The sequence below is a fragment of the Eublepharis macularius genome, chromosome 2 (genome assembly GCF_028583425.1).
Source record: "Eublepharis macularius isolate TG4126 chromosome 2, MPM_Emac_v1.0, whole genome shotgun sequence".
Classification (NCBI taxonomy): domain Eukaryota; kingdom Metazoa; phylum Chordata; class Lepidosauria; order Squamata; family Eublepharidae; genus Eublepharis; species Eublepharis macularius.
This window is the reverse complement of record NC_072791.1, coordinates 33,794,942-33,867,030: the sequence shown is the minus strand read 5'-3', so window position 1 is coordinate 33,867,030 and position 72,089 is coordinate 33,794,942. Positions and strand designations below refer to the sequence as shown.

At 42.2% G+C, this 72,089-nt stretch overlaps 2 protein-coding genes across 3 annotated transcripts; one reads left to right on the top strand and one right to left on the bottom strand.

The window, feature by feature from the left end:
- The first annotated feature begins 2,783 nt into the window (after window positions 1–2,783).
- PSMC1 (proteasome 26S subunit, ATPase 1) lies at window positions 2,784–19,136 on the top strand. The gene is made up of 11 exons (XM_054971605.1): window positions 2,784–2,881; window positions 4,541–4,594; window positions 5,536–5,632; window positions 10,235–10,359; window positions 11,647–11,832; window positions 12,273–12,401; window positions 13,218–13,314; window positions 16,186–16,375; window positions 17,034–17,185; window positions 18,266–18,420; window positions 18,571–19,136. Exons 1-11 carry the CDS (start codon window positions 2,879–2,881, stop codon window positions 18,703–18,705), a joined length of 1,323 nt encoding a protein of 440 aa, XP_054827580.1. The 5' UTR covers window positions 2,784–2,878; the 3' UTR covers window positions 18,706–19,136.
- Window positions 19,137–24,226: 5,090 nt separating this feature from the next.
- Window positions 24,227–64,950, bottom strand: NRDE2 (NRDE-2, necessary for RNA interference, domain containing). Of its 2 annotated transcripts, none has more exons than XM_054972332.1 (14): window positions 64,826–64,950; window positions 60,291–60,399; window positions 56,485–56,664; window positions 55,413–55,559; window positions 53,505–53,964; window positions 51,307–51,712; window positions 48,651–48,784; window positions 45,086–45,209; window positions 43,983–44,155; window positions 42,570–42,956; window positions 35,171–36,072; window positions 33,445–33,583; window positions 26,880–26,951; window positions 24,227–24,855 (listed from the first exon to the last, which is right to left on the bottom strand). In XM_054972332.1, exons 1-14 carry the CDS (start codon window positions 64,902–64,904, stop codon window positions 24,730–24,732), a joined length of 3,438 nt encoding a protein of 1,145 aa, XP_054828307.1. In that variant the 5' UTR covers window positions 64,905–64,950; the 3' UTR covers window positions 24,227–24,729. The 2 variants fall into 2 exon arrangements, with proteins under 2 accessions (XP_054828307.1, XP_054828308.1); XM_054972333.1 differs by having other exon boundaries at window positions 56,485–56,661.
- Window positions 64,951–72,089: the final 7,139 nt, after the last annotated feature.

The window sequence follows — 72,089 nt, the reverse complement described above, 5'->3', positions numbered from 1 at the left end:
CTATAGGTTCCCCATCTCCTATTAACTTTATTATGCATCCCCCTTCATCAGAGCATTGGGCTCTTGATTCCCGTCTAGACCAAATGCAAGCGTATGAATAATTTAAATTGTGTGCTTCAAGAATGATGTTTATGAACAGCTAACAAACAGAATCTGGGAGAGCCCAGTTTGAACCCCCACGATGCCCTGAAAGCTTGCTAAGTGACCTTGGGTCAGTCACACTCTCTCAGCCTAACCTACTTCACTGGGTTGTGTGGAAGATAAAGTGGAGAAGAAAGATGTAAGCTGCTTTGAGTCCCTATTGGGGAGAAAAGCAGAGTACAAATGAAGGAAATAAACATATAAATATCATAAATCAGACTTCACTTCATCAGAATCATGAAGTACATCTACTGGGGCAATGCATTTATATTAACAGAAAGGCTGGGGTGGCAGGAGATTTATAAAGTGAGGCAAGTTTAAAACAATCAAAAGTTTAAAAGAATGGCACCGATCAGGTGCTACTGGCCTCCTATTTTAGTTTGCTACTACAGGCTCACATGGCTACCCATTTGGAAGTACAAAAAAGAGTTTTTTGAACTTGTACTGCATTAAACAATTCCTCTGTCTCTACTGTATTTGTGCAAGAATGCTAAACTCAGTGGTTTATTACTTTGTGTTAAAAATCATGTTACTTTCCTGTTTCTATGCAATGATCTTTCTGATGTGATGTTAATGTTTGCAATCACATCAATATCTGGTTTGTATGTGTGTGTGTGGGAGCTTATGCCTACCCACACTTACTCTCTTATAAAAAAAGATGCTAGTACTTAAATCTGGAAACAGTACTAACTGATTTGGAAACCCTTCTGCCTGTCCCGACCCTTTCACTTACCAGAAAAATTCCCAGTGGTGGAAAACCATTCGTGGCCAGGTGCAAGCAGACCATTTGGCTTGGATCTGGGTTGCAGAGATGATGACAACCTTGGCTGTGGCCAAGTGTATAAATTGCTCTCACGAACAGCTTTTAGACCCTTGTTGCAATTCATACGTGACTTGTTTCCTTTAATGTCATGAATATGTACCAGCTAAGCTTCCAGCATCCAATATGACTCTCGAATTCTGTTCAGAATCATGCAGGGCTAGCCGAATCACATTTTGGAATACCCCAAAACAGAAAAGCAGCACAGCAAGCAAAGATGGGGGATAAAATCACTCTGCCTGGCCTGCTGTGCTAAAATTCTGCTTGCACAGAGTTTTTTGTTTCATTCAAATGAACATTCAAACCTGGAATTTGGTGGGGAGATAAGCAGGATATAAAGACACAAGTGTGGTTATAGTGAACAACCAAATGAAGTAAGTAAATAAATATGAATCCCTGTATAATGATTTCAAGTAAATGTGTGCATGTATCTTTAAATGAATGGTGTGAGATAGGTGAAGAGTGGGGGGTGAAAGAGAGGGATGAGTGAGTGATATGACTGGTTGATGACTGAGAGTGTGGGCGGAGAGAATGCTGTTTGAGACTGAGAGTAGAGAAAGAACATTCAGTCCGAAGAAAGCAGGCAAGCCGTGTGCTGCCTGAGCAGTTTAAGCATTTCTGTGAAAAATATTTAGTGAGGAAAAGAGGGCTAGCTGGGTGCTGCCTGAGTAACTTTAAGCACATCTGTGAGAAATACTGAGTCAGAGAAAGAGGCTGTGTGTGAAGCCTTAGAAGAGATCTGTGTGACTGAGTTTAAATGAAGTAACTTTAAGAACAAAGAACTACTTTTATGAAACCGATACGCTTCTTGAAAAAATAAGTTTATTTTGTTTTTGTTATATCCCAGAGTAGCGGTTACTGCTGTATCTAATTCCTATCCTCAGGGCGACATAGAACCACGAAGGAGTCTGACACTTAGGCATGTTACCAAAGGGAAAATTTAAATAAAATGTCTTGGAATATAATATTCCTGGTGGCAGCAAACTACCCAGAGGATGTAAGGGAAAGATTAAAGGTAAAATCTACCCAAGAGAAAGTAAGGGTTGTAACACCCTGCATTTCGGTTTCTTTACAACTGAGAATTCCAGAGGTGTTAGTTAGTATATTGTAGCAAAACCAAACAGAAATCCAGGGGCACTTCATTCCAAAATAAAGTTTTGCCAGCTAGAGCTCATTTATTCAGGTGCTATGGGAAGGAAACTGATTTTATATCACAGTTGATAGCCAGTGAGAAGTGGATGTAATTAAGACTAGTGAACGTCCCCTCAGCCGCTAATGTCACTTGTTGATCTTCAGCCAGTCAATCAGCATCTCTAAGGCCGACCTACCTCACAAGAAGATAGTTTCAAGTGGATAGCCAGCCGTGTTGGTCTGCAGTCAAGGAGCAAGATCTTGGTCCAATAGTACCTTAACATTGCACCTGAGGAAGGGAGTTTCTGACTCACGAATGCTCATACATTGGAAATCTAACTCGTCTTTAAGGTTCTATTGGACTCTGATCTCCGTCTACCTACAAGGTTGTTGTGAGGTTGACATGGAGGAAAAGAGAACCACGTATACTGCTTTAAATTGCTCAGATGGGAGGGAGGGAAGGAAAGAGAGCAATTAAAATAGTATCTAGAATAACCGCTTGAAACAAACAGCTTTTAAACTTGCATACTGAAAATCGCCAGACCCTGCGAAGGACGGAATAAGACAGTTATGCTTTACCAATAAGAGGACTCTCTGCCTTCCCTTTCGAACTTGTGCCACCCACAGTTGCCTAGGAAACCGAGGCTCTACCCTTGCGCGTGCTTTCCTTTGGCTCCTTTTTGTGTGTGTGTGTGTCCCTCGTCGGAACCCGTACCGGCCTCGTTTCCTTTTCCGTCATTCGTATGCAGCGCCTAAACTTCCGGTGTCTGGTCGTGAGCGAGCAGAATGGTGAGTGAGGGGCGAAAGCGGCTTTCGTCTGCCGTCCATGTCCCTCTAGGACCCCACCCTCGACCTTAGTGGTATTGTGGAAAGGAAGGCAAGCGGCTGGCTGAGGAGAGGGAGGAAGCGGCCCGTCTGACAGGGCAAGATCTTCCCTCCTTCGCCGTGTTCTGCGATGTCATTGTCTTTCTTCCACCTGCGGCGGAGTGGGCTGAAGTGGGAAGCCTAAAGCAGGAGAGCCCCCTTTGGGAGTTCTCTGTGAAGGGCTGAAATACTGAAACCTAGTGCTTAATTTCTAAAAATCTGAGCGAGCCAGTGTGATGTAGTGGTTACACTGTTGAGTTAAGATGTGCGAAATTGGGGTTCAGATCCTTCTTATGGCCTAGCTTGCTTTAAAGGGTTGTTTCGTGAAGGGAAAAATGAGGGATATGCATATAGGCTGCCGTGAGCATTTTGAAGGAAGAATGGGATGAAGGTTACTAGCTACTTAGGTCATTGATGGGCTTCAAGCCTATTTGCTTTCTGTCCTCTGGTGTGGAAATGGTTCTCTTCACAATATATTTTGTGTTAATATCTTCTAGTATGCGTTTTTGGTGTTGTGCTTGGAGGTTTTTAATAATCGAAATGTATGGTTATGGATTCTGCTTTTCACTAAGTACAACAGCTTTGCATTTTGTGGCTCACTGCATATGGGTGTTTCCCATAGCAAATGGTGTATTTTAGAGTTAAAAGAATATGAGGCTATGAATCCTGACCCAATCAGCGTACGCAGGGGTGGGTTTGGTCATGTTTTACATGTCTTCAACAGGAAGCTTCCAAGTATATGGACTTGGTTGTTGTGGATTTTCCGGGCTGTATCACCGTGGTCTTGGCATTGTAGTTCCTGACTGGCAGCTGTGACTGGCATCTTCAGAGGTGTACCACCGAAAGACAGAGATCTCTCAGTGTCAAACTGGCGAAATGTCAGGAACTACAATGCCAAGACCACGGCGATACAGCCTGGAAAATCCACAACAACCATCGTTCTCCGGCTGTGAAAGCCTTCAACAATATATACGGACTTGGTTATCCACTCATGTCTTCAACGGAATTTCACTCTTATCCATAGAGGTCACTGGGTCACCTCTGATTTGCATTACTTGTTAGTTCTATATCAGTTTGGGAATTACATTGTCCCTTCTAGCATGTGACAGGAAAGCATATAAATAAGAATTTATACTTCTATCCTAAGCAGCGTTTACACCTTTCTATGTCTGTAAAAGTCAGTGGTCTTAGGAGGGTATAACTCTGCTTAGGATGGAACTGTTAGGCTTGGATTGTAATAATTAGAAATAAAGAAAATTCTGTGGAAAAATTAAGTACTAAAAAATTTTCTGCTCTGCATCAGTGTCTCTGGTCTAAAATGTGAAGTTTTTAATCTCCAGTGTTCAAAGCACTTCCTGTTAAACAATTATTTTAAAGAAATTGGAACTGTTCTAAATACATGTAAACAGAATTCAATGAGGATTCCTTTTCTAGCACATGCGTTTAGGATTATAGCCTTATTATGAAATATGTCCTATAGAAATGAATATAACTTAAGCACACCATGTAAATCTTTGAGTACCAAGATTCTTAGAGGCAAAAGATGAGCTGATAGTGTATTATCTGATTTCTTTCCCCTTCTAGGGTCAAAGCCAGAGTGGAGGACATGGTCCTGGGGGTGGTAAAAAGGATGACAAGGTAAATATGAAAAAGCAAATCTTGCTGCCAAGTGTTCTGCGGCTTTGAGAAATGCAGCAAGTTTTTCAGTGTTAGTTGGGAAGGTCAGAAATGAACATAACATGCTGTTTTAGTATATAAAATCTGGAATAATACCAGAGGTGATTTGTTTATTATTTAAGGTACTATCTGTATGAAGTAAATAAAAAAATCTGGATAGAAAGAACTCCTCCCCCCACCCCCATCCTGTAGTGAACCTGATGCAGTGATTACCTGATGCAGTGATTACCAAAGAGATTTTAATTCAGAACCTTGCATACTTTTACTAGTTCTGTCTTCTATTTTAGCTGTGCTTTGTCTTAATGACAAGTCCAAAACAGACACACTTCCATTTGAACGTATTTGAAATACCAGCCTTGTTTTGTATCTGTTATTTGGGAACATAAAGCTAACAGTTTTCTCTGACAAATTTATTTGCCTTTTCCTTTAGCCTGGGAAGCAAGCCATATTCCCACAAACATTTGACATTCTTGAAATCAAGGCTCAGTAAGGTTTGAAGTATTGGCTTCAGTCATCTAGGGCATCAACAAGATGTGCAAAGTCTACAAGGTGTCTGTTTGCTGGACCTGAGAGAAGGAAAGAGACAGTAGTTGCACTTTGCAGTCTACAGTATATTTCAGTAGTCTGTGAAATATCTCGGCATTTGCCTGGAGATCATCTGACCAAAGAAGTATTTACTCTGTCAGTGATTGTCATTCTTATTTGGCTGGAGTCATAGGCTGCTTTGGTGTACTTTCGTTTAGATGGTAAGACCAGACCAATTATGTGGTACAGGGGACATGAAGTCCCCTCTTTTGGAGTTAATAACATTTCTTCTAAGTGCAGTAAGGCAAGTGCTCTTGGAGCCAACTCTGTACCAGTTCTGACTCTTTCTTTTTGTTTCTGTTTTTAAAAATAAAAAGGATAAGAAGAAGAAATATGAGCCCCCAGTTCCAACTAGAGTAGGGAAAAAGAAGAAGAAAACGAAGGGACCAGATGCTGCCAGCAAACTTCCACTGGGTAAGCACAATGGGTTTGTAAGGATCTATAGCTCATGCTTCATGTATAACTGTTGGCTAATTTAGAAGTCATTGCTAATTCAAAAGTATCTGGTAAGAGGTCTGAACCTCTTTGCCTGAGTCTTTGGGGAGGCACTGTCTATCAGAGAAATCGGTACTGGAACTAGCTGGATTAATGACCAGCCTGAATGTCAGGGTCAGTTTATACTGTAGCTTCAATGACCACCAAGATGCAGATGATACAAGGGCTCTGAACTAATTTGGAGATCAAATTATATCATGAATATTAGAGGTAAAATCGATTCTTACAACCGATTGAATTGTATTTTAGCTACATTAAAACAGTGATCTGAAACGAATGGCAGAAAGTAATAAACAACTTCATATGGAGAAGAAACCAAGAATAAGATTTAAAGTACAGGATGACAAAAAAACAAAGAGGATTGAACATAAGAACATAAGCAAAGCCATGTTGGATCAGGCCAGTGACCCATCCAGTCCAACATTCTGTCACACACAGTGGCTAGAAATCCAGTGCCATCTAAAGGACTGTCAGTGAGGCCAGGACACCAGAAGCCCTCCCACTGCCTTCCTTCCAGCACCAAGACAACAGAGCACCACCTCCCCACAAAGAGAATACCATCTATCTCCTGTGGCTAATAGCCTCTGATGGACCTCTGCTCCATATATTTGTCCAGTCCCCTCTTGAAGCTGGCAATGCTTGTAGCTGCCACCACCTCCTGTGGCAACGAATTCCATGTGTTTATCACCCTTTGTGTAAAGTAGTATTTTCTTCTATCCTAACCCGACTGCTCAATAATTTCATAGACTGCCCACGAGTTCTTGTATTGTGAGAAAGGGAGAAAAACACATCTTTCTCTACCTTCTCTAACCCGTGCATTATCTTGTAAACCTCTATCATGTCTCCCCTCAGTCGTCTTTTCTCCAGGCTAAAGAGCCCCAAGCGCCTCAATCTTTCCTCATAGGGAAAGTGTTCCAACCCTTTAATCATTTTAGTTGCCCTTCTCTGTACTTTTTCCAGTGCTATGATATCTTTTTTAAGGTGTGGCGACCAGAACTGTACACAGTACTCCAAATGAGGCCTCACCATCGATTTATACAGAGGCATTATGATACCGGCTGATTTGTTTTCAATCCCTTTCCTAATAACCCCTAGCGTAGCATTAGCTCTTTTTATGGCAGTCGCACACTGTGCTGACGTTTTTAGTGAGTTATCTATCATGACTCCAAGATCTCTCTCTTGGTCAGTCTCCGCCAGTTCAGACCCCATCAACTTGTATTTATATTTTGGATTTTTGGTTCCAATGTGCATTACTTTGCACTTGGCTACATTGAACCTCATTTGCCACATGGATGCCCACTCTTCTAGCCTCGACAGATCCCTTTGGAGTGCCTCACAATCCTCTCTGGCTTTCACCACCCTGAACAATTTCGTGTCATCTGCAAATTTAGCCACTTCACTGCTTAATCCCAATTGCAAATCATTAATAAACAAGTTAAAAAACATTGGACCCAATACCGACCCCTGTGGCACCCCACTGCTCACCACCCTCCACTGTGAGAAGTGCCCGTTTATACTCACTCTCTGTTTCCTATTAATTAGCCAGTTTTCGATCCACAAGAGGACTTGGCCCTTTATCCCATAGCTACTGAGCTTACTTAGGAGCCTTTGATGAGGAACTTTGTCAAAAGCTTTCTGGAAGTCAAGATAAACAATATCTATCGGGTCTCCCTTGTCCACTTGTTTGTTCACTCCCTCAAAGAACTCTAACAGATTGGTGAGACAAGATCTTCCCTTACAGAACCCATGCTGAGTTTTCCTCATCAGCTTTTGGTCATCAATGTGCCCACTAATTTTATTTTTGATAATAGTTTCCACCAACTTACCCGGTATTGACGTCAGGCTGACTGGCCTGTAATTTCCCGGATCTCCCCTGGAACCTTTTTTAAAGATGGGGACAACATTAGCTACCTTCCAGTCCTCAGGAACAGATGCAGAGTTTAATGACAGATTACATATTTTTGTGAGGAGATCTACAAGTTCACACTTGAGTTCTTTCAGAACTCTTGGATGTATGCCATCTGGGCCCGGTGATTTATCAGTTTTTAAATTATCTAGCAGTCGCATAACCTCCTCTCTCGTCACCTCAATGTGACTCAGGTCTTTCAAAACCCCTCCCAAAGTCAGTGCTTCCGGAGTGGGCATGCACTTCTTATCTTCCACAGTGAAGACAGAAGCAAAGAACGCATTCAGCTTCTCGGCCATTTCCCTATCACCCTTTAGTAATCCTTTTACGCCTTGGTCATCCAAGGGCCCCACTGCCTCCCTAGCTGGTTTCCTACTTCTAATATATTTAAAGAATTGTTTATTGTTTTTCTTGGCAGTACCAGATATTAAACTGTACCGCCAGGCGGCATTGGTTTGGATAACCAATTAGATTATAAATCTGAGTAGAAGACACATCAAATTGGAGACAACTGACGCTAAAGAGGGCATTCATAATTATTTATGGCTTAAGAAATCACTAAAATCCATTCAAAAGCAGGATGGGGTCCATATACTAACAGATGGACTATTTAAAATATGGTTCCAGTGCAGAAATAGATTGAGCCCACCAGTCTTGCCACATGTCGCCAATAAACTCTCACTGTGACGCCACCACCAGAAATAGAATCGATCATTCAACTATGAATCTATAAAATACAACAAAACAAGACCTCTGCTATTCCATGGCTTATCTATAATTATAATATTCAATTCTGCTTATAAGAAATTAACGTTTTCTTTTCTTAAGATAAATAGGCTACCACCTTGCAGGATTTGTGGTGTGCTGTTTACAAGTTAAAAACTTTTTCTATTGTTATTATGTTCTAAGTTTATGGTTAATGTTGAATATTATTTCCATGTTAATGAATAAATCTGTTTAATATATTGTATATTTAAGTACTGTTGTTAGTTGAAAAACTTTGTAAAAAAACTAATAAATTTTTTTAAAAAAAATACCAACAAAAAACATAAATATCTCCAAGTGTCATAGTAGCTCTACAATAGCTATGTATCTTAATAATGCATCTCAGTCTAATCTGGGTTGTTGTAAAAATAAATTGATAGCCTTATGTATGTATGATCTCTTTGGAAAACACACACAAATATAAATCCTTAATAAAATTGGAGACCACCAGAAGAAAACACACCCAAACTATGAATCTATGATAGACAAGAAAAGAAATGTGAAAACTTGGCAAGAAATTCAAGCTCAAGGGGAAAATATTCCATGCTTGATGTATCACCAAACAGTATCTAGGTTTAAAGAACAAACTGTCAAAGAAGGCAGCGGTTTAAGAGAAAAAGCAATTCAAATTATTAGTAAGTGGTGAGCTGAAGCATTTATTACGGAATATTTATAAAATTTTACTGCAATACCACATAGAAATGGAGTAAGTCAAAATCTGTATGTTAAAATGGATGAAAAACTTCGGAGAAACCATCCCCATAAATCAATGGGTAGATTTATGGACTAAAGATATTAAATTTACAGATTGTCGGTTGTTAAGAGAGAACTGGTATAAAATGTTCTTTAGATGGTATACTACCCCCAAAGATATTGCGAGAATTAGTAAGGACTATAGTGGACAGTGTTGGAAATGTCAGTGCATGGGTGCAACATTTTATCACATGTGGTGGACATGTAAGAAAGCACAAAGATATTGGATAAAGATAAATAAAGAGATGCAGAAGATTCTCAAGTTCAGGTTTGAGCTAAACCCGAAAAATATGCTATGCCACTAAACATTTTACCGAATAATGTTACACAAGAACAGGGAGATCTTTTCCGGTACATGGTGACAGCTGCAAGAGTACTATATGCAGCGAAATGGAAAACAGATTCGCGCCCTGACATGCCAGAGTGGATAGACAAGATGTACGAATATGCATCAATGGCTAAATTAACTTCCTATGTGCTCAATAGACCAATAGTGGAATTCTGGAAAAAATGGAAAGATTTCTTTGATTACTTATTGACATTAAAGTTTGGATATAAGCAACTAAGGAGAGGGGATGAGAGCTATTATACAATTTAGTTGTGCTGTTATATATTCTGAATATATCTTTCTATTAGCTTAAATTCAAATGTAGTGTTTGTATAAGTTTTTATGCACTTTCTATTGTTATATCTTTTTAAATAAAATCTTTACTTAAAAAAAAAACAATGATCTGAACATTAACATTAATCCTCTCTCAGAAATTGATTGAATGTAATAAATATAGTAAAAATCCATCAGAAGAGGAAAGACTGAAAGGCAGAACCCAGCATTTGGTAAGAGTGCCCTGTGGCGCCTCTGTCTACTCTTGAAATCCCAGCCTTGGAAGCTGGTTGTAGCATCATCCAGTGCAAGTCCAGTAAGATTGCTTTTGGGTGAGAGTGAAAAATGATGTCCTAGAAGAAGGGGGAAAGTGGGGAATCCTGCACAACAGGTAGAAACTTGTGAAGTCCTTTTAGAATGGGCAAGGGGAATAGCACTAATTGCACCATCGTGCTCTCCAACTGAATATTATACTTGCCTTTACCTTGAATTACAGTAACTCCTCATACTCAGTGCAGACTCAAGCTGTTGAAGCTGGAACGAATTAAAGATTATCTCTTAATGGAGGAAGAATTTATTAGAAACCAGGAACAGATGAAACCTTTAGAAGAAAAGCAAGAGGTACCTATTGAGAAGCAAATTCTTTTTTAACTGCTAGTTGTCTGATGTTCAGTTCTCTGCCTCTTAACTTGTACTTCCAGAATGCTTATTTAGAAGCACTTCATCCCCTTGGTCTATTTCATTCATCTAACAAATGGGCCTTGTTGTAGCTGGGCCACAATAAAGAATTAAGCCTCTATGTCACAACCGCTTCCCCCCCCCCAGCAACTTTAAAGACTCTAGAACCTGTATCAGTGCTATAGAATGTTTTATTAAATGTATTGCAGGTACAGTCTGTGCTCCATAACATAAAGGACAGAAGTTAGTTGATTAAAATAGGAGGATAAATTATCACAGTGTCTGTAAATAGAGAAGAAGGTTGAGTTTAGAAAGTCATGCATAACAGCTTGCTTTGGCTGCTGAGCCAGGAGCCATCCTTTCTGGAGTGATGGGGGTTGGTTATGGGGGTTGGTTCATGCTGAATCGGTTCCAGGTTACTGTAATGCACTTTATGTGAGGTTGCCTCTGAAGGCAGTTCGGACAATTTGCAAAAATTACTGATTGCCACCAACTATACAGACTGTGTCTGGCTTGGTTTAGAACAGCTGGCTTTCTATTTGCTTCTGGGCCCAATTCAAATTGCTTGTTACTTCCTTTTAAAGCCCTAAATGGCTTGGGAATAGGGTGTTGAAAGAACCATCTCTCATATATTTCTGCCCACTTTGAGGTCTCTCTTGGAGGCAAAGTGGGTTCCAACTAAGAGTAGTTCCTTTTTAGTTATAAGTCCCCAACTTTGGGATTGTCATCTGGTGACATGCTTATTTTTCCCTAGTAAAGGTTTCTGTTCTCCTGGACCTTTACAATATTTTGTCGAAGGCTTTCACGGCCAGTGTCACAGTGACACTGAGAGATCTCTGTCTTTCGGTGCTACACCTCTGAAGATGCCAGTCACAGCTGCTGGCAAAATGTCAGGAACTACAATGCTAAGACCACGGCAATACAGCCCGGAAAACCCACAACAACCATCTTTACAATATTATTTGTCCTCATTCTGCAGTTTTGAATTCCAGTCTTGTTCCTGCTGTTCTAATTCTGCTGAACATCTTAATTTGACTAAATATTTCCATTCTTGCTGAGTGTAAGCCTTAATTATTATACTAATTTTATTATTTTTTAATTTATTACTGAGAACTGCTCCAGAAGCAGCTGCTGGTTGACATGAACGTATAAATCCTTAAATAAATCAAGGTTGGTAGGGGAATAGTAGGCAATGTTTAACCCATGATTACAACTTGTTTTTGTCTGCAGGAAGAGAGATCCAAGGTGGATGATCTGAGAGGAACCCCAATGTCTGTAGGGACTCTGGAGGAGATAATCGATGACAATCATGCCATAGTGTCTACATCGGTGGGATCGGAGCACTATGTCAGTATTCTTTCTTTCGTCGACAAGGATTTGCTAGAGCCAGGATGTTCAGTTTTACTTAACCATAAAGTAAGTAATGCTTTTGTTATAAAGCTTTGCCTCTCATCCAAAACACTGAAAACCGGCAACTTTACAAATACAAGTTTGCATTGTGTAAACTTCCAATAGTTGTTGGTATATAGTTGTGGTGCATTTTAAGAAGGACGCCAACAAAAGGAAGATAATTCAAAGGAGAGCAGCAGAGATGGTAAAGATTCCATTGCAGGAGAGCTAATCTAACGCCTAATACCTTTTGGAACTGGGCAAGTTCTGTGGCTTGCTTGTCCTGTTGGTTTCTCTGGAAGGTAATTTTTACCATGTGAACTGGTCTGCAGACCAACGGTAATTTCGTTACCACCACTGCCCTACCTCCATCTACTTGCTTGTAATGAACCAAGTGTTCAAATAGACTAGTTTTCTTGTGGGTTCCGCCCTCCCTTTACTTGTTGGTGCTGCTACCTTTTACTTAGGTCCATGCTGTAATAGGAGTTTTGATGGATGATACAGATCCCTTAGTGACTGTGATGAAGGTGGAAAAAGCCCCACAGGAGACCTATGCAGATATTGGTGGCTTGGATAACCAGATTCAAGAAATCAAGGTAATTATACTTCTAGCATTGTTTAGTACAAAAGGAGGTGCCTGAACATCTGTTACATAATGATTTTTAAAGCTATAATATGAATCCAGTATTTCTGTGGCTTGGTAATTCTCACAGAATTCCAGTTGTATTTGAACTCAGTGCAGAGAGACAAGTGCAGTTATTTGTAAACCTATATCTGTTACTTTAATCTTCCTCTCTAAAGAGAGACTGTGCCTGTTAACTTTACGAGAATCCTGTGAGCTAGGTTAGGCTGAGAGTGAGTTGCCCAGGCCTAGCCGAACTGAGCAAAGCTTTGAATTTCCGTTTCCTGTCTGAATACTTTAGCCACTGCACCTTCCTAGCAGTAATTTGAATTGTTGGCATTTGTTGCTTTAAATAACTTGATGTTAATGTCTTTGGAAAAATTCATGATGCTCAAGAGAACTAGTTGAATTAATATCAAGCTTGATTATGTAAAAAGCCTTGTTTTCAGGGTTTGTTGGGCATCCTTGTTGCAGAATTTGAGAACGGTATATATGAAATGTCGCTTGGCTTCCTTTAGTGTACCAAGTGGTATCTGTTGTATTTAATTCTAGACAGCTACAAACATGTCTAAGGAGTTACCTCAGAATAGTGGTGATGTTGTCCATTGCCTGTTATAAGGTAGTACATACCCGGAACCTTGGGACCAGTAGAAGTTGCATTCACTGCTGAAAATTCTGATCTTCATAATTAGGCAACATATTAATCTGTGGTTTCAAAACTGGAAACAGCTACAGTGATCCATCTCCCTAGGCTGATATGCTTTGAAGACACGTCATTTCTTCCCTATAGGAGTCTGTGGAGCTCCCTCTGACCCATCCTGAGTATTATGAAGAGATGGGTATAAAGCCACCCAAAGGAGTCATTTTGTACGGGCCTCCTGGCACAGGTATTGATAGTCTCTCTTTGTTGCTCAGTTCTGAAGAATGTTGTGCATAGAATCAGCACAGTGTAGCAGTCAAAATGAAGGTTCCCCACAGTATTTTCTTCACTGAGTTGGATCTTATTCTTTGTCCCATTTGCCCAACCTCATGAGATTTCTGCTGTTTCTCTCACTTTTCTATGCTAATTCCAAAGATCCATCAGTCCAGAGGGACAGGATATCAGCATCGCTGGGGGTGGGTGGGAGGAAAGTTTTCTTTAGCACTGAGAATACCTAGTGGGATGTGCATTCTGCTATTTCTGGTTAGAAAAATACCAATATTTTTGGTATTTTTCTGGTATCCAAGTGATTTATTATTTATTGACCTCATTTATACCCCGCCTTTCTCCTCAACGAGGACCCAAAGCAGCTTAGAGCATTCTCCTCTCATCCATTTTATCTTCACAACAACCCTGTGAGGTAGGTTAGGCTGAGAATGTGTGACTGCCCCAAGACCACCCAGCAAGCTTCCATGGCAGAATGGGGATTCAAACAATAGAGGAGATTGGATGCCTCCCAATTGGATGCATCCACCACCTAGCTTTTTAAACCTTTTAAATGGTAGTTCAGGTGGTGAACCCTGTTACTGAGGGCTGCTATCTATTTTATACTACTTTTATATTATACTGTTTTATATTGTTTTTTAAATTGTTTTAATATAAATTATATTGTAAATGCTTCTTATTAAATTGTAATCCGCCCTGAGCCTGCTTGTGCGGGGAGGGTGGAATATAAATTGAAAATATAAATGAAAGAAAGAAAGAAAGAAAGAAAGAAAGAAAGAAAGAAAGAAAGAAAGAAAGAAAGAAAGAAAGAAAGAAAGAAAGAAAGAAAGAAAGAAAGGGGGTGGGGAGGGAAGCCCTTGCAGATTCAACCCAAAACAAGGCTAGGGAAAATACAGGGTCAAGTTACAAACTAAAATAAAAATATTCCAAATAAATATTTATTATGAGTGTACACACGGTTGTAGTTAAAAACAAAGAAAAAAATATAGGGTTTAAATTAAAAATATAGGGCTTAAATTACAGGATACATGCGTCTGTTAAAAGTAACTAAAATATTCCCCATATACAGATGATGCTACAGTCCAATGACTGACACAAAAACGGACCAGACACATTTCGGCCCTCAGGCCTTCCTCAGTGGTCAATTGTACAATATTTATGTTAAACAAACATACCCCCACATTTAGAAACCAATATAAAAATGCTCACAATGCTCTTGCCTACAATGCAAAAAGAGAAAGGAGGGAGGAAAAAATGTTTTTATGTTGGCAATCACTATACTCTAGAAATATTTTTAAAAAAACACTGGACCAATTTTACCTCTTGTATTGTGTGATATAATTCAATTGGTTAGCAGGCTGTAGACTGCTCTCACACAGTGATCTTCACTTGATATAGTGTTCTGTAGATTTAAAAAAAAAACGAACTAGATATTCCAAATAAAACTTTTTAAACTCCCCCCCCTACTCTCCAATTTTCAACAAATCCAAGGCTTGGTTTCCAGTGTCTTTGGGTTCATCAATCTGTAGTTAGTAGTGGAGTGGAATACTGAATATTGATTCCCCCCAAAATCCAGACATACTCAGGAATATCTGAAAATGTTCAGGCCTAGCATTTTAATACTTCCAGGTGTGTTTTCCTTCAATTTTACAAGTTTTCTGAGCAACAGGAGCTGGGGGGAGGCAGCTCCTAGGCAATGGGATTAGATGTTAGTGGGAGTACTTCTGTGCAGAAAATAAATATGGTTCCAAAAGTGTTGTTCTTGTCATTTCCCATAAAGGGAAAAAACATATGCACGCAAATATTGTAACAAGAGATGTTAGGAAAGTAGACAGGTATCTCAATATAAAACAAGCACAAGCAGATCCAACAAAGCACCTAAAATAAAGCTCATGCGTGCTGTTTTGCTGTTGTTTCTTCATTACGGGGATGGAAGGGAATAGAAATGCCAGAGATGAAAGGCTGGTGGTTCTGTTTGGCTTGCTTCATTGGCCTGGGTTCTACTGGGATTTTCTGGTTTGACATTGGTTGTGTTGGGCTTGCCACATTAACCTGTGGCTGTGTTGGGCTTGTTAGGTCTGTTAGTAATTGGAGGTTTTTGGCTAGTAGTTATTCTTGTGTATTTAGCTATTGGCTTCTTTGAATTTTTTTCCTATAGGAAACCATGGAGATAAGTAGGAGGGTGGGGAACTCTTGCTCAGTCGTCCATAGAATTGGATCTCTTGGTCCAATGTGCTTGAAACTTGCCGGGGGAAGGGGGGCATCTTTAGTGGATAGGAAAGACTAGAACTCCTGCAATTTTGGTGTCACTTGGTTGAAAAACAGTCACTTCTACCCCTTTACCTCCCCCCCCCCAAGTCCCCCATAGGGAATATTGGAACCTGAATAATTCTGGAATCTTGAAAAAACTTGAATCCTGAAATGGTATCAGGGGACCCAGGTATCCCTAAATACCAGCATTTCAGTCTTTCCTGAAATCTGAATCTGAAAAATGCCAATTTTTTTACATGCACATCTCTAGTACCTCGGATCCAAGCCACCAGCTATGGTTGTGACAAATAATGTTTTCTAGACATTCTTCAGGACAAATTATTTGCTGCTTGACTCTCAACACTCCTCCAGGAAGCTGAGGATCGAAGTTACAGAGGCAATTCAAAGTCTGTTAAATACCTATAAGACAGTAGTTGAATTGCTTGTTAACTTAATAAAGAATATTAACTTATCATAGCTTCTGTGGGAACTCCTTAGTAATCCTGAATTGCATGCATCTGTAATACAAATGAGCAACAGTCACTACGAGCTGTAGCTTCTCTGTCTGTTGAAAATCAAACAGGTAAAACCTTATTAGCCAAAGCAGTGGCAAACCAGACCTCTGCCACCTTTCTGAGAGTGGTTGGCTCTGAGCTTATACAGAAGTACCTGGGAGATGGGCCCAAGCTTGTCCGAGAGCTGTTTCGAGTTGCGGAGGAGCATGCCCCATCAATCGTCTTCATCGATGAAATTGATGCTATCGGTACCAAAAGGTAGGGTTTTGTTGTCACTTTCCACGTGGAACATAAATGCTTATCTGAAAATTTGATTTACTTTTTCCATTTATTGCTAGGCTGCTTGTAGCTGACATTGGGCATGTTGTTGTCCCCAAAAATATCTTTTTATGGCTCACAGGCTTTTTCCAGTAGTAGTTGCCACAGGAGCCGAAAGTAGGCAGTAGGTTTTTGCATTGCCCTGAAACATGGCCAGCTTAAACCAATGAGTTACATGTGAATGCTGATGACAGTCACAAAAGCCCCTGCTACTACTAAGCTGCACAAACCACAGTAGCTGAAAACCATGAGGTGGGGAAGGAGGAGAATCCTCCTGTCGGAGCTGCAGGCAAGGCTTAGCCATTGTTGGTTAGTTTGAGACCCCCTCGAATCCACCCAGTTCATCCACTGGTTTGGCGGATTCAGAGGACATTGGAGAGTTTGCTGGTTACCTGGGGCTTAGAAACTAGTGTGCCCCTCCCCCACGAGGTTGTACTTGAGACTGGCACACATGAAAAGAGGTGGTCGTTGCTTGCACCATACTCCGTTGGCTTGTGCCTCTTTGATTTTATAGCACAGCAAGGGAAATGTCATTCTTGGTGGAGACTGCTGCCTGCGATTTGCTTAGTTTCTGTTCTGTGTCTCTTGTGCTTCAAAGGTATGACTCCAATTCTGGGGGTGAAAGGGAGATCCAACGGACGATGCTGGAGTTGCTGAACCAGCTAGATGGGTTTGACTCCCGTGGAGATGTAAAAGTGATCATGGCCACTAACAGAATAGAAACGCTGGATCCAGCCTTAATCAGGCCAGGTAACTGTATTGTATTGCGTGGCTTTTGTTTCATTTCAAGCCTGACTAAATGAATAAGTTGGTGGTTCCTGTTCTGTGGCTTGTAATTAATAGACTACAATACCATTGTTGTTCATGGCACTTTACAGAGTATGAAGTCTCTTCTGGAAAATTCGCAGTTGTCATTTTGAAGTCAGGGAGACCACAGAGAGCAATTACAGTGCAGACTTCACAGGAGCCTTTGCCACATGTTGTGTATAGTGTTTTGAGTTTTAGACTGGGGCCTGAGTTCAAATCCCCACTGTGCCATTAAGTTCATTGAGCAATTTTGGGCCATTTGCACTCTCTTATCCTAACTCATTTCACAGGGCTTTTAAATGAGGAAGGGAGAACCATGCGCACCACTCTGAGCTTCTTGGAGAAAGGGTGGGATGCAAATGTACTAGCTGGATTTTGTAATGTACTAAGACTTGAGCCCCTTGGAACAGAACTGAAATCAAAAACACCCCATTAGTGCTTTTCAGGAGTTCTGTCGGTTGGGTTGGAGAGACCAATTCCACATAAGCCTGAGATCTTACTGTTAAACTGTGTAGTTTATATGCTTAAAAATGTTCAAACAGTAGCTTTGCCAGAACAAAAAAAAATAGCCCAGCATGATTGGTTGGTGAAAGTAAAATATATCTACATGTTGGGGAAATTAACAGCCTACCAGAAAAACAGAAATATTTCAAGATTAGACTCATTATAGTCAAGAGATGTGTTAAAAATTGATCTTGCAATAAAGTGTGAGAATGAGAGTCCTTACTTTTGCATGGTTTTTATGGGGGGGGGCGGGTAGACATTTTGACTTTTTATTACGTGCAATTTTTTGTATTGAATATATTTGTCTAAATTTAAAAAATCCTTTTAGGGAGTTATTCTTAACAGACTACTATGAAAAAATAAATTTAAAATCTATTCTGCTGATGTGTGTATGCTTTAGAACAACGCTGTTGTTTGTTATAGATAAAAGAAAATGTTTTCCCCAAGGTAGTCCCACTGCACAGAGAAAGCCTTTCATGTCTTGTCTACAACAGCTACACTTTTTTTTCTAATCTCCAGGGCGTATTGATAGAAAAATAGAATTCCCTCTGCCTGACGAGAAAACCAAGAAGCGCATCTTTCAGATTCACACCAGCAGGATGACTTTGGCAGACGATGTTACTCTTGATGAGCTGATTATGGCTAAAGACGACTTGTCTGGCGCTGATATTAAGGTATGTTATGTACAGGCAAGCTTCAGTTTCCATTTTAACCATAAACTATTGCAAGAAACAACCCTTGACTTGAGAAATATTTTCACAGCATTTGACAATGTGAGATTCAGGACATTTTCCAATATATTCATTATTTTCCCTCTCTGGTAGGCAATTTGCACAGAAGCTGGCTTGATGGCTCTGAGAGAACGGAGGATGAAAGTAACAAATGAAGACTTCAAAAAATCGAAAGAAAATGTTCTCTATAAGAAACAAGAGGGCACCCCAGAGGGCCTCTATCTTTAATATCTTTTCCTTTTTTGTTGTTGTGTGTGGGGACATTGTTGGGAATTGTTGGGACTACCTTTCAGAAAACAGAATTAAAGTCCTTTGTGAACAAAAAGAAAACCTTGGGTTGCTGCTCAAAGCATGCTAGCCAGATTCTTCTCCCATTGTCATTTACTCACTGTATCTGCCATTAAAGCAGGGGTGGGGAACGTCCGGCCCACGAAATCATTTGGTCTGGCCCGCAGGGCTGGCGCGTCCATTAAGGTGAAGCCAGCAGCCGCCTCGAGCACAGCTCTCTGAAGGAGTCGCTGTGGCCCATGCTGGCCCCCGACAACCCCCCGGCCCGACCTGGCACCAGCGCCTTGGGCCACGCAGCACAGAAGCAATCACGCTGTTGCTTCGTGCTCTTGCACCCCCAGCCCGACCCGGCGGCAGGATGCATGGCGCAGAAGGAATCAAGCTGTGCCTATTGCTTCGTGCGCTTGGTGGGTATTGGACATTAGGAAGGTCAGTTTGTAGCTCCTCAAAGTAGTTGCCAGCAGACACTCCAGTTTTTGCCACTGTGAAGAGAAAATGACAGGAAAGGGAGGGACCCATGGATCATGCCTTTCCCGGGGTTCAATCTCTCTGAAACTTGGGCGGGGGGGGGGGGGAGATCTTTAGAGGATAGTGAGGACTAGGTCCCCTGCAAATTTGTTGGGTATTGGATATTGGGAAGTCAGTTTGTAGCCCCTCAAAGTAGCTTCCAGCAGACACTCCAGTTTTTGCCACTGTGAAGAGAAAATGAAGCAGTTCCAGCCATCACATTAGGGGTGAGTTAATTAAACGTTTGACCAAATATAGCAGGCTAATTTTTAAGTTGATAATTTTTCCCCACCCCTGCATTAAAGTAATGGTTTCCAAATTAACTGGAACAGTTGGCTCAGAATTTTAGGAGGGAGCTCCAGATGTCCATGCTGACCTGTCTTCTTGCCTGTCACTTCACGAATGGATACATTCATTAGGCTTTAAAAATTCTCCCGTAATTGGCTGGCTAAAATTTAAAAATATCTCTCTATAGAGAAAATACTGTAAATATCTCTCAATAGAGAAAATGCTATAAATTATAGAAATGCTTTTAAAAGGCCCTCGCTTTTGAGAAATCCACCTAGATAAGCTGTTAGAAAATGTGTTATAACAGAAGTGAGATAAATTTGGAGGAAGTGAGTTGGAAGGATGAACAAAATCTCACCATCCCTTCTAGATTCCCTTCTTGGGTTTCTAATCATGCTGTTTTATTGTTAACATAAACATTGTATGCACTTGAAACAGTGGGACTTTTGTTTGTATGGGGCTGCGTGGTATTTTTACCCCCCTACTATGCTACAAACGTACCATTAAGTGGTGGCACATTCCCTCTGCTTGTGAGTTACAAGGTATGTATTCTAAGCCTGAGGGAGTTTCCCATGGCTCCAAAGGACAATTTAAACCACGTATAAAGCAAATTGCTTTAGTGTTATCTCAAGCTCAACAAGGCAAGCTTTGACAGTGCTTAGTACTAGAAATAGACCTAGCCGGAGGAGTATAATCACAAAAGTGCTGGCAGGAGCAGGTGGCCTTCTGCCTATTGTATTTCAGTTACAATATTTAAAAAACAGGTTAGATGGGCTGCAAACACTCATTTGACTTTCTAAGCAGCCCTTTAGACAGATGTTGCTTAGTAGCTAGTTGGGCTAGTCTAGCTTGTTGGCTCTAGTGCTGGAAAAGCTGCTTTTCAAGGGCAGGACTGGCTTAAGCCCGCACTTGTAGGACTCAGCAATGTTTAAAAATGGGGCCACTAATTCATCAAAAGCGTATTTATGATTCATGTGAATCACAGTTAAGTGGTGTTGAGCACCACTTCCCAAATAGGTTTTGTAGGAGATGGTCAAATTCAAAATGGCCGCTACAGGAGGTCGAACCAAATGCAATACGTCTCTCCTTGCACTGGAAAAGAATTACATAGCAATCTCTCTGTACACAGTAAAACAAAGGAGAAGGGGAATGAAACAACACACTGGCTAAGGAAAGCCCAGATGCCTACTGTTCCCTCCCGATCCTCCAGTGGCTGAAGTTGCTATTGCAGCCATGGAAAATCCTTTCATTGGAATGAGGGCAGCCAATGACTTTCCTTGCAATGGTCCCATCCATTTTCTGAAAAGTTTGGAGGCTGCCATGGTGCCTACAGGAATCACATTGGGGAGCTCTGATCTACAGTGTTAAACTGGTGCCTGGGAGAGCCAGGTTCAAATCCTCTGTCACCATGAAACTCACTGAATGACCCTGAGGTTGTGACTCAGTGTAATCTACCTCACAGGGTTAAAATGGAGGAGAGAACCCTATGTGTATCCCAGCCTCCTAAGAAGAAAGGCATGGTAAAAATGTACTTATAAATTTGGAAGCACTCTGTTTAATGTACTGAAAATAAGCTGGCTTCAAGAACAGATGGGAAATTGTCGTTCTTTTTACATAGTCCTGAAGGAAGGCAGGCAGGATAGATATACAGTTGTCTGGCAAGCAAGAGAGGAACACGGAGTTGAAGAAAGCTTGTGGTGAAACAGAATCTCACCCCCACCTCTGAATTACCTCAGCTGAAGCAAACATCTCCGTGTAAGAGAATCCTCCTGTGACTCCATTGACATCCAGTTAACAGCCTGTCCTGTGATCAGACCCTCAGAACACCCACAACTAAATATTTTAGTGGCTTGCTTGTTGATGACCTGTATTAGATTTCAGGCCAGTCAGAAGTTTTATTTAGATTATTGTACCTTACAGCAACTGCTGAGACATATTAACAAATAATGGCAAATTCATTCAAGTGATGAGTGACCATTAGTTGTTTAACACTGCTTCCCTGGGGACTCTGCCACAATGAATGTACCCCCCCCCCCATTTTTGATAAGAATCCCTAGCCAGGGGGCCTAAAGGGTGGTCTCAGGATATCCAGATATCTTCATAATTGTTGTTATATTTCTGACATTGGCACAAACAGCCTGCCTTTATATTCCTGTTAAAACACACAGGCAGTCGTAATAACATGGGTAGACACACTTTGAAATCTCTCTCGTTTGCTCCAAATTTCCTTCCATGCAGTTTACTGTTTTGTTACGGTTTTAAGTTTAGAACAACTAAGCTGATGTGTCCACAGGGTTCCAGTTAGCGTTATTTTTAAGTGCTTGGCTTATTAAGTTGCTGTTGGGATTTCAGCAACGTGGGTATGTCTTAGCCCCTGCATCGCAACCATGCATGCCATCACATACAGAAAGTTTCTGGGTTTTCTGTTCAAGGGGAGGGGAGGAAATCCTATTCGGATGGCGCAACACTTCGATAGCTTTGTCCATCTTCCACTATTTAAGTTAAGCTTCTGCAGTTATGTCTGGAAGGCCTTAAATTCATGCAGTCAAATAATTTGGAAACACTTTTCATAGACTCTGCTGCTTCAGATTCATTTATTAGCGCTCTTCCACTCTCTTCCTTTTTAAAGCAACCGAAACACAAAAACTACCACACACACAGAAAGACAGAAAAAAAGGAAGAGGACATATTCCAGCACAGAGCTGCATAGCAGCTTTTGCTATGGCTAACATACAAGTATCCATCCAGCCCCATGCAACATGATGGGGTCTGGGTTCACAAAATATCTCTATGTTTTGCTGAATAAGCCAGTGTCAATTGTGTATCTGTGTCTAGCTACTACACTAGAAAGAATGAGGGGTTTCATCTTACAGAAAAACTCCAAATACATCTGGTGCTACTGTGGGGCTCGCTCTGAAAGCCAGCGTGGTGTAGTGGTTAAACCAGATTTGAATTGTTCTGCCATGAAAGATTGCTGGGTGACCTTGGGTCAGTCACGCACTCTCAGCCTAACCTACCATACAGGGTTAAAGTAGAGAATTATGTAAGCCACCTTGGGATCCCATTGGGGAGAAAGGTCATTATAAATAAAGTAAAAGTCATATCAAGACTCTGTGCCTGGAAACATTTCTAGAATTTATATAGAGCAATTAACATGTTTTCACCCAGTAGCAATAAAATCCAATTCTACATCCTGCTACCACATAGCAAAGCAAAAAAGAAAAAAGCCCTAATTAATCCAGAATGGGCTGATATAATTTCCTTCATGTTGCTGGTTTCTACTGCAAAATATGCATCAGCCATATGTTTGCTACATCACAGCAAACACTGCATAGGAGTCTTCTTTAAAGCACCATCTTGCCCTCCAATTAGATCCCATCACCCTGCAGTTGCTTCTCCATCCCCCATGTATAAGCAAGCGGTGAGAGGCATATTTTGAAACAACTAACACTATAGTTTACAACAGAGAATGTTTGGATGCTCAACTCCAATTTCATAGCAAAACAGGCTGCAGTCTTACTATGATGTGCCTGGAGGAAACTCCATTGAACCAGCTAGGAGACATGTAAACATGCAGAGGAGTGAGACATTTTTGCTTACTTACAAGGCTTGCTTATTTTCTGATGAACACCCTGTTCAGGAACAGTTACGTCCCACTCTTTTTCAGTGGTAGGCAGCCTGAGCTGCAGAAACAAGTGGCGCTCAAACTTTTTGAACTGGAACCCCACATGAATCTTTAGTACTTTGAGACCCACTGGCAAAGTTAACTCCGTGTTATTTCCCCACTCCCAGTGTAAGATGCAATAATTTCATACCTATTAACACTAAACAAGTTTATCATTTCTTTTTCCTGTTCAATATTTAGAAATACAGTGAAAGCTCTGTTAACTGTTCCTTAGTTATTCAGCATATTCCCTCGACCAGCATCATACACAGGGCAAACTCCTTCCTTCAGGCATGCGTGCCTCATTCCCGCCTCGCCAGCCAGCCAGCTTGATGCCTTCTGACTGTCTGACAGCCAACACTGCCTGCTGAAATCATCCTTGGGTGCCTCCTTTTGTCTCTGCCCAGAAGGCTCCCAGAGCTATGTAGCTATGCTCTGTGGCTCAGAAGAGAAGAATTCTGCCAGGTGCTGGAGCTGTTGCCGATGGGATGGGACCTGGACACTTTGGATTCCTCTGGGTAGGGTACGTGAGCAATAAGCTTGAGCATTCAGCTCATATGATTATCCAGTACTCCTCCATTCCCAATGAGCGCTGGACAACAAAGCTTTACTGTATATAGCATTACTGAGCAGGCTGTATTTCATGACCATTTCAAGTATTATACAGAAGCATACCCAAATCTGCCACTGAGTGTCACTAAGCCACATCTCCTACCTCATCATGTTCCTCCCCTTCTTCCCCCCTGGTCTCGTGACTCATTTGCAAGAGAGCTGCAACCCAATGGAAGAAGCTAATCCTAAACTGTACTCCTTATTCATCAGAGGAGAGTCCGTAATGACTGACTGCTTCTTCTCTTAACAACTGGGATTATGGAAAGTAAGAGCTGGTTTATACATGGACCCTGTGGTAACTAATGTGATATTAAATTTCAGTCTACACCAAATAAAAATATTCACTGAAAGCAGTGTTACAAAATGTTTGCACCCTTAAAAAAAAAAGTTCACATTCAAATGAATTAAAATATTGAAATTTTGTATTTTTACAAGCAATATTTACATTACAACTGCCATGTGTCATGACAGAATAATAAAAACCCCGTCACAAGGTTTCGCTTCTTGTGAGGTCCAGTCAAATTTAGTGCACATTTCCAAGTCTAGTTCTGTTCAACCTGCAAAATAAATATGGGAGTAGGAATCACGTGCGGATGTTTACCTGCAACATAGTAAGTGGAAATAGCTCAGCTGTTATCATTTCTCTGGCCTAGTTATGGCATCTTAAGTTTATCTGGGTAGATGACTGCGTAAGAACAGAAAGGATATCCATTTGGAAAAATTATTTACATATTAGGCACCATAATGCACCCAATGTTGTACTTTTTAGGTACAAAGTGCATAAAGAAAAATAGTATTTTCTCAATTAAAAATCTGTAGAAAACAAAAAGGTCTCCAGCTATAACCGAAGAGTCTTTTCAAGACAATTTCTTGTCTTCACATTTTCAAACTCTTTAATCTTCCAGCAACAACTCCAGTTCTTCGATGGGTACCCGTACTCTCAGCTCTTTCTCAGTCATAAGATCAAGAATCTCTTGCAGCATATCTGGAAAATAGTCTATGGCATCCATATATAGTACCTACAAAACAATGTTAAAAACATCAACAATGACCCTCTGTAACGGCATGTCTAACAAGTTCTCATTTAATAAAAGGCCACTTTCTTCTATGAAGAAATTTATGGTCTGAATCATACAAACTGTTTACAGAGGACAACCACAGATCTCTCCCACCTTTCCCTTCCCCCAGAAGCCTCCTGAAATATCCAGATAGTTGATGCTCATAGTCTTGGAAGCCTCAAAGACAAAAATGCCACAGAGAGGCTGCTGTGAACAGTAGGGATTAGGCAATGTCAATCACATTTCCTTTTTATGATGCAATGCTTCTTGTGTCAGTGGAAACTCCACTGGTGAAAGAATGAGGAAGGTTCATGTCATCCAATACCCTCTCTTCACAGCCCTTCCCATGACATATCATCCCCATGACTCTAAGTACCAGCTCCTAAAAGTTCTCAGGAGGCTGCTGGAGGAAGAGAAAGGTGGAAAAGATCCAGAAGATGGCCCATAATCTTGACTTGTCTGATCTGGCCACATGGATCAACGCTATGGTAACACTGAGACCAGACTACTGTAACGCATTCTACAAAGGTCTCCCAAAGTCAACCTGAAGACTACAGTTCAGAATACCCCAGTTTAGTTATTAGGAGGAGCAAGTCAGAACATGCATAATTTTCCATTCTGCAATCACTTCTCTGGCTGCCCATCAATTACTGAGTTCAATCCAAGGTATAGGTTATCACATACAAAGCCTTTCTTGGCCTTGGTCACTTGGGCTTGCAGGATTACCTCTCCTACGCACAGCCACAACAACCTCAGTCATCTGAGCAAGACCTTCTGCAGGTACTGCCCTGCAGATGGGCAAAATCAACAACAGCCTGTACATGTCCATTCTCTGTGGTAGCCCCCTCCCTTATGGAATGGCCTGCCTGATGAGGTCAGGAAGGCTCCCCGCTCTACTGGCATTCTGCAAACTACTCAAAATCAAATTATTCAGGAGGGTATTCGTACACAAGTAATAGGGCTATACTATAACAGAAAAATGCTTTAATAAAGGGAAAGGGGACTGTGGACTATATTACTGCGTACAGTATGTACTATCTGATGCTGTATGTATTATCCTAGTATATACTGCTGCTGTACATACTGAGAGCTGCTGCAGCACAGTGGTTAAGTAGTTTGGATGTGAATCAGCACTCTACTGGTTCGAATCCCACGACTGCCATAAGCTCAGTATGTGGCCTTGGGCAAGCCACTCCTCTCAGCCCCAGCTTCCCAGCTGTATTGTGGGGATAATATTAACATTAACTTGTTCACCGCTCTGGGTGAGGCACTAATCTGTCGAGAAGACTGGTATATAAGTGCAGTTGTCGTTATTTACTTTCTGCCTTATTTAACATGTCATGTTAACACTTACACTTTGTTTCAGATTTCCGCTTGGTTTTAGATTTCTGTAATCCTAATTCTATTACATTGCTTACTGGATGTCTCATCCTCTTGATTGCTATTGATGTATACTGTTTAATTCACCTTGTGTTTTAATGAGAAAGGTGGACTATGAATACTGTTACTTAAAAAACATCCTGAGCCATGAATTCCCTTGTGCTAAAGGTTCATAGGATCCAATCACAGGGAAGAAACCCGAGTGAGGTATATTCCATAGGCCCCATGGTCTTTTCTCACAGTCCCAAACCTAAAACACTGTTACCCTTCAATGCTCAATCCCTAGATCTTGCCTAGATCAGCTCTATCCCTCATACCAAAAAAAAAAGGGGGGAACAGGTAATTAAAAATCCTGTACTCATATAAGACTTTGCCCTTACCATGTAGGTTGTGAAAACTGCACAGTGACACTAATAGAGTAAATCAAGAACTAGGAGCTATTTAAAATGTAGAATTTCAGATACCCATCATGTTAATATAATCTGTTCGCTTCCTCCATATACACAGGTATTATACTTAATTACAAGCTTTTTCATTTTAAACAGTCTTGAGGTTTTGGGGTTTTTTTTAAAGGACAATACATAACAGAACTTTTTGAAACTTACCTTTGTCCAGGGGCAGTTTTGTAGTGCTCTGTAGAACAGCCCTTTACTTTTTTCCTTATCCCCCAAAGAAATCTAAAACACACATTTTAAATATAAACGTATTATTCAAAATGACAGTGTTTTGTGTGAATAAACAGTATTATATTTAAGTAAAACTGAAGAAAATGTTACCAGAAATTTAGACTGAGAATTTCTCCAGGAAAGTGTTGTTCTTTTTAAAAAGTGTGTATCACAATGTGATATTTTATCACAAGTACTCTGGTGGTTCACTTTTTAACTCAAATGCCAAATCTTTTGTTTTCTGCTTCACTTCACTAAATTCACAAGACAGGCCCTGTAAATGCCAGTACTGAGGGGAAGAATATATTCTGAAAGAGGCCCATAAATGCACTACTCTAAAATGTATTATCGCTCCAAATGTCAGCCCTCTGAACACAGTAAAGCCATATATTTAAACAGAAAGCAGCCACATTTACCAATAACTCTTTTAATTAAAAAGGGAAGTTACTCAAGAACGTTTCTCAATTTGTTTGAAGTTCACAACATACAGTGCATCGATTTTGTTCAACTGTACACAGATCCAGAAAACAGCGTTGCACTTACCGTAACTGCTGTTCATTGATGTCTTCTGTGCAGTCCCACATGGGACTGCGTACGCGCAGGCCTGCCAATTGGAACTTTTTTACTAGCCAAACATCCACTAGGAGGCACTCACCCAAGAAATGCGCCTGCCCGGCTTTTCCCACCGAGCACGACATCCGTAGGCGGCGCCCCCTCACTCTGCTTCTCCTGTGCCGCCGACCTCCCAGCAGAAATTAAGGAAGAACACAGCGAGGGAGGGTTTACGTGCCTGCACAGAAGACATCAATGAACAGCAGTTACGGTAAGTGCAGCTGGGTTTTCATTGTCTGTCTTCTGTACAGTCCCACATGGAGACTCACAAGCCGCTTACCTTGGAGGTGGGTGTGTTCCTCATAGAAAAAACGACTGAAGAACGGCTTGACCAACCGAAGCTTCTCTCCTCTCTAGTACATCTAGAGCATAATGCTTGGCGAACGTCTCCGAAGAGGACCATGTTGCGGCTCTGCAGATGTCACGCAGTGGAATCCCCCTCAGGAAAGCAGCGGACAATGCCTGGGCCCTCGTAGAATGTGCCTTGATCTCCAGAGGACAAGGTAGGTTAGCATGCAAATAACAATTTCTAATTGCCAAAGTAACCTATTGGGAAATAGACTGAGGGGTAGCAGCTTTCCCCCTCCTAGGACCAGAATAATAGACAGAAAGTTGTTTTTCTCTCCTAAACTGAGCTGTTCGCTGAAGATAAAACAATACTGACCTACGCACATCCAATGAGTGCAGGGCCTTCTCAGAGGTATTTGAAGGGGATGGAAAGAAAACAGGCAACACAATATCCTGTGAAGTATGGAACTGTGTGGAAACCTTTGGTCTAAACTTAAGATCAGGTTTCAACACGACCTTATTCTGATGGACCTTCAGAAAAGGAGGGTCCAATCGAAGGGCCGCTAACTCACTAACCCTGTGGGCCGAAGTAATAGCAACTAGAAAATAAACTTTAAAAGAAAGGAATTTTAAATCGCAAGTAGCCAATGGCTCAAAAGGAGCTTTCATGAGCTTGGCCAACACCAACTTGAGGGACCATGGGGGGGAATACATTCTGTAACCTCTTAAGGAAGGTTTTAAATAAGCTGTGTGAAAAAACAGTCATTCCATCCTATCTTGGGATGGAACGCTGAAATAGCTGCCAAGTACACTTTGACAGAGGAATCAGAAAGGCCGTCATCCTTTAAAGTTAGTAGAAACTCAAAATAGAAGCCAATTGACAGTTCCAAACATCCACCCCTCTCCGAACAGCCCAGGATTCGAAACGTCTCCATTTAGCGGAGTACGATTTGCAAGTAGTGTCCCTTCTCACATTGAGCAAGATCTGTTACTCTTTCTGACATTCCTTCCGACCAAGATTGCGCCAAGCTGTTAGGTTCAGTTTGGGTAGGTCGTGATACCAAATCCCCCCGTCGGAAAGAAGGTCCGGATTCAGTTTGAATCGATAATATAACCCTTGTGAAAGCTGCACGACATGCTGGAACCAGGGCTGCCTCGGCCAAAAGGATGTCCCTCTGAATCTTGCTGATCGTTCTGGAGATCAGCAGAAATGGAGTGAGTGTATAGAACAGATGTCCTGTCCAAGCAATCTGAAATCCGTCCCCCACGGAGTTGGGACCTACGCCTCCTCTGGAGCGAAACCGTGGGGCCTTCCTATTGCTCACGGACACAAAGAGATCTATGTCAGGAAAACCCCACTCCACAAAGACGTTGTGCAGGTAAACGTCGGCAATGGTCCACTCGTACTTGTCGGAAGCCATGCAGCTCAACTTTGCCACTACATTTGTGGTACTGGGGATGTGTATGGCCTGTATGTAGATGCCTCTGTCCAGAGCCCACTCCCAAATCCGAACTGCTTTGGCACAGAGAGCCCTGGAAGTGGTACCCCCGTTTGTTCAGACAGAACATGGCCATACAATTGAACGACTTCATGATGTATGGTATCTGCAAATGCAATAAGGGCGTAACGAATGGCCTTAAGCTCTAGGAGGTTGATATGACTCTCCCATTCCTGTTCCGACCACGTACCATGCTCCTTGAGGGACCCACACTGGGCACCCCACCCTATAGTGGAGGCATCAGTGGAAATGGAAATCTGGGACTGAATAGACCCAAAATCTACTCCCTTAAGTAGATTAGCCTCGCTAAGCCACCATCCCAAGGAACGAATGACTCTCCGAGGTATGGAATATTTCCTGTCCTGGGAACTGCCATCAAAATCATGTACTGACAAAAACCATAACTGTAGGGGGCGCATGTATAATCAAACCATGGGGGTGACCGCAGTAGACAAGGCCATAAGCCCCAAAAGCTTCTGTATAGCCACTGCAGACTGGAATCTGCACCTAGAAAAGTGAGCTACCATCCTACTGATTCTATGAGCTCGTTCTGAGGGTAGGAAGCTCTATACAAGATACCATCTAGGACCATACCTATAAAGAGGATCCTCCTTGAAGGAGTAAGGGCTGATTTTTTAAAATTCACCAAGAGCCCCAACTGGGAACACGTAACCACCACTGCCTTAATTTGCTCCTGAAGAGCCTCTGCAGGCGAGGCAGATAAAAGCCAATCATCCAAATAAGGGTAGAATGAAAATCCCTGCTTTCTGAGAAAAGCCATTACCGTAGCCATACACTTGGTAAACACTCGGGGATCGTGGACAGGCCAAATGGCAACACTTGGTACTGCAAAATCTTATCCTTACAAATGAACCTGAGAAATTTCCTGTGGCTAGGGTGAATGGTAATATGAAAGTATGTGTCCTTAAAATCTAGGATGGCGAACCACATAGTATTAGGCATCAACTGCAGTACTGTAGTAAGTGTGAACATTCTAAACTTGACCAGGATAAATTTGTTCAACCCCCTAAGATCTAAAATAGGGCAAACTCCACCGTCCTTTTTGTCTACCAAAAACATCCTAGAGTAAAAACCCTACAGAGAGTCCTGAGGGGGCATCTCTTGCACGGCTCCCTTTGGTAGCAGAACTGTAACCTCAGCCTGTAATCTGTTAGAGCAGGCCTGTTGTGAAAAATTAGGAAGAGACAATTCTGGATAAATTTTAAACTGAATTTTATAACCAACTTCTATGATATGCAGAACCCAATTATCAACTGTAATTTCAGCCCATGCCTGGGCATAACTAGCTAATCTGTCCCCAAAAATGACAAGACTGTTCTCCAGTCAGAACTGCTTGGGTTGAGTAGCAGACTCTTTGTTAATAGGACTCTGCTGGTTGCGGCGGGGTCGACTGATAGATCTCCCCCGCTGATATGATCCTGACGGAGGCTGAGACTGCCTGTAAGACCCATAGTAAGGATATGGTTGGTATCTCTGATGTCTGCCCCTATAACTCTGCAACGAGTGATATTGGTAACGCAGGTCAGAAGGTTGTTTGGATGGGAGGACCCCATAAGAATGTGCCATAATTCGATCCCTGCGCTTCTGTGACAGATACTCATCTCTCTTGCTTGAAAACAAAGTCTGTCCTTCAAATGGCAGATCCTCCACTTTGTTTCACGTTTCAATGGGCAGAGTAGTGGTGCAGAGTCAGGCATGTCTGCAGAGAACGATGGAGGAAGCCAGACCCCTTGCAGAGGCATCATCCAAATTATGACCAGCATTGATTTGCTGTCTTGATAACCTTAAAGCCTCCTCCATAATGACCTTAGCAAGGACCTTTTGGTCCTCAGGGAGCTTGTCTATTAATATCGCAACATGGTTCCAGAGAAAAATCTGGTAAGCTCCCATAATAGCTGGATAATTAGCTATCTTCAGGTTAAGAGCTGCAGATGAGTATAATTTCTTGCCCAGCGAATCCAACTTCCTGCTTTCCTTATCCACAGGTACAGCTTGGGACCCGTCGCTGATGAGTCTGCATCTCCAACGAAGATGGTGGCGGATATGAGGTAGGTACATATGTCATCCCTGGTCTTGTATAGGGCCTCCAGTTTGCGAGACGCAGGATGGATTGAAGCTAGCTTCTCACACACTGCTGTGATGACCTCCACCAGGCCCTCTGTAATTGGAAACGTAATAGTGGCCGGATTACCGGAGTAAATATACTGGAGTATCTTATCCTTGGGTTTCAGGCTGGTAGCTGATACTTCAATTTCCAAAGAGCGAGCCATCTGAAGCATCTGTTCGGTATACAGCTTGTAATCTTCATTCGGTGAAATCCTTCCCGTCCCAATGATAACCTCGTCAGGAGAAGAGTCTGAGGGAGGACTAGGGTTCTGGTCCCATCCAAGGTCAGAAGGTTGGTATGCAAGGTCTCGATCAGGGGAGCCGTAACAGGAGTAATCACTCCTAGGTACTTCCCACTCATCCCTGCCAGAAGTCAGGGAACAGGCATGATGTGGTACGGAATACACCGATCCATGTCTGCTAGAGTCCCAATGATACAGAAACTGGTCATGGGTAGCCCCTCTAGGTGAATCATAGGAAGGAGCGTCTCGTAATTCGCCCTCATTGATGGAGGAGTGACACAATGGGGATCTGGCACGAGGGGAAGGAGTCTTGGTTCTCTCCCAAAGAAACAGCTCAGTCTGCACCGTGGCCGACTGCCTGTGCTTAGACTTCCTTTTTGGCCTTCTTAGTAGGCGGAACAGCCTGTGAAAGTTCAGTGCCACGCTTCCGATCCACTGGATCCGGTCTCTTGTCCACCATAGTTGGAGCCGAACACTTTGGATCCAGAAGGGTATCTCCAGTAGCTGGTCGAGACAAGGGGTCAGGTTCTGTAAGCTTCAGATCTGATGTCCTTGGTTCCAACACCTTCAGATCTGATACAGTTGGCAAAGCCGGATCCGATGTTGCCCTCTTCGCCTTCAGAGTCGGAGTCGCTGATGGTTCTGATCTCGACAGCAACTGACGTTTATGGCTCCGGTCCGGATCCGAAACTCCTGGTTGTCGGGTCCAAAGATCAGAAAGCGCTTTATAAACTCCTGTCGGATCCGAAGCGGTTAGAGGGCTGTCAGATCCAATCTGGGGAACGGGACTTCGGAGTCAAGGCATTACTCCGAACAGACATGCTGCTCACGGGAAGGTGGTTTAGTCAGGGCTCTAAGAACATCAGTTGCCCACATAGCTCTCTTCTACAGTAAGGCCTGTAGCCTAATAGACCTCTCGGCTCTGGCCTTGGATGTAAAACACTGGCAGTGTTCACATTTCTGCACATTATGAGTTTCGCCCAGACATTCAAGACAGACCAAACGACCATCAGTCCTTGTCATCTTGGTCGAACAAGTGGAACAGAGTTTAAATAAAGCCTTATCTGACATCTTAGAAGAATATCACTCACCAACCAACATCTCTATATTCTTCTCTGAACAACGGATGAGCTAGATCTTCACTGGTCGGCAGCAAAGAAACTGAGGGTGAGTGGGCACTGCCTACGGATGCCGTGCTGCGCATGCGCATTCCTTGGGCGAGCGCCCCCTAGTGGACATTTGGCTAGTAAAAAAAGTTCCGGTCGGCAGGCTTGCGCGAGCGCAGTCCCACGTGGTACTGTACAGAAGACAGACAATGAACAAAGTTAAACACTAAACACTTTGTAGATTTTGAAAAGATAAAGCACTTATTCTTCCTTGGATTGGGCTCAAATGTGCTCCTCTGTGAAGAAAATCCAAGGCCTTTTAAAGAAAGGTCTCCTTATGCATAGGAGTAGACTCCAAGGACAGCCCGAGAGGTGGGTGCATGCGCGCGCACACATGCCACAACCAACCACAATCCAGCTCCCAACCCTGCTCCTCCTGAATAGCTGATTGGTACTTACTGACAATCATCTAACAACTGAATCTATGCCTGACCAGACCCAACTGCTGACTTGGACTAAGAACTGCCCATGCAACAACTATTTATACAGGCATAGCTTCTTATCCAGGTAACTACTTCTATATCTACAGGGGGGGGGGGGGCGGGTAGAGACACAGTCAACCCTCTCTCACCATAAAGTATATGTATAGTCTCCATAGCAAGGGACAATGAGCACCATTTTCAGTCTCAATTGCACGTTCAAATAAAGCTTTGATCCGATTTGTTAACCCTGTTTCAGGAACTGTTGCATACACGTTTCCAGTGGCTACCCTGAAACAAAGAAAAGCCAAAACAAAAACAGTAGTGCCATCATTAAAAACACACAGCAGCAGCAGCGGCGACAGCAAATGTGAACATTTTTGTCAGACCAGAAAAGGTACATTTATGGACTGAAAGGTTGCATTATCATTTGTGAAAAAGATCTGTGACATAGTGAATTTATTATCCATTCAAAACATGCAGCAGACTGAACGATCACCAAAATGCAACACGCTCAGCAGGCAGCTCTAAGCAGCCATTTTACCCTACAGAACTTTACACTAATTTGACTATTAAAGTAATAGTAACTGCTTTAAAAAATTAACATGGGCACAGATGGCCAAATATTAAACTGCTGCAGGTAATGCTGCCTTGATTCTCAGGGATATTCGCCTGAGGAGATCACCATCACTTTTGGATTTTATTAGGATAGATATGCATTTGAACATAATGCTCTTGGAATGCATCCAGCTAAATACCCAGTGAGATACATGGAATTTAAAGTGGGATCTTAGGAGTAGAATCCTGGCTTGGATTTGTCAAAGTGTTTCTGCAGATAGAAGGATTTCTTCCTGCAAAGAATGAGTTTCTTGCCTCCTTCTCCTGTTGCAGCCCAAAATGCTGTTCCTGGGGAACTGATGACCCACCAGAAAATACATTTCAGGGGAGTATTTTGGGCTGCAAGCAGAGAGAGGTGAGAAGGTCACACTCCATGGATAGAAACCCTTCAGTCAGTGAAAATGCTCCGGCAGATCCAAGCTACTGTATCTGCTGCACCACAGTGGCTCATTTGAAGTATCCTTATACAGCAGAGGCAATAAGAATTCAACATATGCATAGACATAATTTTCAGGATTGAGAAAAAACAGTAGCCCTGTACACACAATTCCCCTGCATGTAGAATGAATGAGCGGAGAGGGAGAGCAGGCCTGAGCATGCTGACTCCCATCCCCTTGCCTCCCACATGACTGCCAGCATGGGAGCACAGTGCCTATGTGCAGAAGACGTTCCTGTGAGTATGATCCTTCCTTCCTTATCATCAGCAAAGGAGGAGTCACGTGTAGAGGGTAGAGTCGTGCAAAGGGTGGAAGGCTGTGTCTTGCCATGGGAAATTCAACTTCATGTCTCCACTCTGCCACAAATTTCACCCACATAACCTTGGGCACATCACAGTTACAAGTACAAAACACCAGCATGTGCCAGAGGACAAGCACATGGCCATTTCCACATGCCCTTAAAGGGACAGCCCACTCACGGAATGCTGGCGACATCTCCATTTGCAAAACGTTTGTGGGCCGTTTGGCTTTTGTTTTTTCGGCACTTTTTCTGTGACCATGGAAAGCACATTCCCAGAAAAGGCATGAAAAAAACTGAAGCCAAACGGCCGGCAAACATTTTGCAAATGGAGACGTCAAGATTCCTGGGGGAAAGCTGCCAGCATTCAGTGAGTGGGCCGTCCTTTTAAGAGCATGTGGAAATGGCCCATGGCACCAGTGTAAGAGGATAAACACATGAAGAGTCTAACAAAGGGGGTTAGGAGGACTACACCAATTAATTGTGCTGCAGACAACAGACAATGTCACTAGGCAGCGCGGTTACCTCTGGACGCTTTCTACCAGCTCCTTTCTCATCAGCTCTGCTCGGATTGCAAACAGCCAGGGCTCCAGAGATTTTGTACTCCTTGTGACACCATCAAAAAACCGCCGTGCTTGGCTTGCATTGTGAGACTTGCTTTGGATCTGGATATAAGCCCTCCAAAGGGACTGGTTGCTAGGATACATCTTTAACGCCTCCGACAGCACTTCTCGAAGGGGTCTCAAAGGATACACGCTCGTTTTCATATGATAACGAAGCAAACTCGTATGCATCAGTGTAAGGGCTTCAAGAGCTTTGTTCAAAGACTGACTGCTACTGAGTCTTTCGCCTTTAAGCTTCTCGCAAACCTGCCTGTATATCAAGACTGCAGAATCAATCCCAAGAGTTATATATTGGAAAAGGGTATAACAACCCACCAAACTAACCAGGTGCTTGGAACTGCTGGTCTGTTCTTGATCAGGGGCAGAGCTTTCATTCAAGTAATCTTGGAGCATATGTTCATAAGTCTTCCGTGCTTTCAAAATGCTCACCGACAATATCTGCCCACTGTATGGCACGTAGGGCCCCTTTTCTGTTAATCTGGTCAATACATGAGTAGCACGTGACTCCAAAGCCCCTTCTAGGCGTCCTAGCAACTCTGCCTCCAGTTCAGCATAAAACAGGCTAATGGTGCAACACTGAGGATTTTTTATTCCCACAGTTCCTGCCATACTCAAAGCTGTATCAAAAACCTTCCTAGCATCTTCTGTATTGCCAAGTAACCACTCCAGATAGGCATATAATTGCCAAAGGGAAAGGTTGCTCCTGTTCTCATGTGCCTTAAGAAGATTTTTGGCTAGCTTTTTGCTCTTCTTGCCTTGTGATTTTAGTTTCTTTTTATTTCCAGTTTTCAGCCATTGAACCACCTGCATGTTTAAATAAAGGGGAGAGGGGTAGAGAGAGAGAGAGATTCATTTTAGAAACCACAGATTTGAAGACATTATTTTGCTTGTTTGCTGGTTTCTATGCAGTTCAAACCTAACAGGTTCAGTGGCCAACAGAATCCTCTGAATTAGCAAAAAGCAAACGGATCTTTTCTCGTTTAATTAAAAACATATGAACGGACACTGCACAAATCATGTGTTTCCACTGTATAATTCCACTACAATTCCACTATGTACTTCCGATGACTTATAAAGGACCAAGACTGTTCAAGTTATTCCAAAAGTAACAGGGCACTGTCCTCCACAATTTCTACTGATTTGTCCTCTGAATTTTTAAATACCTATCATTCAAATGAAATTGTTGGTAATGTGATTAAACTTGCAAAAAGCTGGAATTCACCACTAACATGAAGGATTGGTCATGAACACAACTACTAGATTTTTTTGTAAGACTATGACAACCATCGACGGAGAGCTTTTCTGATTTGGACCATCCACCGCTGGACTCTTCCCTCCCAAACAGATTCCATCATTGGCCTTTCATTTGACAATGGCCTGGACATGCATATCAGTACATGGGCAACATTCAAGTCCAGTAGCACCTTAAAGACTAACAAGATTTCCGTGGTGTCAGCTTTTGAGAGTCAAAGCTCCCTTTGTCAGTTACCGAGATGTTGGTCTTTAAGGTGCTACTGGACTCAAATCTTGCTGTCCTTCTGCAGACCAACACAACTACCCACATGAAACTATGAGTATATAAGGCGGCCTTATGCTAAAGCCAGTTCCTTGATCCCTCTAGCCCAGTCTAACCGCAAAGGCTTTCCAAAGTCTCAGGCAGAGGTTTCTTTCAGGCCTTCTAAAGACGACCCTTTAAACAGGAGATGCCAGCAACTGATCCTGGGACCTCATGCATGCAAACCACTGAACTGTCGTCCCCCAACTTAAATGTAGAAGACAGTTAGACTTTCATCTAATCACTGTCAGGAGTAGGCAAACCCTCTGGGCCTGGTTCTGGCACTGATAACAGCCACACACTGTCCCAGAAGCCTTCCAAGAGTAGTGTGACCTGCCGGTTTTATGTGAGACTCACTGGTCTCTGGGTTCTTAGTCTGGAGGACCTTGCGCACAGCAGTCAGACACTCAAGACACAGGCAAGTTAATTATTTATTAACTCAAGAGAGTGGTTAGAAAACAACAGTGCCCGATCTCGAGGCAAAAGCAATGGCAATTAAAAAAAAGACTTAGCCTAATCTTAGCTAAAACAAAACTCACTAGACAAATAATTACTCAACCTGCGTGCTCCCGTGATTCAGCTTCCCCCTTTCCACAGGCTATGCCAGCCTTTTATTTAAGCCTGGGGGAGGAGCCGACTAATCGAGCACAAACACAGGTGCACTTAATTAGCTAACTATCCGCTGTTCTAGACAATCACGTGAACTTAGTATTTCACAGAACAGTTCACACTTGATGCAGAGCAGGGCAGTGAGGACCAAGGACTGCAGTTTGGGGGACACTGGGGGAGAGCCAGTTTGGTGTAGTGGTTATTAAGAGTGCGGGACTCTAATCTGGAGAGCCGGGTTTGATTCCCCACTCCTCCACTTGAAGCCAGCTGGGTGACCTTGGGTCAGTCACAGCTCCTCGGAGCTCTCTCAGCCCCACCCACCTCACAGGGTGATTGTTGTTGTGGGGATAATGATAACATACTTTGTAAACTGCCCTGAGTGGGCGTTAAGTTGTCCTGAAGGGCAGTATATAAATCGAATGTTATTGTTGTTGTTATTATTATTCTCCTTTGTTTCCTGCCAAAAGCGGCTGAAGAGGGACAAATGTTGCCCTCAGTTTGTCTCCAACAGGCAACTGGAAGCTACTGGGTATTTCCCAGAGCCGCTCACACCAGAGGTGTGAATGTAATGGCAAAGTACAAAGGCTATTGACCCATGGCTCTTAGCCTGGGCCGCACAGCCAGGGCACAGCCATCTCAAGCAATGAGTGGTAGAGGACGAGCTCCATCAGTCACACACCTGGAGACTGGCAAAGAAATACCACCTGTTGGACAATGCTACCATGCATACATCACAATAGCAGCCCTGGATTGTTGTATGGTCTCTCTGTGGACACGAGCATGTTGAATGTGAAATTGGTGAGGCACAAAACTGCACTCCTCAACAGGATGCTGCAGGAAGAGGAAACTGACCTGGCTTGCATAACAGAGATGTAATGCATCTGTCCCAATTAACTCCACCTGGTTATGTGGTTCTCCACCAGTCCTGCACAGCTGCCCAGAGAGGTGGCATTGCTATTGTCCTCCGTGAGTCCTTCAACTTACAGACACCTGGTACAACCAATACCTGGCATGGACTGTATGCTCCTTATGTTGGTAACTAAGGACAGATTAGGTATTCTGCTTGTCTACCAGCCACCTAGTTCCCCACCAGGCATCCTTTCAGAGTTATAAGCAATGAATCAGTTACGAAGTATCAAATATGTTCTATTGGAGTACCAACACTCTCAAGTGTATCAAGAAATAACAATCAACCGTGAATACATAAACAGTTAATTGACCAGTGTACAAAGAATCAAAATAAGTACAATGGTTAGAGAAGTCCAAGGAAGAAAATGGGTCCAAAAACGGTAAAGTCCAACAGAGTAAATATTTCCTTTCAAATAAACTTCCTTTCTTCCAGGTAGAAAAGGGAACCAAAGGGCTACTGAATAGCTGCCTGCTGTGCCCTGCTGAATAGCTGCCTGCTGCGCCCGACAGTCAGGGCTGGCTGAATACTGCTGTTTCGTGATGTTCACGTCATCAGGGGCGAAATTCACCATAGTAGCATAGCTACTATGCCATATGATACTTGCTGAGACTCATCTTTGACTGTTTGACTTCATGTGCACTCTGTAAGAATTTACTCTTGACTGGTGAATTTCGCCCCTGATGACGTGAACATCACGAAACAGCAGTATTCAGCTGGCCCTGACTGTCGGGCGCAGCAGGCAGCTATTCAGCAGGGCGCAGCAGGCAGCTATTCAGCAGCCCTTTGGTTCCCTTTTCTACCTGGAAGAAAGGAAGTTTATTTGAAAGGAAATATTTACTCTGTTGGACTTACTGTTTTTGGACCCAATTTCTTCCTTGGACTTCTCTAACCATTGTACTTGTTTTGATTCTTTGTACACTGGTCAATTAACTGTTTATGTATTCACTGTTGATTGTTATTTCTTGATACACTTGAGAGTGTTGGTACTCCAATAGAACATATTTGATACTTTGTAACTGATTCATTGCTTATGCCTACTTATGTGCTCGCACCTTCCTTGTTTATTGTTCATTAGTAGGTTCCTCTCTTTTGCTAAAATCCTTTCAGAGTTGGCAGACATGCTCTTGGAGGTGGCACTGGAGATAGCTACATTGATAGTTTTGGGCGACTTTAACATTCATACTGAATGCTCTTTGTTAGGGCTGCCTCAAGATTTATATCTTCTTTGGCTACCCTGAGCCTCTCTCAAATCATAAATGGCCCCACATATGAGAGGGGTCACCTTGGACGTAATCTTTTGCACTGAGCCTCAGAGAGGAGGTCTTCATTCAGGAATGGATATTCAGCCTGAACTATGGTCTGAAGATTAATCGACTGAAGGCAAAGGTGAATATAGCCCTGACGCCACACAAAACTGGGGAGCTTTTAAGATGGCCTGCCCAAGGAGGCTCATGGATCCTTCTGAATTGTTGGCGGGGGGGGGTTAGAATTCCAAACACTTCCTCTGTTGAGGCTGCAATAGGAACTTGGAATGAGAAGCTCCTTCAAGCCCCTGATAAGATTGTTGATCTCTTTCCTCCACAGGAAGAAGCCAGCCCTGTGGTTCACTGTGGAGGTAGGTGACCAAAAGTGGACTGGAAAAGGTCTAGAAAATGCTGGCAGAAAACCTGTGCTGAATCAGGTGAGCATGCTCTAGAGCCCACTGGAACACCAACAAAATGGTGTGATAGCAGCAAAGAAACATTTCTCTGCAGCTGTTGCATCAGCTGGTTCATGATCATCCCAATCGCTGAAGGTATCTCAACCTCTTCTGACTCCTAAATCTGAACATTTACTGACCCAGGAACAGACAATAAGCTGTGACACCTTTGCAAAGGTTTTTGCTGACAAAATAGTATGAATATGCTCTGATCTGGATGCCAGCTGTAATATAGATGAGGTCAAAGAAATGCTTAATACACTGTCTGATCCACTTATGGACCATTTTTACCCAGTTACAGTGATGGATATTGATAGGATCCTGGTGACTGTGAAGGCCATTACTTATGAAATGGATCCTTGCCCGGTTGGCAGATAAAATCATGCAAAGACTACATACATGAGCCCTTGATATCTACCATAAATCAGTCACAAACTCAAGGTGCCTTTCCTTGGCAGCTCAAAGAAGCAGTTATCCACCACTACTTAAAAAATCTTCCCTTCAAAAAATATGGCTAATTATCCCCCAATCTTTAATCTGCCTTTTCTGGGCAAAGAGCTGTAGCAGACTAACTCCAGGTCTTCTGGGATTAACTCCTATGCTCTGGAACTTTTTCAGTCTGGTCTCAGGCCAGGCTTTGGGACAAACAGTTCTGGTGGCTTTAGTGGATGACTTCCGTCAGAATACAAAGGGCTTTGTCTTTGTTGCTCATCCTGGATCTGTCTGCAGCCTTTGACGCAGTAGATCATGCCATCCTGTTGAGGAGTTTGGAGGCAGAAGTAGGTATCGGGGATGTGCCTTGGACAGGTTTAAGTTGTTCCTCACGGAAGAGACTCAAAAGGTTGCTGATGGAGACCAGCTATCTTCAGTGCATTAATTACCTTATGGGACTCCATACGGCACAATCTTATCCCCCATGTTATTCAACCTCTATGTAAAGCCTCTAGGAGAATCATTCACAACTATGGAATGGGATGTCATCAATACACAGAAGACACTCAGCTCTATACTTCTCTAGCCCAAACCTCCTAGTGATGCACTAGAGGAGCTGTGGGCTGAAAGCAAACAAATTGTAAGTGAGCCCAGACAAGACAGAAGTAATGCTGACTGGGAAGGCAGAGACACTGAAGGACGTTGTACTCCACACTTCTGATGGGGTTCAGCTGACCCTTCCAGACTCAGTTTAGAGCCTAGGAGTTAATTCTGGATCCAGAGTTGCTGCTAGAAAAACAAGTGAAGACAGCTTCAAAAATGCCTTCTACAAACTCAGTCTAGCCCAGAAGATGGCCCCCTACCTCGAAACAGTCAATCTGGCCACCTGAATCCATGGTATGGTAAACATTGAGACTAGACTACTGTAATGCTCTCCACATAGGTCTCCCCTCAAAGTCAACATGGAGACTCCAGTTGGTGCAGAACGACACAGCTTGATTATTATCAGGAGCTAAGCAGAGCATGCATATTATTCCCATTCTTCAGTCACTCCACTGGCTACCCATCAGTTACCAGGCTCAATTCAAGGTTTTGACTATCATATACAGGGCCCTTCATGGCCTTGGCCCCTCATCACTATAGGACCACCTTTCTCCCTATGCTCCGCCATGGCAGCTTCGTTCATCTGAACATGACCTTCTGCAGGTACCACCCTGCAAATGGGCAAAATCAACCACTGCCCATACATACACATTCTCTGTTGTGGCCCCCACCTTGCAGAAAGGCCTGTGTGAAAAAGTCTGGAAAGTGTCCACTCTCCCAGCTTTCTGCAAACTGTGCAAACCCAAATTATTCAGGAGGGCTTTTTTTACACAGGTAATAAGGCTGTGCTGTAAGAAAATGGTTTAGAAACATGCTTTGATAAAGGGATAGTGACAGTACACAGCAGTATAGTCTACGATCTGTTGCTCTAATTATGTTCCTACTTAGTTTCCACATTGTTTAACATGTCTTGTCAAATTGCTTATATTTTGTTTCAGCACTGTATCAGCTCTGTATAGGATTTCAGCAAGCTATATCTTATTGTACTGTCTATTTTAATGTTCCAGCCACTGATTGTGTTGATTTACACTGTGTAATCCATCTTGAATCTCAATATGAAAGACTGACCATAAATAACATTAATTATAAATAATAATAAACACTTACTTCAACTGATTTGAGTTGGATCTAAACTAAATTTTCCATCAGTCAACAGAACTTTCCTGCCTCCCCCCTTCCGTTGCACCCTCTGATTTCCATTAAATGCTGTTCTGGATCCTGAAGAATGACATGAGGATGGTCTGCAGAGAGGAGGAGGAATTGGTGGAAATTGCCATTCCCTTTCCACAACTGGAAAATTTAGTCTGGATCATTTCCCTTCCACTGTCCCCTTTTCCTTCTGTGGCATGTCTATCAGACTGTAAAGCTGTCATGCCAGACACCTGCCTGTTGTGCAGTGCTTAAACAATAAAACAGATATATAGCTGCTTTACATGAATTTGTCTATAGGCCTTGTTTGCAGTAAATGACTTGTTAAAAAAATAATATATTACCTTAGCAATTTCATATTGAAGCCAAAAGATGGAAAGTTTAGATTTTTCTTTTCCTGAAAAGAGAGGCAACATCCTATGGAAGAAATTCTGTATGAACTCCTCCCCTTCCTTAGAGTGGCCAACACGTTTTCTTCCTTGGGAAACCGCGTCCATGTGACCAATACTACTGATTCCAGAAACTGGCAAGTCAAAGGAAGTCAGAGGGCTTTGCTCGTGCTGACCATGGCCAAAGATGTTGTTCTCATCCATTGCTATGTAGAGGAAGGAAGGAAGGAGTTGGCACTCACACGGAACTCCCAAGAACTGCAAAAATGAGCAGAGCAACTGAAACTGAAGATCTGGGCTGGAGATTTTTATTAATGATGAACCGAGATCATCAAACACGACCTGCAACAAGACATAAAATGGTTTTATGCATGAATGGAAGGAACTGGATAAAGCAACACAAGCCTAGAATTTATTCTAGAAACTGATAAAATCCAGACAAACCATGCAATTGACTTCCTCAAGTCAGAATGCAAATCTGACTACAGATGAGCAAATGTTCCCCATTTCAGATTTTAAAACGGTTTGTATTTTTGTCTATGGTTTCAGTTCTCTGCTGCTGGATGTACACTTTGTATTATATACAGATCTTGTGACATTTCTATATGAAATTTATTCAGTATTTATGTGTGCAATATACACATAATGTAAAATGCTAATTTAATATTGCTGTAAAGATAAATTTTATGAAGGAAATTCCATGTTAGGAACAGAAAAATGACATAAAAATAAGTGGTTGGACGCAGCATAACTAAGGTTTAATTAAGAGTGCTCAGTTCCAAATGAAGAAAGCAATTTTTTAATTGTCCAGCTGGACTGGAAAGATAAATCGTCCCCTTCAGTCACTTGCAGCAAATGTGGCTTCCACACAAATTCCAACAGCAAACACATCAGACTTGGTGCTTTCAGACAAATAAATTCGGGAGGAGGGTAATCAATGGATATTAAAAACTGCAGCATTTCAGAATATTTTTGCAGGAAATTTCCAAGTTTGTCCTTCTTAACTTGTGCTTAAATATATAAGTAACTCTGAAAGTGTGTCTGCCTAATTCCTACAGACTTTCACCTAAAAGGGATGGGGTGGAAGAGCTATAGAAATCCAGCATATTGTACATACAGATGCATATGTAGCAATGCTGTGTGAATAACAGGAGGCCAAAAACATGAGAGGGTGGTCCACAAGCACACACTTCCTGTGAAGGATGGGTGTTAACTAGACAAGCTCCTTCAGTTCTGCCAAACACTCATCGTTCCAGGGAGCAAATGCAAAGTGTTAATTGTTCCTTTGGTTGCACTCATCTTAAGACACAGATGCTTCCATCTGTGTAATCTGGGAAACAGGCTTGAACTGCAGAGTATCACACCAACCTGTCTCTCTGGATCTTCACAATCTTCTTCTGTCTGCTTCTTGGTTTTGTCAGGCCGCCAAGGCAACCAGTGCCTTCCTTCCCGGGAACGTTCTATGTGAAGCCAATTTTGCCATTTGGGCAGAGATTTATCCTTTATCTCTTGTTCTTCCTCTATGTCTTCCTCATCTTCATCTATCCGACAGTCAAAACACAGATTTTCAAAAGTTGGCCTTCTTTAAAAAACAACACCTTTTTTGCTTGACGTATGCAAGTTCCTTAAAAAAGGCTGAAATCCACACAAGGGCCTTATGCTTCAAACAGCCACACTAGAACTCCACTGATTTCTTTCAACTAGTTGCAGAGATAACAACTTGCATCACAACCGCTCCCCCCATCCCTTAACATGTGGGTTTAAATAAAGGATGCAAGATGGTGGTCTAGATGTTGCACAGATCAAATTATGGCAGGCACATGTGCAAAGGGTTGGATCCAGACTACTCTTTCTGTTGACTGGAAAGGCTCCTGCTCAGACAATGAGGGGTGGGGGCAAATTCTCCCGCCCTCACGCTGCATCTCAAGCGATTCCCAAGGGACACGACCCTTCTGGCTGAATAAATTCTAAGCACATCAGGTGCTCGCCAGGCTTTTTTCTGAATCTTCTTTCACGTCAACATGCAAAACTTAATGTGTCAAGAGAAAGGCAATGCACAGTCCACAGAAAGTGGATGAACTTCTCTGAAATCAATGGGGCATAAAAACTCAGCTATGCACTTGAGTGCCTCTAATTTCAGTGGAAACTCAATACATGCCGAGAGGCATTCATCTGCTTTTCTTGTCTACCTAATCCATCCATCTGCCTTTTCATTCTACTAAAGCAACCTACTGAGACGCATAAGCTTGATTTTTTTCTTGCCCATAGACATGGAGTGGACCACGGAATATTCTCTAGCTCGCATGAATGAAACTGCACAGTGCCAAAATCGAACACTCCTCTCCCAAGCATCAAGGTCTCCACCTGAATTGGGCCCCATCACAACTTGCACTGAGAAAGAAAAAGCTGCTCAGGAGGTCAAACCTCAGAGCTTGGTGAATTGCATGAACTTTGGTCCCAGAGAGATTTACCAGGTGGGTTGATGACAATCCAGCCCCCCTTTTCTTGTTGATGCATCCAGGCCTTCCAGCCCTTTGCTCCTTTCTCCCCAATCCGAGGCTCGCCACTGTCCCAAAATGGTTCAAAGAACTCTACCTGTAGTTGGGGATAAAATATGCACAGACTTCAAGCATTTTATACCTGCAAAAGTGCAACAAACATGATGTGCGCATGAGAAAGATGCTGAAAATTTGTTCTAAACAAAAACAAAGGGACCAATGAGGTAAAGATTAAAGTCAGTGGTAAAGGAAGCAAAACAGTATATCTACAGTAGTACAAACACACCATGTAACATCAGCTCATATTCTAATTTCTAATCCAGTCAAAACTAGCCATCCATGGAAAATCCATTTAATCACCTAAAACTAACATATGCAAAAACTCATTTAAGGGCTTGTTTTTATACGATAATTTATTTTAATTGTAAACTTCTTTGAGCAGGACTCTGTAGAAGTGGTACAGAAACTCCTAAATAAATACCCTTCCAGTTTATGCTTTATCCTGAAATGTCAAGCTAAACCTAAAACTCTAACACTTCCAACAGCTCAGATTCTGGAGCCAGTTTAGTGCAGTGGTTAAGAACGTGGGACTCTAATCTGGAGAGCTGGGTTTGATTCCCCGCTCCTCCACTTGAAGCCAGCTGGGTGACCTTGGGCTACTCATGGCTCTCTGGAGCTCTTTCAGCCCCACCCACCTCACAGGGGGTTTGTTGTGGGGATAATAACAACATACTTTGTAAACCACTCTGTGTGGGCATTAAGTTGTCCTGAAGGGTGGTATATAAATTGAATGTTAGTATTATTATTTATTATTAAACTCTGGTGGGAGAAGAGAAGCTACCGAGAACATCTATTTTGAATGCCTTGTAAAAGTTACCAATTAGCTTCGATTCAAGGCACAGGTTTTAAACAGAGCTGCAATCACACGCACACTTACACAATGGATTGGATCCAGACAATTGCCACCGATTCCCTCTTACTGTTGTAGCCTGCCTCCTTCTTGTTTTTCCTCAGAGTTTCCCTATTCCCCCAAGAGCAGCATTTTGTGGAGATTCGTGGGAGCAGGAACGTTCCATTCCACGGATGGAAAAGTGTAAATCCAACTCAATGAAAATTGTATCAACGTAAACTGAATTCTACGACCTGCAGCATAAAACTACCCAAACTAGTTTTCAAGAGGACAGGGTGAGGCTAGGAAACAGTAAGAGCACCAGGTGAGACAACAAGCCCAGCTCCAGTAGCTGCCATTTGGCTCCTCTCTCCCAGAACTCTCCCCTGCAGTGACCATTCTGTCTGGTCATTACAGAACAGTTGGGTAAGAGCTGGTGCCTGGGTACTGCTTGGCTTCCTTTTCCCTTCCTGCTTCCTTTTCCTTTTGTGTTGTGCATTATCACATATTGGAAGCAGTAATTTTGAACCTGCAAGCTGCCTTGAACATAGTGGAAGAAAGGCAGCACAGAAATATCTCAAAATAAATCACTCACCAACACTTATGGCTGAGGCGAGCTTTGAACTACAGACATTCCCAACTCCTTATCGCACTCGCTATACTAACTCTTCATGCAAAATAAACATTTTATCGTCATTTGAATAACAATTTGTTTTAACTGTGCTAAACAGCAGTTTGGGGTTTTTTCCTGAAAGGAAAAAAGCAAGCAAGTTGAATTTAAGGCTGTATGGAAAAAATCATCAGTAAAATTGCTTAGTCTGCAATGGAATAGAAAGAGAAATGTAGCCATTGATTTTTCCATCTCCACAGCACATGTATTTCAGACATTACATTCAATCTAGGCTTGAAGAAGGGAAACCAGTAATGAAACGGTGAGGAGGAATATAGTTAAAGACACGTATCCCCCCATGACATTTCCTTTTTCGGTCTCCGTTTCACTTCAACTTGGAGATGAAAATACACTTACTACCAATATATTTAAATTTAGACTTGTTGGCATTCAAAACTATAAATAACAACTCAGTCCTAATATGCACAAAAGATTATTGCTCCCAGCCTGAATTCAATTATTGTGCTATTTATTGCTAACCCAAGACTCCACTGTCAAGGCTTGCAAGGTACAGAGTAATAACCTGTGCCAGATTCTTCAAATTACAGGGGATGACCCACTTTGGGGCTGCAAGGCTACATGAAGTGCATACATGCTCATTGAACACACAGGCAACTGGTCTACCACAGAGTAAGAGCCTTTATTCAATTAAGTAACCGTGGGATAACAACATCTGGATTTGGTTCATCCTTTGACTTATTATTCAAAAAGCAAACCAGAGATTAACAGTGTCTCATTGCACCATTTATTCATTCTAGGATAAGTGATCACGTGATAAAAGAATTATTTTGTTCTCTGGGAAGTGGGGTTCACAGTAGCCCATGAATTACCCAAATAATCACTGCATAGATGTTCCAGAAAACCCAGCTACTTCTTGTGTGCCCAGGCAGGAGTACAGCTTCAGATCTGTGAGCAAGCCAGCACTGCAAATAAGGCTATATGCAGCTGTTTCACTCCCTATTGGGAAGGAGAAAGACCATCTGCAACCTCTCTCTGCAAGAGTCTCCTGCAAGCCTCTCCCTGCTGGCTGGATGCTTATCGCGATCCAGCCTGCAATTACTCTTCCAAGAAAAAGCAGCCCTAAAGATGATGGAGCAAAACGAGACCATTGCCAGCCACATTCCATGTACTGTATAGGGCCACTGCAGTACGTTATCGTGGAACACATCACTGTAGCTGGTGTTAACAATATAAAGGAAAATGGGAAGCATGTAACTGGGCCACCATAGACACAATTTCTCAATTTGAACTGCACTTAAGAAATCTCCCTCTAAGCTTTCCTTCATGACATTTAAGTGCCAGTACAGAATTACCTGCAAGAAAGGTGAACTAGCCAGGATGAGAAATCAGCTTGAAACCCTAGCTTCACATTTTGGTACAGAAGGAACTGTATCTTAACTGCTGATAGAATGTATTTCTGCAGCTATGAAACTGAGCAAGGCTACTTGATGACTCCCCCACCCCACCAGCCTTAATCCCATAATGGAAGAAAGGTGGGGTGTGATAAATATTTCCCTCACCACTAGGTATTGCAATCTTCACAGCAACACTCAAACAATTTCTCTCTATTAAAAAAATTCAGGAACAATTTGCAGCTACTATAGCAATGCACACAGATTTATTTTATATATTTAAACATTTGTACCCTTAATTTCTCTCCAATGGCTTACATGATCATTCCCTCACTCACAGCAATAGCCCTGTGAGGTAGGTTAGCCTGAGAAAGAACAAGTGTCCAACATCAATGCAGAGAGGTGATTCAAACCTCGGTCTCCCAGAACCCTGTCTGGCACTCTAGCCACTGATTCTTATGTCCATCATACAATGCTTCTCATGCAAGAATGTATCCAACTCCAGACTTATGCTTATCTATGTTGCTTTAGGAGATGAGAAATAGAAGAACCAAGAGAAATAGCAGTAAGACAAGCAGGTGTAAGATATGCAGATGACAGAAAAAAATCTGAATGCCTATTCCCTACCTGCCCCCTTGTTGGCAAATCTTTCACGTTGTCAGGTTTAAAGAAGGTAAAGTCCATCTGGGCCTGGAACAAAGACACAGCTTTCTCAGAATGGCCAGCCTGCCTAAGAAAATGGCACTGCTGAAGGTAGAGGGCTGGAAAGAAAGAGACACAGTGTCATTTAAGGAGTGTTAGAAATTAAGTGCTGGAACACAAGATCCCACACTGAAGTATCACTTGTGTTGGTCTGACTTTAAGCAAGTTGCACAAGATTGTATTATAATCATCCCCACATCATGTAAGAACTGGCCATCTTAAAAAAAAGTTTAGAGCTACGAACCAGCTGAAGAATTTTTAGAATGATCAATCATCCTTTGACCAGTTGCATTTTAGTAAGTTGACCACTAATAAGGGCTATGTTGACAATCTTGGGACCTGCATGGACAAAAGCAACGTGGGATGGAGACTGTAGCAAGGAGAATCAGGTAGAACTGAACAAAAAAGATGTCTGGATCTATTTGTTGGATGCATTAAAAATGGCGAGGGGGGGGGGGTGAACTAGAGATAAATGTCACAGAAATGTTATCTTGATGATGCAGAGGGAGAGAACTAAAGCTCGTATTCACTGATGCATTCAAAAACTGACCAATCAGCCTATTTGAATGCAGGAAGGCCACCATGTCACATTAGAGGGTTCTTGAAGTCATCATACAAGTGTGACCACACAAATTTGGCTCTTTTTCTCTCTCCATTTTCCTGTGCCTTACAATCCATGTGTTATAGGCTGTAGCAGTCCCTAAGTCCCAAATGTTATGGGTTTTTGGATACTGAAGATCATGACTCAATGAACAGGACAGGACAACACAGCCCGTTAGGTTTGTTACAAGTCCTACAATTTTCTTCTTCCATAGTGATGTGACAAGCAATGTAAGAGTTCTGCACTAGGTGGCACAATCCTTCAGCACACCTTACATCTGTTTACAGACCCTTTCTAGCACTGATCAAAGACTTTCCTCTAAAGTCTGGCATAACCCAGCAGCATCTTTGTAGCAAGAGAAGGACTAGGACATAGTTGAAAATGACTGATAAGTCTGTAATTTTATTAATAAGTAAATGGGACATTGTCAGGGCAAATCTATCCCAAGTCAGAGGTACAGCTGAAAAAGAGCTTCCGTGAATCCTCAGACCCATAAAGATTTTACCAACAGTATTAGTTTTCTGCTCATGTCAAAAAACGAATCCTCTCCAGCATTCAGAGGGTTTTGTACCAGTGCAGCAGAATTACAAGGAGGGTAAGGTATACCCATAAGAGTAACTTCATTAGAAGCCTGGAAGTGTTTTGGAATAATATGGTTGACCTGATGGCAGACTCCCTCTGCTGACAAGGCACAATTCTACAAAGCAACTTCAACGTTATTGGCACCAGCCAGTCCAGTTCAAAAGGGCCACAGGGCTTGTTGCAGATCTGTTCTTCAGCCTGCAGTACATCCCTACTGGCCATAAGTGGGATGTCCTAGTCATGGCCACAAGAGGAAGCCAACACCTTTGCATACTGCTGCAAGCCATTGTGAAACTGGCAACTTTCACCCAACACAAACAGAGAGCCACAAACTAAACAATCAGTCATGGTTTGTCATTGTGTATGTGATACTGCCCTCCTCTTTTCATCCTCTCAGCCCTACTGAACAGGTTAGGATAAAAGTCTATGACTGGACCAAAGTCAACCAGTAAACATTCTGGCAGAACAGGGGGTGGAAACCAGGGGTTACAACACTCTGACTATTACACTACAGTGGATCTCATTCCAGTAGCAAAACAGGCACAGAATAGTTGCCGTCTGCTATGTGGAAATTCCTGCCCAGGGATGCCTTCCTTTCCCAGGCATCAATCCCACACAATGACAAGCCATGGCTTGATGTCTCCTGAATAAACCTTGGCGATCGCTGGGCTTGCACTCTCCACCTCACCCCACTCATCTATATTAAAACTCTTCATCTTCTGCAGGAAACCATGGTCTGTTGTTACATCTGGACCACAAACTATCGCCTGTTCTCTTCCCTACAAGCCCAGATCAAACAGCTGTTTGGTTTCAAGAAAAGAGAATGAAAGCAGAAGAATTTTCAAACTATGCAGAAGCAGGTTAACAAACATTATAAACGACATAAGCCAAGCTCCCTTGTTTGAAAACTCAAACTAGGCCTATACTGAGATAAAGTTTTTTTAACAAAATAAGAACTACAAACACAAACAAATTATTAATTCATCTGGCATGCTTCTTGATTTGACGGCGCCAACTCAGAACAGTGGCTCAAACAGAGATTCAACAGGCAGCAGGCAGGTGCTTCTGTAGGAATCTGAACTAGGACTGACTAATCACAGCCAAAGCAGAGGATGTGCTGGAAAGGCTGGTTGGAAGGAGGGAAGGCCGGAGCTGTGACTTATCTAGAATGACAGTGAGCAGCTTTCTCTGTGGGCAGGTAGTTTGGGCTCACGAGACTAAAAGTAGGAGACAAATAGATTAAATAAATAAAATAAAGCTGCTCTGGGATTTTATCTCCAGGAATTATTTGCCCATGTCCTATGTTAGGATAGAATAAACTATTGAAGAGCAACTGCCTCTGTTTCAGTACAAATAGAGTAAAGAAAGTTAGGGCTTTAAAATATACGATGCTCTTACCTAGCATAGCTTCCTCGGTGCCGGGCAGTGCAGGATGTGACACCATACTGCCATCCTGCACTGCTGACAAAGTGCTTAGGCATTTTCCATACAGACTGTGGACTTTGGAAACCAGGAAGGTGCTGAACTGACTCTGGCAGAACAAGAGATATTTCTGCCACAGAGCTGGGTTGTTGGGATGCAAGAAAACTAATTTCTGCCATTCCTTGACCACAGCTGATGGCTCCCAAAACTCTGTGCAAAGCTTCAGTCGGGCCAGTTTTAGGTCAACATTGCTGGGGTTACTCTCAACAGCTTTCTCCAGAATAGCCAGCTTCTTCTCTAGAACTAGCTTCAACGACTTCTTTCTTTTTTCTTGGTCTCCCTCACTGACTGAGTAACAGCTGGGACCTCTCATGAGTTCATCCTTAGAAGAAAAGAGAAGGAAATCATGAAAGTAAAAACTGTTCTGAAAAGACCACAACCCTTGTTACCAGCAACCTTTTAGCCACACAGTGAACTGAGCGAGGGATGAAAGGGCTGGCACCCTCAGCTCTGACCAGGGACTCCTTCCAAACATGAAAGGGTGTTTTAACCCCTTTGCTTCCACATGAACAGCTACAAAAGCTCTGGAAAGAGTTTTCCCCTCATGTATACTTCCTTTGCTCCATATGAACCTGCCTTGTACCAGATCAGACCATTGGTCCATATAGTTCAATACTGCCTACTCTGACTAGCAGCAGCTTCCTGGGGTCTTGGGCAGAGAAAAGCTTTCCCCAAGAGCTGCTACTTGAGAACCTTTAACTGGAGATGCCAGGCACGGAATTCAGGTTCTCCTCCATGCAAAACATGTGCTCCACCACTGATCCACACTGCCTCTCTAAGATACGAGTTCCTGCTGCAGTCTACATGTGTGCACCTCTATTAAGAGCCCCTGTCCTGTGACTTGGGTAAACATAACAACTAACATGCATAATAAGGGGAGGGGTCTGCCAATGGTTCAGGCCAGGGAAGGAAGAGTTAAAGAGCCCTTTGCATCTCAACTTGTACAAAAGTACACAGACAAGAGGCATAATGAAGGACATCTTTGTGACAGGGGCAGTGCTCGGGTCCAGACTGGAGACTCCTTGGCTCAAGCTGAGACTCCAGATTACACTGCCTACTCTTATTGTACAATATTATTATTGTCAATCACTATGCATGACATCTGCCGAAGCTGTTTCATCAGGAACTCTCCAGACAGGCCTACTGCCTTCACTGAAGCAGGGGAACGCAAGGTTCCCTCAGTGCCAGATTTTAATACCTGACTTGTTAGAATATCGACTTTTTGAATGTGATCACTTCTTTGGGTCTGAAAGTCAGTATACTTTCACCCTGCTGAGGAGGGAAGAGCTGTAGATCAGCGGTAGGACCATCTGCTCCGAATTCAGAAGGTTCAAGGTTCAATTCCAGCATCTCCACTTAAACGAATCAGGTAGTAGATGATGTAGCTTTTTTTAAGGGATCGTTTTTTATATTGATAACTATATATTATATTGATAGGATGGCATAGAAATCTCCTAAACAAAACAACGTGAGGCAGACCCAAGACCCTGGAGACCTAGTGCTAGTCAGAGTAGATAATACTGGTCCTGAAAGACCAACTGTCTGACGTGGTACAAGGCAGCTTCATGTGCTCTCATGCCACTGATGCTACAGTCCTTGCTCGTATGGAGCTTCTTCTGTTGTCCCACATTACCCAAGCCAAAATACCAGGCTAGTCAGCTGCTGACATGCCTCAAGTACAGGCTTGGTTAGGATTTTTAAAACATTAAAATCTATATTCAGAGGAAAACTTTCTGCAGGAAAATGCACAGGAAAGGCAGACATGGCATTTCAAGACCAACCACTGCTGGTTCTTCACATGCTGCGTGAGCCCGGATTCAAATATGCATGGCAAGTGTACCACTGTCATTTTGGTTTGGCTCAGGGCTTCAGGCAAACTGTCCACCTTACTTTACAAAAACTTTAAAAGTAGCATGCATGCAGTTATTTATTCATTCTTCACCTAATTAAAGGCAACAAACATTTTTAAAAATAGTTGCCAACCACTCCAGGGATTAGGAAGCAAAGAGCAGGGGAGAAGAGTACATTGGTACTGAACACAGGGAGGGAGCTTCCCCAAAGATGTTACATCATCTCACATTATACTGCAGTTTTGTATCTTAACACAGACATACCTGAAAAGAAACAAAATCCATCCATGTTTTAACATCTGTGGGGTCCTCTCTAATCTTCTTGTTATATTCTTCCACTTTTGCCATTAGGCCAGAGTTCCCATTCTCAGAGATCACGTGTGGGTTCTCTTGTTTCAGTGTCTCATGCTCAGGGGGACCCTTTCCTTGTAGCCATAAAGTGGTCATTGGATCATAAATCCCAAGGGGATTTACAGAGCTTGTGGCAGGAATGTCATCTGTGTCCAGTGATGAAACTGGTATCCAAGAACATGAATGAGACGGGGAACCTTGGTTTTTATTCCCAACTGGAACACCATCCACGTGCAAGAGCTTCAGGCCACCTTTTGTGAAGTAGCGTTCAGGTCGTTTGTGGGATCGCTTTTTCTCCGCAGTTGAATTATCCCAAATTATATGCTGCCTTTTCTGATCAAGGCCAAGGCAGAAGTCACCTCTCCTCTTATACCTTTAAAACCAAAGAGGTAAAACTAGGTACTTCTGGGGAAAAGACAAAATAAATACTTCTCAAACAAGCCATGGATCATCAGGGTACTATCATACACTTAAGATGCAGCGAGGCAGAAACAGGCTCAATGATCTCAGTGAACTATGGGTTGGTGCTAAAGTTCTACCAGCTGAATAAAGCTGGAGGGCAGAGGAAGACTTATCTGCCCCTCTGCTGCGTTGCAGCCCACTGAGCCTCTCCTGCATTCTGCTTTGGAGGGTATAAAAGAGATCTTGGGAACAATATGGACGACAAAACGGAGGCCTGCAGTTAGAAGGGGGAGAGAACAGGCAAAAAATGCCGTCTTCTCCTCTGTCAACAGAAGCATCACTGCACCAGCAGAAAGGCACTTTTGGATCCTACCCTGTATGTGGCTAGAATCCATCCAGCTATTTGTTTTGTAACCCTGGGAACTTCAGGAATTAAAATGGGGCTCAGGTGGTGTATAATGAATACAGTTCACTGGGTGCAATTAGGACTTCAGGGAGAAAATTTCCTCCCAAATGTCAGCTGAAGACAAAGCATCATTGCAGCACATTAAAAATTATCTGAGATTCTCAAGGGATGGTGCTATGTATTTTTTAAAAAGGTCTATTCAAAACTGGTTTTGCCACATTTCCCTTTTTTAGAATCACTTTTCACAACTATGTTTTACCAGTGATCACTGCACCTTCGTAACATATCAAAATATTTCTCTACCTGAAGGTGTGAAAACAAATTCAAAGACACAGCCAGATACAGACTCATAAATACAAACTGAGGTCCCAAATCCCAGTCTCCCATTGGAACTTCTAGATCACAGTGCTACTCTTAGCTGTACAAGGAAGGAAGATGAAGTTTCATACCACTAAGAATACCATTTGCAACATCAAGTATTCCAAAGAACGTGTAAGGCAAGTCCACATAGTCTGAAACAGCAAGAGTTTTTTGGTCCAGACAGAATGTAGGACATGAGCTACCCATCCCAGAGCTTGCATTATGGAGACATTATGGTTCTCCATAATGTAATGACTGTACATTAACAACTAGCTGATGACTGACAAGCAAGTGGAATGGCTCTGCTGAACTCCATGGAATCCCCACCGCCCCATGCACATGCAAAACTACATTCAATAAAAGATGGATCACACCAAAATATTTTCTGATGCCACCAATTATCACCAATATAATTCTATCCAGAGCTGGTTTGGTGGAGGGATCAGAGTGTCAGCTAGGATCCAGGTTCAAATCCCCACTCAGCCACAAAGCTGAGTCACACTCTCTCCACTTCTCAGGGTTGTTGTGAGGACGAACTAGAGGAGGGGAGATCCTTGTGCAATGCTCTGGGCGTCTTGCTGAAAGGGCAGGGTAAAAATGTGAATGATGACCCTCACACCTATATCAGGTTTTGTGACTGTACATTTCATTACCTTGCAATATTTCCCCGATACAGAGACTTGTACTGCCAGTTTTCAGGGTCTGGCTTCTTATCTGTTCTGAACACTTCTGCTGTCAGCCCCTGAATATCATCAAGCCAAACTGAGGAACTGGCCACATCTGAAGTTTTGTCTCCTAAACTGGAAAAAAGGGGAAATTACATTTCTTAAATACATTCAAAACCCCAACATTATAGAACAAAAAGAATTAAGATCCCCACAGTAAACTGCATGACATAAAAAATAATCCATACCATGATAAGAAAGCCAGCCATTAGCAGAACAAAAATTACATCTCAAGTAATAAATTACATTTCCAAAACAGACCTAAAGGATCATGGGGTAGAGTTAGCTTCAGTAAAGACTTCATTATTTCTCTCAAAATTTTACATCTAACAAGGCCTTCTTTTAATCTGACTATTCTTTCTTTAGAGTTAGTTGGCTTACAAGAAGTTATCTTTTGCACATACTGAAGTAATATGCAATAAGTAACTAACCTTTTCTAGTTATTATTTTGCTAGCTGTGCAGTTGCATACTATTTTAATGCACACTCTGCTATTATTATGACATTGTTTATATAGAGTCATCAGCGCACATGAAGTTTACAGTGCTTATAAGGCAGAGGACTGAGCTGGGTTAACCCACAGAACAGAGGGATTCTGCAGTAAAGAAGGAAGGTGTTAAAAGAGAAAATTCTTCAGAGTGAAGGTGAAAACAACAATAGATTAGATTTTCTAGCAATGATACAGCAATTCAAGAGGGCAGGCTGTACCTAGGGATTAAAACTGAGACCTTCTGAATGCAATGTGTATGCTCTACCGGTTAGCCACAGCCCCTTCCTGAGTGCGCAGCGACAAAAACTGCAGTCCAGATCTTCATATCCCTAAAGTAAACCCCCATCCTATGAGCAAGTACTTAAACACGTCCTATAATGTTTCACATTATCCTATTCTCATATTCTTCAGTTGCCTGATGTTGCACTTTGTTCAGAAACTACAACAAATGAAAGATGATCAAGATCAACATAGGTTCTATAAAAAATAATAATAAAGCATACTTGCGTACTTCAGTTTTACTCCTTGTCTTCCTTTGTTTCCGCTTTCTTCTCTGTCCTCAGTGTCTGATTCTGAATCACTCCTAGTTCTTTTTTTAACTTTTTTATGGTGTCGCTTCTTTTTCTTTCTTTTCTTAGTGGGTGTTTGAAAACTTTCACTGGCTTCACTTTGTCCTGATAATTCCAAGCTGCTTATATGCAAATGAACAAAAACAAAGAATGAAGCAAATTGCACTAGCGATAAGATTTGCAACCCACTTCTGAACATAAAAGAGAGACAGAGACCTAAAAAAGGATGAAATCTGTGCATATACTAGAAAGAGATCTGAACTAACTGAGCTAAAGCTGAATTAATTTCATTACAGCATTTTTAAAAGCTCTATTTGCCCACAGAAAGCAAATCTTAATAAGTAAAATAAATAGGAAATACCACTGACATCAAATTTTAAGAAGACAAATTTATCTCAGACACGATGATTGGTTTGCACAGAAAAAAAACCCACGCTGTGCAATCCCAGACACAGCTGAAATTCCCCAGATCACAGTGGTACATATTTTATCTACTATGATCACAAGAACAGCGTTCTGTGGCACACATGGCTAAATGGGTGGCACGTTATCATACTTAACGTGCATCGGCACATTATGGGTATTTCATACAACACAAAACATCCTTGTGGATTAGCCCTATTTAGCAAACACATTTACAGCACAATCCTAAGCAGAGTTACTCCAGTCTAAGACCATTGAAATCAATGGGATTAGACTGGAGTAACTCTCTTTAGGATTGCACTGCCAAGGTCAATTTAAAACAACAGAAATCTCCCAGTATGAGCAGCAGAAGAAAAAAATAAAATATACTTGTTATCACGTATTAATATTAACTTATTATTTAGCAATTTCTATGCCACCTCACCTGGGAACTTGTGTGAAGCAGCTTACAGAATAAAACATAATAAAAAAACAGAACACACCATAAATTATTAATCATAACCCAGCATTACAGAGTATAAAAACATAAAACATCAAGCCGTTTAAAATGAGTTCTCAGGCTGAAAGCAGACCTTACAAGTGGTTTGTTTTTAAAGCAATATTTTCACTTTAAAAGTGATTCATTAAAATGTGTTTTAACTTTAGAAAACTGGCTCATACTTGACCTTGATTAGCATACAATTATTATATAAAATTATGTTGATATTTACCATCCGTATGACAGCAGATCCTTGACTACACAAAGCAGGAAAAGAAAATTGTTCCTGATAATAAATAGTGGGTTAAAATTTGATTAAGGGTCAGCCACAGTTCCGTAATTCTACCTCCAAGTGACCCTGAACCCTGTATTTTTTTCTTCTGCAGGAAAGAGAAAATTTTGAGCAGACAAAGGCCAGGAAGGGAAAGAGTCAATTCCTCCTGCCCCTGTTCGCTTCCTCATTCCGTAGCTGCTTTTCTTTAAAAAAAATTGCTGGGAGGAAAAGTCATGGAATTGCCTGCCATGTGACTGCCAAGGATCTAAGATGACGCATTATCTTTGATTTTAAAACAGCACGTTGAAGACTGTAGATTTCTTGGAAGAAGCTGAAGTTACGCTGAAGTAGACATTAGATTTTGCTCCAATTATTATGAAGTAATTCACTTACTGAAATGTAAACTTTGAAGTATTGTCCCTAACTGTTTAAACTTATGAGTTACTACAGTTATATTTAAAAGATAAACATAGACGCATTTATTCTGAAAACAGTAAAAATTAAACTAAGCTTATTGGCTGGGTTCCAAAGGGTGACATGAAGCGTTTGTATGCATTCTAGCAGGATTAGAACTGATATTAGCACGATGAGAACTGCGCACGTAACACAATCCTCAGCGTATTTAACTGAAAGTCAGTGCAGCTTTCAAAAGGAATTTAGTTCTTACAAAGTATGCTTAACATTTCAGCCTCGGAAATCTTAACTGGCTTCAAGCCACAATTAATATCAATTTAACAATGAGGAGAACAGGGTCACGACGCCATTTCCATCTTCTGGTGCTGCAGTTTTGTTGCAGAGGCTTTAAAGTAAAACTTTGCTTCAGGAGGCTAACAGTGGAGTTTACGCATGGCTCGCTGGCTTGAGGAAATTCTGTACGGGATTGTGTTATGTTATTTATCACAGTGAACAAAAGTTAACCATCTTATTCATTACTGTAATTACCCACAAACTATCCTGTTCTTTCACAAAATATTTTCCTTATGAAAAAAGAAACTGATTTGTTTTAAATGCTCTACACAATGGAAGGGTAAAAAATGCTACAACCCTGTAACAACGACAGCTGCGCCATGATGTCCCTGTAAAGCCCTCAAATCTGATCAGCAACAAATTAAAAGCTAGCAAACAATTTCCACTTCACTCCAAAAAGAGGGATTTACTGTATCTACAAAAAGGGGGAAGAAACATTTAAATAACTTGGTTAATTTACATAATTTAATGTATTTATTTTATGTCATTTATAGTCCACCTTTCTCACTGAGACTCAAGGTGGATTACATAGTGTGAGATTAATACAATAAGAAGCAAGGACAAGTGCAGGCATTTCCATACAGTGTCAAGAACATTTCCATAAACAATATCATAGGGTAAATGAATACAAGTTTACAAAGACATAGCATTAGGAAGGATCCAATATAAAGTTGAAGTATTGCTGAAACAGAACATAATCAATTCTAGGACTGACATTAGACAACATGAAGAAGTAGTATATAGGAGTACATATTTAAAGCAACAGACAATACATAAGGCAACATAAGTCTATGGTTCCTAACTCATTAGTGAAACATCTGAGACACGCCCCCCCTCTACAATACTGTCTTCCTATGTGAGTAAAAAGCCTTTTTGAATAATTTCGTTTTGCATTATTTGCGGAAAGCCAAGAGTGTGGGATCTCTCCTGACCTCCTTAGGCAGGCCATTCCACAGGGCAGGGGCCACCACAGAGAAGGCCCATGTATGGGCTGCTGTTGATTTCGCCCATGTGCAGGCTGGCACCTGCAAGAGACCCTGCTTGGATGAGCAAAGCTGCCATGGAGGGACATAGGGACGGAGGTGGTCCCGTAGGTATGTTGGGCCAAGGCCGTGAAGAGCTTTGTACATAATAACCAATACCTTGAATTGAGCACGGTAACTGATAGGTAGCCAATGGAGTGACTGTAGGATAGGAGTGATATTCATGCTCCTGCTAACAGTCAAGCTGCAGCATTCAGCACCAACTGAAGCTTCCTAGGTAACTTAGATGAGAGACCAATGTATAGTGCATTATAATAGTCAAGTTTTAATGTTACCATATGGATCCAGGAGGCCAAGTCGGCTGTGTCAAAATAAGAAGCCATCTTCCAGGCTAGAATGATATTGTAGAAAACATTTTTTGCAGCTGCCTTAACTTGTTTTTCTAGTAGTAGCACTGGATCCAGTATAAGCCCTAGGCTCTTAACTGAGTCTGCAAGGGTCAGACGAACTCCATCAAAAGTGGGGAGTACAATGTCTTTCAAGATCTCTGACTTCCCAACAAGCATCATTTCAATCTTGCATGAGTTCAATTTCAATTTGTTATTTTTCAGCCATTTCACCACGGCTGTCAGGCAGCGATCTAAGATTTCTACTGCATCCTGCAGGGACCTAGATAGCAAGATCTAGAGTTGGGTGTCATCTGCATATTGATGACATCCCACTCCATAGCTGTGAATGAGTTCTCCTAAAGGCAGAGGTTGAATAACATGGGAGATAAGATTGCACCCTGCAGAACCAATGAACATTTTATAAGCAACTGAAAACTGCTAAAGAGCACACTACCTTTGGAGTGGAGATTTCTCGGAGGCAAGATCTTTGACCTCTAAAGAGTGCTGGTGAAGTCTCAATGCATCTTCATTGCAGAAGCTTGAGTTGATAAGCCAGCTCAATTCTGGAGACACAGAAGAGAGATCAATAAAAATTCCCATTGTGTTCTGTAAAGCTGGGGATTTATTTGACCAGCAGACAACTCAGCTTACAACAAACGTGACTAGGACATCAATAACAGTGATGTATTATAGACTTTGGAAGTTTCACAAAGAAATGTTCTAGTCTACAAGAAGCAGGAGACCAGCACAGATTTGTGGAGGACATCTCATTTTCCCTTTGATCAGCCCCTCCCTATACTATTTCTTCTTTTCCTCTCCTACCACAGCTTCTCCCCTTTCCTGCTTCCTTCTCTTCTTCCCACTCACCAGCCATCTTTTACCTACCACCACTGTCACCATCCCAGTCTTCAGATTTTCCTCCTTCTTTCCCCCTGGCAGCCTCTCCCCAGGAAAAGTCAGGTCAAGCTCTGAAAGTTGTGCAGTAGCAAATCATTTGTGTGAGTCGTGTGGTGGCTGCCTCCAGGCCTGGCCGAGTCATGCAAGCTGCACAGAGACAAGTTACTCAGGCAAGTCACGTGGTGGCTGCCAGCAACCCCAGCCTTGGTGAGTCTTCCCTCTATCAGGGGATATAACAATGGTGAGGGTGCGACCCTTTTAAGGGTCATATTGGCCTCCCAGTCCACCCCTGCTCCCTTCCCCACTTTGATTTACAGGAACTAAGGTTTGGAAGGCTCAGAAATAGTGTTGTGGTTGTCTAGAAACCCCCAAAACGGCCACCGAGGTCTCAGAAAGTAGTTTTGCAAGAGCTCAGCAGGCATTTCAGATTTTTCTGTACACCTGGGGCTTCCCTCAAGCTTGTAGAGAAATTCGCCCGACTATCTGTGGCTCTATTGTGTGTATTTTTTGATCCATACTCTATAACTGGATTCAGAATAAGACATACAATACTGAGAAGGCAGATGCCTCCCATCTAAAGGTAAAACAGAATTTTACAAGAACAACACTAAGAACACTTTGACTATGCCAAGAATCAGGAAGGATGAGATTTATGTCAGACATCAAACATGGAGGAACCAACTGCTCCCATTCCTCCTGACATTTTATAATTACAATTTGGTTTTCCTTGCTTCCACCCTGTATGTCAATAATATAGAGGCACAGACATACATGGTGTGATATCGTGTCATGTTAATCAGGAACTAAATGTTATGCAAAAGAGGGGACTGAAGGTTTGGTTGCTATTTTGGGTGGAAATCCTATATTTGGAAGAATATTCAAATATTGCCTTTCAGGTTTACAGACTAATCCTCTACATATTTACCTATAAGTAAATTCCACTTTTCTAACAAGGTTAAGAGTTTCTTTGGACAAACATAATGATCTGCTATTTTCGGAATTAAACAGTTTTCATTTCACTGGTGTCCAATTAAAATGTTCTCATATACTTGGCAAAGAGAAAATAAGACACACACCTCACCCTGATCACTCTGGATTTTAAAAATTGAATCCATTCCTTCTCTTTCCCCACCAGTTGCCTAAAGCAGAACAATTCCTCAAGAAAGAAGTTTATTTCCATAGAAATTTGCACAGCTCTTAGAACAAAGTTCTACAGATTACAATCTGATAAAATTTAACATTTTTCTCATATTGTAGAGAAGCCCTTTGAAAGATTATGAGATGATTTCTGCATTGTCCTACACTGTATAAAAAAATACTTGCACCATTTGAAAATGCAGGCAACAAAATTTTCCAAGAAAAGCTAGCTTTGCACATGGCAGAGGTAAATTCCTTGAAAAACAGTGTCCAGCTAGTTCATTAAGTATCAAATAAACTCTATTATATTCATCTTTCGAAGACTGAGAAACATACTTGATCTTTCTAGCATGCTGAAATTGGCATTCTCTACAGAGAGATCCAGGAGGAGCAACAAAGATGCACAGCCTTCACCTATATTAAGACGGCCATCAACAAAACCCACAAGAGCCATCTCTGTCCCATAGCCCAGCCTAAAAGCAGACTGAAAAGGGCTAAAGCATAAGAGATATCTAAGAAAGCCTGGAGTTGGTCAGCTTTTGATCTCTCAATCACTTTGCCCAGAAATGGAAGATAAGAAAGACTGGGAAACAACTGGCCACATTATTTTTTTGTCTAGAGATGTTTTTTAAGTAGCAGGTGGATGAACACCTCTCTGAGTGGCCAAGGGAACACACCCTGAGTTAGTGACTGATTTATAATAGATATCAAGGAATTACATTCTTTTTAAGATCACTGAGGCCAATGAACTTAGAAAGGTACAATTCTATATAGGACTGCACTGCCAATCTCTTCAGATTTTAAGATTATTTATGCATAGCTAACAAAATTTTATTATTTGACTTTTAGAATACTGGAATATCTAACAATACTTTATTGAAATAATAGTAATATGAGAAACCAAAATTGCTTCTGTCCAGAACGGCCTAGAATGTCCACAGTGAAATTGTGAAAACAATCTTTGAAAAGCAGAATTTGAGTCCAGTAGCACCTTAGACAATAAGATGTTGAGGGTATAAGCTTTCAAGAGTCAAAGCTCCCTTCGTCAGATATCTGAAGAAAATCTTGTTGGTTTCCAAGGTGCTTCTGGGACTCAAATCCTGCTGTTCTACTACAGACCAACACGGCTACCTACCTGAAACAATCTTTTAAAAAATAGCAATACTATAATAAATATAATTCATGATAGAAAGGTAGTATAAATAATGATTTAGTAAATATAAAAGCAAACATAAAGGGGCCAGAAATCAATTTGAGCGCTGCAGAACGGTATCTGATTTATCTTTTATTTGAAAGCAAGATAAGCAATGCTACTGTGTAATTATGAGGAGAACGTTAACTATATTGGCATCAAAAGGTAAGAGCATTCAATACTATTTTCTGCAATGAGGCACCTAGTTCCCCCTCCGGTTTGTTAAGTCTGTTTATTAGATCTGATGGGGACCACAGCATACAGTGGCAAAGCTGTATTAATGCTTAAGATCTGTTATTAGAACGATTGTATCAAGAGAATTCCACAAAGATGGAAGCAGTGATGACTTGCTTGCTTGTTAGACCTTTCATCTTTAAAATATTTGTTTGTTACATTTGCATGCTCTTCAGAAGCTCAGGAATAGTTGGAGTTCCAGATGAGCCTCAGACCCTGTTCAGCTTCAGAGATGGACACTATCAGATTACTTCTATGACAGCTTCCTGTATTTACTGCAAATGTTCCAACAATAATATCTATAGAGCATAAAACAAGTTCACAGGACTGAGAATGAAATATACATATATAATATTCACTGCCCCACCAAGTCACCAGAAGTGGTGGGGAGAAAAACTCCAGAGGTGCCTTAAAATATAAACTTGTTCAACTGTGAGATTCTTGCACTTCATGTTGGGTTGAAGGAAAAGTCACAGGGAATTCCTTTACAAGCAGCTCTCCAAAAGTACCATAAGTTTAAAAGTGGCTCTCAAGTCCAATAGTTTAAAAAGCAGTGGGATAAGAAACTCATTTTACCCAAACATGCTTTAAAGGAACTTCTCCCTTAGAATCACTTGGAGCAAGTAGGATGTTAAATTCATGAAGAGATATGGTGAAGTGGCAACATGTCAAAACACAACATTTTGGAAACACAAATGTCAGGGGATGAGGGGATATTGTCTACCACCTTTTTATGTATTTCATACATTATATTGGCTATTTGATGCATGTTTTTGTGTAATGTTATCAGAGATTCTGAGAAGCAAGCAGAAGAAAAACAAGTTTACAGAGCCATCCTAAGAATACTTTCCTCACTGAATACACTTGAGTGGGATTCTGAGTAGATCTACTTAAAATTGTTTTCTTGGGCCGCAGCCTAGGCAAACTTACTTGAAAGCAAACCCTTCTGAAGGCAACAAAAGTTACAAACCAATTCTCAGCTTGCTTACTCAGAAGTAGGTCAATAGTTCTGGGCAACACACCTTTGCTCAGAATCACTCTGTCTGCTTTGGGGACCTCTTCCTTAGACAAGCATCGCTGTTTTTAACAGCTGCATTACCAGAGAAAATGAAGCGCCCTCCTTCCCAACTGTATCTTTTTTCCAGAGACCTGCTTCACTGGTTGAATTCCTGCCTTCTCAAGAGAGGGCCTGTGAGTCGAGCTTCCCAAAAATGTAAGGTACCAAATGCTCGTTTCTGAGGACGAAAACCTCTCATTTGTACAAATGAAGCAAGAAAAGGGAGGGCAAGTCGTGCAGCGCAGCCACATGGGGGGCATCCACTTTTCTAACTCTTTCTCTGCCTCCACCTCCCCCCTTCTTTCTCTGAGCAGCAACAAAATGAGATAGCTGGAAATATCCCTTTGCCTAAAGCATTCTGATCTGTGCAAAGGACTATCTGGAAAAGGTAATAAACCCACACCTTATGTTGGGGGCGGGACGAAGATAGAAGACACGGGTGCACGAAGCAAAGGGGTTAGTTCATCATTACCTCTTTTGCAGCTCTCGCCCTCGTTTGCTGGCGTCTCCCCAGGCTTGCTGGCACCCGCAAACGCTGGAAAAAGAGCCATTGCCTTTGCCCACCGAAACTGACGGGCAACCGCCACTTCCGTGAGCCCACCGAACACACGGCGGCGAGAGAGACAAGATGGCGCCAGGCTCTCCACCGGCATGCTGGGAAATGTAGTTTCGCCTGACTTCAGTCCCAAAATGGCTCCGACTGCTGGGTACCAAGAAGAGGGCATCTAGATTGGTACCAAAAACTAATTTACATCTTTTGGCTAGAGACCGTCAACATATATCAGGTCGCGCTAATTGCACACGTGGGATAAAATGAGCAAGATACTAGCTCTATAACAAAATCAAAAAGAGTCCAGTAGCACCTTTAAGACTAACCAATTTTATTATCTAGCTCTATAACAGAATTTTATTTCTTTTTTTGTGGACTAGTAGAGCCTGCTTCTTCAGATGTGCGTGGACCTGTCATTTTATGTAGAAGATACAACAAACAATGGGGTTGAGGAACCGTTAAATGTAGGAAATAAAGAGTGAAAAATAGAGTTATGTAAAATTCAAATCGAATCAAGGAATAACCAGACATTAAATAGTTTTGCTAAGATAACTTACAAGATGTATCGAGTTCAGATAGGGCATCCTGTTGCTAGTTTTTAAGGTGCCCCTAGACCATGGTTTATTTTTGCTGTGTCGCTTTAACAGGCTACCCCCTATAAAATTATGTGAAACAATCTTTAAATCTTGACCCACTGTTACACTAGCTTGTTAGTCCATAAGATACCATAAGCTATCTTGTTGGTTCTCTTTCCCAAAGGAAATAAGAGAGATAGTAGAATTATTCTAAGCATGTATTTCAAAGTTAAATTATCCTGGTTAGGTTTATGTGTCTTTAGCCTCTCCACACTCAGGGCCAAGCTACACATGACGAATGACACTTGAACGGCAAGTGTATTTCTCCCTGTTCACTTGCCCTCCACTCAATCCACTTGCCATTCAAGTGTCATTCGTCATGTGTAGCTTGGCCCACAGACATTTGCCAGTTGGAATAGCTGTCATTATTTAGCAATTAACACCTGATGGGATCATTTCCAGAAAAAGACCACAACCATCACTACCCCTAAAAATAGCAATACTGTAAGAACAATAGGGGTATAGCAAAGAAAGATTTTCTTACTCAAACTAGGTATTGACATGCTCCTCCTGTTGAAATTCCTTCTTCTTCTTCTACAGAGCTATAAAAAGTAGAAGAAATGTAACCTCTGTTGAATCTAGTCATTCTGTGAAACATTTTACTGCAGTGTGTCCCTACATCTCTAGCATAGCCGTTAACTCCACAGACCCCTAGAGGGTGAATTTCTGCAAGTACAACTTTTTCTATGATGATTTACATCTGCCTACATTCCCAGTGTTACACGCACGGGTAGAAGTGCCTTCCCCTATTTTTCATCTGGTTAGTTTATAGATTATTTCCTGAGTATGCAGCACATTTTTTAAAGGTACTTGGCAACAACTGGTTCCCAGGCATCGTTTCTGAGTACTTAAAAGAGACATGCTTTGAATTTTTTAATGGTCTCACAACATTTTGCCACTGAAGTCTTCTTACCTTTTGCCACTGAAGTCTTCTTACCTTTTGCCTCTGAAGTCTATCTTACCTTCTTTCTGCTCATCCTGACTCTAGACCCAATATGATGATTTTCTGAAGTTCACTTCCTTCTTGGTTTATCCTTCAAGTCAGTCTACCCATTCTTTCTATGCTATTGCATAGACGTCTTCAGGCAGGACTGCTGAAAGGAAGGGACAAAATTCTCAGGACCCTGGTCAGCCTGGGGCTCCACAGAACTGGACAAGGCATGTAATTTGTTTTCCTCTGATGACTGGGTAGCATCTGAGAGGGGTGGAGCAGGGCCCAGGAGGAACATTTCTTCTTGGGGTGCTGCGATGGCTGTCAGCAGCCCTGCTTTCACCTCCTCCAAATACCTACAAAGCCCTTAATGGACTTGGACCTGTATACCTGCAGGTATACATGCCTCTGTGTTTGCATAGGGGTGATGGTTTAACCCCCCCTTCACGGGGGGGGGGGCGGGCACTGCCCGGCGTTAGCCATATGCCTGGCGGAATAGCTCTGTCTTACAGGCCCGGCGAAATGCAAGCAAATCTTGCCGGGCCCTTGTCTCGCAAGACAGAGCATTCCACCAGGTTGGGGCCAGGACTGAAAAGGCCCTGGCCCTGGTCGACGCCAGGCGGGCCTCCCTAGGGCCAGGGACACTTAAAAGATGTTTTCCGCCAGAGCGAAGAGTCCTCCGGGGCTCATATGGTGAGAGACGGTCCCTCAGATACGTCAGTCCCAGTCCGCGTAGGGCTTTGTAGGTTAACACCAAAACCTTGAACCTGATTCGGTACTCCACTGGCAGCCAATGCAGCTGGCGTAGCACCGGTGTAATATGCTCCCACACCGGTGCTCCAGCAATGACCCGTGCTGCTGCATTCTGTACCAGCTGTAACCGCCGGATCAGGCCCATGGGAAGCCCAGCGTAGAGCGCGTTACAGTAATCCAACCTAGAGGTGACCATTGCTTGGACCACTGTAGTCATGTCACGGGGAGACAAATAAGGGGCAAGCTGCCTGGCCTGCCGAAGATAATAAAAGGAAGACCTGGCAACTGCAGTGATCTGGTCCTCCATCTTCAAGGAGGAATCCAGAATCACCCCCAGGCTCCTAACCCTCGGGGCCAGTGTAAGTGCTGCCCCATCAAGTGTAGAAAGCCGAGGTCCCAAAGCCATCTCCCCACGACCCACATACAGGACCTCCGTCTTCGTGGGATTCAATTTCAGCCGACTTTGTCTCAACCAACCAGCCACAGCCTCAAAAGCACGCTCCAGGGCATCAGGGGCCGATCCAGGCTGCCCGTCCAACAACAGATAAAGCTGGGTGTCATCCGCGTATTGGTGACACCCAAGCCCGAAACTCCGCACCAGCTGGGCGAGGGGGCGCATATAGATATTAAATAATAATGGAGAGAGTATCGCTCCCTGTGGCACACCACAAACCAGTGGCCTACGAGATGACACCCTCTCCCCGAGCGCCACCCTCTGTCCCCGATCATGGAGAAAGGAGACCAGCCACTGCAGTGCTGTCCCCTGAATCCCCACATCGGCAAGACGGTGGGTCAAAAGCTCATGATCGACCGTATCAAACGCTGCTGACAGATCCAGCAAAATCAGCAGTGCTGATCCGCCCTGATCCAGATGTCTGCGGAGATCGTCTGTGAGGGCGACCAACAATGTCTCGACCCCATGTCCCGGGCGGAAACCAGACTGGAAGGGGTCTAGGGCTGAGGTCTCCTTCAGGAAATTCTGCAGTTGCTTCTCTGCCGAACGCAGAACGATAGTATGATACATCTGCTCAGAAAGTGACTTATATAAGGGATACATGTTTCCTAAATTAATTGTATTGTTGGAACCAGGGCTTTTTTTCTGGGAAAAGAGGAGGTGGAACTCAAGACCGCACAATGACATCACTTTGGGTCAGCTTGAACAAGGGGGGAGTTTTTTAAAGTTTAAATTGCCCTCGGCAAAAATGGTCACATGGTCAGTGGCCCCACCCCCTGATCTCCAGACAGAGGGGAGTTTAGATTGCCCTCTGCGCTGCTCGAGCCACCGGCCATATGACCAGTTTTAAGAGGTGCCGAAACTCCATTCCACCGCGTTCCCGCTGGAAAAAAGCCCTGGTTGTTACCTTCAACAACAATTCTTTAATCCAACCCAAGTGCATTATTTTGTTTTATTAAGAATCTTTGCTGTTAGATTGTTTATATAAGGGATAAATTTTACCCATATTGATTGTTTCATTGCCTTAGACATTTTTTGTTTGCTTGCGTTTTTCCAGTTCTTCAATCCCAACCCCACTGCATAATTTTGTTTAATTAAGAACCTTTGCTGTGAGACTGTATTATCATATTTTGTACTCTTTTCACTGAATGACTGAATAGTCCCCTTTAGAAGGGTGGACTATAAATGAAGCTAACAAATAAACAATAACAATAATATTGAACTCATTGCACAGTCCTCTTCCCTACTTTGCAGTTCCCCATCTCTTAAAGGGTCAGGCACACATTCTCTAAATGGACAGAAGGTCATTTGGGAGAGACCAGTCACTCTTCAAGAAATTAAAAGCAGCTCTCCTCATCTCATCTCATCTCATGTTACTGTGTTTGTTTTGTTATACATCTCTTTATAGCAACCTGTCAGCACTACTTTCGTGCGATGGAGGACGAGGTGACCAGCATATGCATGTGCCTTTGGTCTGGATGAGAACGTTACAGCAAAAATATCCTTTCCCAGCTGCCTCTCCTCCTCTTTCTTTACACACACTTTCTTTACGCAAGCATGCTATATAGACCAGGGCTTGACAAATTCCAGGTACTAGGTTGCTATAGTGCCTAGAAATTTCATTGTGGGACTTCCAATGATCTCAGTGGAAGTATAAAGGCTTTAATCCAACCACATTTTTCATTGGTGGCAAAGGAAAGAAGGGATCCCCTTTGACCACCAAAATGCCTGTGTTTTGGATGATGGAATCTGCATAGACAAAAGCCACATTTATTTATTTATATCTGGTTTTTCTTCCCGATGGAGACCCAATATAGATTCATTACTTCCTATGTGATTTTCTGTCCAGCTCAAGACTAACAGCTCTTTGGCTCATGCCTCTGGCTCGTGGCTAGGCCTTAAGGACCTGTGTGCAGAGAAGAGCACAAATTCAGAGAGATGTTGTTCAGCTACTGCTAGCTAGCAGAATCTTCCTCCCCTGCCAGCCACATAGAACAAGGGCTGTAATGGGGGAAGGGGGGCTGGCAGACATCAGAATCTTTTGTTATGTGCCATGAAAATAAGTGTGCATAAGATTCTTGTCATTGCTTGATTATACGAAAACTTAACTTTATGCCATTCCATGGTGGTAGGTTTTCTTAAACAGTATACAAAACATTATCTCTACCAAATATATTCATATTCATTTCAAAAGTATAACATTCGTTATTTAAAACTCTGTATTGTTTAAAACATATACCTCTGTGGTTGTTTGCTTATTTAAAGCCCACTTTTCTCCCAAAAACTAGGATCCAAGTTTAAATGCTAACTGGCCATAGTTCGCTCCACCAAGAATTTTAATAATTGTATATCAGTGCCTTCTGTGTTAGTGTATTTATTTTAAAAAGTTGCTGTCTTTACTTTTTGAGTATGCTCTGGCTTCTGTCTGTGCTCCAAAAACATAATTCTCTTCACTGCTAAGTTCTTGGCTTATTTGATTTACAGGGCTTTGGCTTGTTTCTTTTTGCTTCAGTCTGCATACTTAAGTAAAATTAATTTTCCCTTCTGAAAAATGCCAGCCTTTTCTTTTGCAGGACATGCATTTTTATGGGGCTAGCTGCCACTACAAATGAAGCAGGAACATCTTTTGTTAACGGATCCAGCTTTAATTATATTCAAAGTTCTCAGGCTTGTTTCATTCTCTGTTTTTCTGATCTTTTCTCCTAGGAGTTAATCAGACTTTTCAGCATTCACTACGAGTGCATCAACTGTTTCCATAGAGTGTGCAAGATCTAGAGTTCTGTTAATTATACAAACCCTTTGCCTTTTATTTCAGTCAAATTGAGCTGCAGTGCAGCTTGCTGTATGATCTGTGACTTAGATTTCTTTGTCAGTTATTTTCAAGTAAACTCAGGGTTCTAATAATTTGACAGCTATTTTAGGACTAAGTCATGGGGGAGAGTGTCAAATGCATTATAAAATTCTTCTCAAGAATGCAAAACGTTGAGATTTTTACAAACACCAAAAGGTAGAAAGATATTTTGCAGCGTCCATTATTGTGTGTGCGCGCCTCGGGCTAGTGAGGAATTACTTGAACTGGTGACTGAGCATCTGCAAGGGAGTTCTGTGCACTTTCTTCCAGCAGCTACCTTTCCCCTGCCTTTCCCCCTACAGAAGGCTGTATAAATTATCAGTAATTGCTATTGTACTATATCAAACAATTCAAACAATGGAAAGATTTTACGGGTGTTGAGCAGCCATTGAAGTCACACATTCACTCTGTCTCTCTTCCGCTGCATAAAACAAAGTAGTCTCCCTCTTTCTTCACATGCGTGTTTGTTTGCTTTGCTTATTTGTTGCTTGGTTTCCGTTACCTTTCCCTTTATTGCCAGATACATTGATGCTCATGACTGCTTGGACACCTTCAGTTATGTCAAACACTAACATAACTTACTGAACAAACTGCACAGTCATCCTAGCTTGCGACTCCCTGTTCTTTTTTGCCCACGGGCCATGCTTCTATCAGTGAGAACTTGCTTCTGCTGAAAAAACAAAGCACACTTTGCTAACCAATCTGAGGCTTGGATCCAGAACAGCTTTTCTGAAACCACACAGATTTCCGCCCAAAGAATTCCACCTTCCATGGCAGCCTGAAATATTCCCCACCCCTGAATCCTGTTCCTATGGGAGAATCCCTTCCCAGGGACAGGATTTTGTGGAACAGTTTGAATTGTCTTAGGATGTGGAAGGGGAAAGCCACATTACGTGGGCAAAAATCTTTGTGCTCATGGAAACATTTATATCAAACACAATCTTTTCTTCAGGCCCCTAATTTTCCTCCCACTGTCTATTTTGCTCTGCTTCCTTTAAACAACCATTCTCATGGCTGTCGTCAGAATCTTGTTAGTGGGTTGGAACCAGGCCTTTTTGTTCCATGTTAGAAATAGAGAACCAGCTATAGTTTGGGGTGGGGGGAGGAAATCTTCCAAAAGCCCTCTCTCTCTCTCTGCAGAATAAAGTTGCATTTCCTGAGAAGATTTCACCCTCTGTGACAGGGAACAGATAAGGCCATAAAAGTTAATTGTTTGGGACTTTTGAAGGGTCCTCTGGCCTTTTGCATATAAATCACTAAAGATCAAGGTGATAAGGATGGGGCAAACAGCAAACAGCTTATCTGGAAGAACAGGACGTCCCAAAACTATAGCTAGTGAAGTGCGAACATTCCTTTGTAATTTACAATGTAGCCAAATGCATATCAAAGATGCAGTCTATCTTAGAGGTAAAGGATGTATAGACTTATGTTTACATGAAATACCCTCAACGGAACTGTCTTTCAAGAACAAAGACAATGTAATTGATTAGGATGTTAATGAAGCAAGCCTTTGATATCTCCCTATAAAAGAGGGACGAACCAGGCACTCGGTACCCTTCACT

Excerpts from the sequence above, each read along its gene's own strand:
- PSMC1 (XM_054971605.1), top strand. Across the intron at positions 4,595-5,535 it reads GTGGTAAAAAGGATGACAAG|GATAAGAAGAAGAAATATGA; the intron begins GTAAATATGAAA and ends AAAAATAAAAAG. Across the intron at positions 17,186-18,265 it reads TCCAGCCTTAATCAGGCCAG|GGCGTATTGATAGAAAAATA; the intron begins GTAACTGTATTG and ends TCTAATCTCCAG.
- NRDE2 (XM_054972332.1), bottom strand. The coding sequence starts at position 64,904 with ATGGCTCTTTTTCCAGCGTTTGCGGGTGCCAGCAAGCCTGGGGAGACG. Across the intron at positions 55,560-56,484 it reads AGACAAGGAGTAAAACTGAA|TTTAGGAGACAAAACTTCAG; the intron begins GTACGCAAGTAT and ends CCTTTTTTCCAG. Across the intron at positions 26,952-33,444 it reads GACTATACATATACTTTATG|ATTTCTTTGGGGGATAAGGA; the intron begins GTGAGAGAGGGT and ends TGTGTGTTTTAG.